Below are 72089 nucleotides of genomic sequence, written 5' to 3'. Positions count from 1 at the left end.
TTTTCAACTTTAATGGGCTTTATATTGATCTCTGCTAAGTGTTAACCATATCAATGTCTAAGTATACTTTAAGGAACCTTATGAAATGTACTTGTAGTATTTTACAAATACACTTTAGAAGCTCTCTTATGATACCTTTTTAATACGGAGTACTATAATTTCAATAATTGGAAGTGTGTAAGTGATCTTATTGGTGCAAATTAAAATCAAATGATAGTATTAAGGGTAAAAATCCTTGAACCCAAGCTAAGAGCTGGCTTAAACCTAAATTTGATTGTATTTCATACACATCCAACTACATACAATTGTAAACACGTAACTTGTATTTAATTAATTAAGTATTTTCCTATCCAACTACATATGTATTAATTATGTATTCCTTAAAGTATACTTAGACATACACTTGATTAATTAATAAATATTTAGCGTACACATTGTTTTTTTTTTTTTTTTTTTTTTTTTTTTTTTTTGAGGAAAACGTAAGTAATTAATTAATTAGAACTATACACGTAATTAATTAATGAATATTAGCCTATACACATATTAATACACATATTCATTAATTACGTATAACTTATGAGAACTTTGTACTGTACTAATTAAGTACAATTCGAATGAATACTTTTCCTATCCAAATTAATATATATTTTTTTTTGATGGGTATCCAAATCAATATTTTGTATAGGAAAAAGTCTCATGAATGAATTGATGAATCGAGATAGGCTAATAGAATTATGCATTAATTACGTAATTTTATGTTTGTGTGATCCAATTCAATTATTCACGTAATAATTTACATATTCATGAGAACTAAATATTTAATTAATTACTTACATGTATAGGCTAAATATTCATTAATTAATTATGTGTATAGCCTAACTATTCATTAACTATTATATAGCTCTCATGAATATTAATATGTGTATAAGTAATCGTATAAGTAAAAGTTATACTTAATTAATGAATATTTACTTACACGATAACTTATACTTAACTATTACTAAATATTGTAGACACGTGACCCGTACTTAATTAATACTTAGCCTATCCAAGTAATCCAACTACATAACAATTGTATTTATCAAATTAATATACTTTGTATAAGTAAATGTTCTAATAAATTAATCAAGATAGCCTATTAAATCACTTGTTAGATTTTATGCACATAATCTCTTACAATATATGATTATTATCTTCTATACTAGTATACGACACTCTATATAAAGATAGTCATTTCTAAAGTTTAATAAGGGTCAAATGGAACAAGTCACAAAGAGTCAAAGACTCCATCTCCTCCCTACTACATACCAAATATTATAGGTATATAGTTTGGAATAAGCTGACAAGGCCTTATACTATAAACAAATATTAAAACCTTAGCCTTTTGGAGAGAGGAATTAAGAGACCTACGAGAGTTGTTTTACATAAATTATCAATCTAAATATTGTTTCCCTATATTTTTCTACCTCCTTATTTACTACTTCCTTCATTCTAGTAACATTGCAACAACTAGACTTTTACACTATTCGTCATGCTCGTTTGACCACATACTATAATTTATAAGTAAAGTAACATATAGTCATGTAGGGTGTTGTTAGATTTGTCTTGTAAAACACTTTTATAATATCAACTTTTTATATAACTCTTATATAAATATGGATATTTAGGATGTGTAATTTCATCCTTATTGCACTATCAGTGAGACAGAGGAAAAATGAAATAATAAAATTTACAATAAAACTTAATACAACAAAACTTATTTAAAATATGGAAAGATAATTAGACTTAACATTCTCAAACAACAAAAGAGGCAATTATAACGCTAAGGCCCGTATTTAATGTAGCATACTTTGGGCCAAATTGAATTATACGTAGTATCACACAAACAAACTTAAAAGAACTCTAAAATAAAACGATAATTATGGATCTTGATCTGCATCAGAGTTCCTTGGTGATCACTCCTTCTTGTTCTTGTAACTCTTGGAATAAAAATCCACAAACAAATACAAAAGAGAAGTATTAAACACCACACCAAAACTCCAAGCATATTTAGGACCAGAACATGGGTACTTCACCAAATGATAGTACAGTGCAACTCCTGCCGCGAAAAACCCGAAAATGAACTGTATAATCTGTATATTTGTGACCATCCTCTTCCAACTCGGCCGCACCCCAAGCGAGCACATTAAGTAGTACCCGTACATAACCGTATGGACCGACGCGTTCGTGACTACCCCTAAGGGAAACAACGACTGAGCCGCGTCGATCCAAATGTAGCACATGATCAACACCATTGAATGGTGGAATACATGAAGAAATGACAGGCGTCTTCGGGTGCTATTCCCGTTTAAGAGAATCAAGAGTGTGTCTGTAAACTCGAGGATTTTGGACAAGTAGAAGACGTAGCCCCAGAAGAAGACGGGGCCACGTGTTGGGGTTCGGTTAGCAGGGAAGCAGAAGATCCAGTCGGGGTTGGGCATTTGGGATAGGGTGGAGAGGCCGCACCCGACGGCCATCAGGAGGGATAGAGAGAAGGAGAAGAGATTGTAGACTACGGAGATGGAGCGGAGGGGTAATGAGACGGGCCGAAACGAGTACCGGGAGAGGAGTAATGTCAAGGAGATGTAGGAAACAACGGTGAGAATGAGGAACTGAAGTGATGCACCATTTGTTGTGCCTGTTTTCCATTCAAAGTTGTGTATTGTTGGGTGATAAACTAGCCAGTTTTTGGCTGTTTTTATCACTGTTTCCATTGTTATTTTGATATTTTTTTTGTATGGGGGAAGTTTGATGACTTTAGAGGGAAGGGATATAGAATGTTAATGTTTATGTTGGATGACTCATTGTTACTTCTAAGATGGTTTCCTTTTATAGAAGAATTGAAAGTCTTTGTATCATTTGCTTTGAATTAGTCATAGATTTTGAGTGTGATGGACTATGTCTTAAATTGTCTTGAACTTGTTAAAACATTTTCATAAAATATTTTAACTTATTATAAACTTATCTCAACTTATATTATAAGAAGGAAAAAAAAATGAATCAAATAAACTCTTGGCCACTCTTTTCAAGAATTAATTAAGGTTCACAAACTTAACATTCAATCCTAATTGAATTCAATGAGATAAGTCATCTTGTTGGAAGGGTTCTCTTTGCATACTTACTTACTTCGAAGAATCTTCTACTCACTATGTTTCCAATTAAAAATCTCATTTACCTTTTGCAAAAGTTTTCAGGTAGTAAAAGTTTGGTTGTACATAATGGTAAATATAAAAACAAGGTAGTCAAGTTTGGTTGATCGAGAAGAAGTAAATATAATAGTGGGCTCTTTTCATACATGGTAAGATAGTGCGATTTATTAATTAATTCCTCCCTACATTTTTTTTTTTGGTAGCAAGGCGAGTTGAATTTAGTAAATCTTTGTGGAAATGGGTTTGTTGAGAAATTAAAAATTAATATCAAGTAATAAGGGTTTTTTTTATAAAAAAAAAAAGAAAAAAAAAAGCGAGTAATAGTTTATTAAAAAGTAAGGAATATGAAAGGAGAAAATTAATAATAAAAAAAAAAAACCTAAAATAAGAAATAATATCGCAAAAGAAGTTATGCAATTAAAAAATTATTGCAAAAGAAAAGTGTTACACATAAAAAAAAATGGTCACAAAAGAAAAGTAATGCACTTAAAAAAATAAAGAGAGTAAATATAATTTTAAATAATAACTGATAAAACTAGATTTTATTTATTAACAAGATTATTGGGCCAAATGAGTTTTATTGGAAATGGAGGAGCTACATCAACATTCATCCAAGCTATAAAGTATCAAAATTCTATCGACTTGAAAATTTTCTTTGGGAGTATACATATAACCATTTTTTTTTGTACAAGTATAGTGTGGCCTGGTACTATATAATTAACGCTAAAATCACATATTTCTCAAAAAATTTAAATGGAGTAGAGAAACACATACCTTTAAATTTAAATTTGTAGGCTTAAACCACATTAGTTTTTCTAGTAAACAGTAATATTCTCTATTTGTAGTGGAATGTTTGGATTAGGTGAAAGGTTAAATTCAAAATGACTTTGAGATAATGTATAATGTGTCTTGCTAAACTCAAAGTCCACTTTTTCTTTGTGCACCAAATGATATAAAGTAACAAAATTTACCTTTGTTTTGATTAGTTAAAAGAATAACTTGTTATTAGCACTAACAAGCTCACTCTATCTCACACAATTTATGATAAAAATTTGCTTCAATTGAAGCTTCATTTTTACACACTTAACTTTAGGCAGGCCGCCGGTACACGACCATTTTCAAGATTTTAAGCAACAACTACATTTATTCAAACAAGTAAATATCAAGTATTACTTTTATTTTATTTATTTTAAACTAGATTTTATACATGATGTTTGCTAGAAAATGTTGCAACTTTAGCTTTTAGGTTGGAGAGGGTGATAGGTGGCTTGCAGAACCACACAAAATGTTCGACGTAATTTATGACTGTGCTCTGTTCTAATATTTTATTTGTTTTGTATAAGACAAATAAGTTATGTCATAATGAAAATTAATTCTAACATGGTCACAAAAAAATTTCTACTCCATTGATCCCCAAAAGTTCGACCTTTTTGGTCTAATTTCAATCTCAAAATAATCGACCTATTTACATTAATTAGTTTTCTCATATAAAATTAGTTTTCTCATATAAAATTAGTTTACAACAATATTTATTTATTTAACTTTCTTAATGCCTACGAAATCAGCTCAAAAAGGTCGTTTTTTTCGGGGAAGGAGTGAGTACTATATTAATGAAGATAATATAATTTTTCACATAGGTTCGTATGCGTTCTAAAATATGTTCAATGTACGTACTAGGTACTTAATATAACAAAATTCTACAAGTGTTTGTACTATATAAATTGAATAAAAAAAAGTCTTCATTCATGCGTGTAGGAATGTAATCTGTGGCCTTTCATATTGCTTAGCATAGAGAATATATACAGAATACATCGGTAATGATTACATAATGATAATTAATGTAACTACACATTTACATAGGCTAATACACCCCCGCAGTCGGAGCAGGAGGTAATCGTACGCTAAGACTATCATGAAAGTCCTCAAATAGTACTTGCAGCAGCCCCTTTGTAAAGATGTCGGTGACTTGGTAGCGAGACGGAACATGGAGGACGCAGGCTTCACCTCGGCTGACCTTTTCCCTTACGAAAGGGATGTCCATTTCGATATGTTTCGTTCTTTGGTGCTGAACGGGATTCCCGGAGAGATATACCGCGCTGACATCGTCGCAAAAAACGACAGTGGCTGAATGGGTCGGCGTAATTCGAGCAGCAAGTTGCGGAGCCAACAAGACTCAGCAACGACGTTAGCAACGCCGTGGTATTCAGCCTCGGTGCTCGATTTTGACAGCGTTGGCTGTCATTTGGCGGACCATGTAACAAGGTTGTCGCCGAGGAAAACACAATAGCCGAAGGTGGACCTTCGAGTGTCGGGGCAGCCACCCCAGTCGGCGTCGATGTAAGAGATGAGAGCCGAGACAGATAGGGGTAGAGGTGCAGGCCTAGCTTTAGTGTGCCCTGGAGATAGCGAAGAATGCGTCGCAAAGCGTGCATATGGGCTTGACGAGGGTCGTGCATAAAAAGGCAGATTTGTTGGACGACGTAGGAGATGTCGGGACGTGTGAAAGTGAGATATTGCACGGCTCCGGCGAGACTGCGGTAGAGGGTCGGTTCGTCGGCAGGTTGGCCCGAGGTTGCACTGAGTTTGGCTTTCGAGTCGACCGGAGTGGAGGAGGGTTTACAGGAGGACATGTTTGCTCGAGCAATAATGTCTTCAGCATAAGTTCTTTGAGATAGGAACAACCCATTGGAGTGATGTGTGACAGATATGTCGAGAAAAGAGTTCAAAAGACCAAGGTCTTTCATGGAAAATTCTGCCTTGAGTCTAGCCATGATTGATGAGCGGAGCTTGGTGGATGATGTCGCCGACATAGAGTAAAATGTAAGCCACATCCTTCCTGTGGATATATATGAATAGAGATTGATCTGACTTACTGTGTATGAAACCAATGGTGGATACGAAAGTGGAAAAACGTCGGTACCAAGCCCTCGGGGCTTGTTTGAGGCCGTAGAGAGCCTTTTTGAGAAGGCATACATACGATGGTTTGTTGGCATCACAAAGTCCGGGAGGTTGATGCATGTACATTGTCTCATCGAGATCCCCATTCAAGAACGCATTCTTAACATCCATTTGATGGATTGACCAAGACTTGGAGAGCGCAATGCTAAGCACCGTGCAAATTGTTGTGGGTTTGAACACGGGGCTAAACGTCTCATCACAGTCCACGCCAACCTGTTGATTCCTTCCATTTACAACAAGTTGGGCTTTGTTCCTCTCAAAATACCATTAGCATTTTTCTTGTGGCGATAAAGCCGCATACAAGGGATGACATTAATATTGGGTGGTCAGGGCACCAACTCCCACGTCTTAATAAGCATTAAATTCCTCATGCATGGCATTTTTCCAATTCATGTCAGATAAAGCGGCAATCGGATTGCGGGGAAAAGGTGATGGAGAGGTGGAAGTAGTGAGATTGAAAAGCTTTTTTGGTTTGAAAATGCCGTGAGAGCTTCTGGTTGCCATAGGATGTGGGGGAGCTGTGATGTTTCGGCTAGGCTCATTGGAGGGAGCAGGCCGAGTTTGATGAGGGGAGAGAGTTGGGCCTGAACTGTTTAGAGGAGAAATGGGCTTGATGGGAGAGCCCACTATGGACCGTGGGTCTGTGTGGGAGTTTGGTTCGGGTGTGGGCTGTGGGGAGTGGGGAGTGGGAGTTGGTTGATGAATTTGGGCCGTAGGAATATTCTGAGCAGGAGGTTGGGTTTAGTGAGTGCTTAGTTGGTTTATTAGAAATGGAGATGGGCCAACATTTAGGAAATCATATGTGTGGGCCTAAGGAGTGTGGATTTTCTGAAATGGAAATTGGGTTTCCTCAAAGATAACGTGACTTGAGATGATAATTTTGTGACTCGACATGTCATAGCATTTGTATCCACGGTGGTTCAGGAGGTATCCTAAGAATGCACATGGGGTGGAGCGATGTTGAAGCTTGTTGATGGATTTAGAGGGAAAAAGAGGGTAGCATAGACACCCAAAAACCCGTAGGTGAGAGTATGAGGGGTCTTTTTGATAGAGTATTTTAGTGGGAGTGAAAAAGACAATTGTTTTGGATGGGAGAATATTGTGGAGATAAGTGGCCGTGTGTAAGGCGTGATGCCAAAAGGAGGGAGGCATGGAGGAGTGAGCAAGGAGGGTACGGACCATATAAAAGATGGTGCAAATTTTTCTTTCAGCTTTGCCATTTTGAGAAGATGTGTGGGGGGAAGAGAAGCGGAAGGTCATTTCGTTTTTCTCACAAAATGTGTGAAAGGGAGCATTGTCATACTCCTTCTCATTGTCACATTGAAAACATTTTATTTGCCTTTCAAATTGAGTAGACACATAAGCACGAAATTGCAAAAAATAAGAAAAGACTTTAGGTTTCTTGCACAACGGGATGGTCCATAATAAATTGCTAAAATCGTCCAAGAAAAGCACATAGTACATGTGACCCGCGGTACTCACTTTTGGTGATGTCCAAAGGTCGCTATGGATAATGTCAAAAGGCATACAAGTACGAGTCTCAGAAGAATAAAAAGGCAATTTTACAAGTTTACCAAGGGGACAAGAAGAACAAATAAAGGATTTCAAAATTCTATTACATTCAACAAAATTGTCCTTTTTAAGTGACTGTAAAATTCCAGAGCCGGGGTGGCCTAGCCGATTGTGCCATAAGGTGGGGGAGAGAACAGCAAATGCGGAGGGGGATATGGCGGCATGGTGGTTGGCAGCGGTGAGGGGGTATAAATCACCGGAACTATCACATCGGAATATGGTTGACCTCGTCGGAAGGTCCTTCACACAGAAACCAAACGGATCAAACTCAATTGAAACCCAATTATCACAAGTAAATTTTCTCACTGAAATCAGATTTTTAATAAGCTTTGGGCATGGAGAATATTATTTAGAGAGAGGGGAGGAAGCGAAGAGGGAAGAGATGCACTACCGATGCCATGAATTGGAATAGAATGCCCACTACCAACAATTATATTATGTTGATTATTGCTCAAATTAATATAGGACGCGAGAGTACCTTGGTTGGAGTACATGTGGGAGGTGGCGCCGGTGTCCATATACCAACCATCGTTCGGTGGTGTGAGAGATAAATTATGTATAGCACTTTCAATATCGGTAGGGGTATAGCTCGAATTTGATGGAGTGTGGACAAAGAAAGCCTGTTGTTGAGGTTTGGGCTTTAAAACATCTTGTTAGTGTGGTGTAGATGGATGGGTCCATGGAGAAGTGGGGTATGGGCATGGTGGCATGGCCCAAGGCTGTTGAGCCCAAGAAGCCCAAGGGGGGTTTTGCTGCCAGGAAGCCCACACATTCCAGTTCGAGTTCCCTCGATTGTGGGACTGATTCTGAGAGTGGTTACCACGGTTGTTGTTGTGGTTATTGTTCCGGCCACGTCCGCGGTTGCCACCGCCTCTGTTACGGCCACCACGGCCATTACCTCTGTGACTGCGATGTTGAGGGCGGTTATCATGAGAAGGGGGGTTATCGTCATGAAACGAAGCGGAGTCGTTTCCGGTGGCAATCAAGGCACTGCCGGCGGTGATGGCTTCACTGGCTGCTTGGTCGGCCAAGCGAGATTCTTCAAGGGTGAGCATGGAACGAGCCTTGTAGAATGAGGGCAGGGGATTGGATTGATGAAGGACCGTAGCAACACCATCATACGATTTAGGGAGGCCTCGAATGACAATTAAAACCAAGCGGTGGTCGTTAACCGGAGCACCGACATTAGCAAGCTGATCGGCAAGAGTCTTAACCCGTTGACAGTAGGCAGATACATTGGGGAAATTTTTCATCTCAACATTGGAAAACAAGCCTTCCAATTGAATTGCACGAGCGTTTTTGTTATCTTGGAAAATATTCTTGAGGCGATCCCACGCTTGTTGAGCAGTGCCGCCGGGTTCAAGTATGGTGGTAAGGAGGTCACCAAAGATTATGTCGTAGATCCGTTGGAGCACAATTGCATCTATGCGTAACCACATAACAGGGTCAGACGGTTCGTCGGTGTCAACAGGGGGAATAATGTGATCAAGGACATCGTATGCTCGAGCATGAATTTTGAATAATTCGGCCCAGGAGGAGTAGAGAACTTTGTTCATCTCTAAAGTGATTGGGATAACACTTTTGATGTTAGTTACTGCAATGGCAGGGTGAAACAGGGAGGGTTTGGGTGTTGATTGTTCTTCGCCCATGGTTGAGGCAGAGAAGGAGGAAGACAGGGGAGCAGAGGGGGAGATGAAAGGACGAGAAAAGGAGAGAAAAACCCTAAACCTAGGCTGATACCATGTAGGAATGTAATTCGTGGCCTTTCGTATTGCTTAGCATAGAGTACATACACAGAGTACATCGGTAATGATTACATAATGATAATTAATGTAACTACACATTTACATAGGCTAATACGGTGTATTTATTGATCAAATGCATGCACATAGTCTGTTGTAGTCGCTTATCAAATGACGAGTTCAAATGTTTAGAAATTCATATAGTATTGAAGTATTTAGGACCTGTTTTGATTTGTCTGAACTAAGCTGAACTTAAATGAACAGAGCTGAACTTAACTGAATATTTTATGAGAAAACAAAATTAAGAATTGAACTGAACTGAATTGTAAATAATCTGAAGAGAATAGGACCTTAGTATTTTAGAATCAAGTTAGGGAAAATGAACTATGAGATTCTCTCTATTGTTGAATATTTGTAATAGTTTAAATAGTGCACATGCCAAGGTTGGTAACCTATACTCCATGTATGTTATTCAATATTACTCCTACTAAGAATTTTTTTAAAAATTTTAAAATATATGTTTTAAGTTGAAACTAATGTAGGAATTTAGATACTCTAAGCGCATTTTTATGAATCATATTTATACGCACCTAAAATAAGATTGCATGTAGAATCGACAAATTTAATGGCTTGTTTATTATTCATCAATAGGTAGAGTATTTAACAAAATCTAAAATCATATATAAGATAGGAAACAACATTCCTAAAAGATAACCTACTATAGCATTATATCCTAAAGGTATATTCATTATTTATAAGAAAAACATGTTACACATATTTTCCATTGTGATTTGATCCCATATCTCTAACACCCTCCTGGAATCGACTACTCTGTTTGTCGCCTTCAATTATTTTTTTTCACATTGTTGAAGCCGATAGAGATGCACTACTTTGTGTCTTTGTTGATGTGGCCTTCAATTTTTTACTTTTATTTTTTTAATGATTAGAGCGTTCATCTTTTTGAACCTGCAAAAAAATTACAACGAGAACGTTTCTTTTTCTCAAACTCATCATATTTCATTTGGTTTTTCCCGAGTAAAATCGGGCTCCAAATAAAGATTGGTTTTTTAGAGCAATCCACACTCAAAACATTTAAAACCCTTGTCTCACGGCACAAGAAGAACCAATATAAATCCTGTCTCACTATACAAGGAGAACCTATGTGTCTTGTATCACGATATAAGAAGAGCCAAAATTCTTTTTTTTTTTTGTAATCAAATCACAGGTCAAAGCTCAGACAGTCAGACCCTTGTTTTCACCTCGTCAACAAACTCACCAAAAACTTCCTCTCATGATTATATTGGAGCAATCATCACAAACTACAAACAATATCACGCATGCATGATTCTTAAGTACTAAAAAAATCTATAATTTTGGCTAAAGGTTCATCCCACCGGTGAGTTTAATATTTTAGCCTATCGGTAGCCCAGTAGGTGAAATTTTTTTTCTACCACCTCCAAAATCTAACCCGCTCTTGATACCATGACAAATTTAATGGCTTATTTATTATTCAATAGGTAGATTATTTATACAAAACCTAAGATCATAAGATAGAAAACAATATTCCTAAAAGATAAACTACTACTCCCTCCGTTTTTAAATACTTGCTCCACTTTCCTTTTCCGGCCGTGTTTAAATACTTGCTCCATTTCCTTTTTTGGAAAGCTTTTATAATATTTAATTCATTCCTCATACATAGTGGACCCTGTAAGATAATAATATAAACTCCTTGATTAGAGTGATTTCCATTGATCAATATTTATAGGGTTACAATGAGAAACCTAATCATATTAGGTAACATAAGATATGTACAGATATCAAAGATAATCTTATACAAAATATATCCTAAACCTAAGATGAGAATATTCTATGGATATTCTCTATCATACCCCCGCAGTCGGAGCGGGAAAAAATCGGATGCTCAGACTGGATCTGAATCACGCATCGAGAGGTAAGGATAGTATGTTAACCCATGATCAAAAGGAAAGTAGTAGACATGTGCCGGTGATGACGATGAGAAGCAATAGCCACGACCTACATAGAGTAGAGATAAGCACTGCTAGGCCGGAGGAGAAGGAGAAGAGCCGCACACAGACTTGGGCTAAGTTGCAGATCCAGAGAAGAAGAAGAAGCTAAGGGATCAAACCATCATAGGGAAGAAGACACTACACTACTACGTGAAATCACAGTTAAAGAAAAACAAAAAAAAATTGCACAAGAAAAATATTAAATTCCACCGCTTGAAATTAATCAATTCTCAAAAGAGAAACCTAGGTAGCAAGAATCAATACTCCACAAAGATTCCAAGTGCTGCAACAATAAGAGGAGCCAACTTGATAGCAAAAGAGATGTGCAAAAGTTGACCTTATTCTGGTATACCACCACCAAAACAAAATCTATGTGATTATGTGTAGAAAAACCAATGGGGCAATGTAAGAATCATTGTTGGTCATGAGGAGGTGGAAATAGAGTGCGGCACATGGAGTAGGTTGGCAGATATGGTTACTGCCAGTAGTGGGAGGCGGTAGTGTATGCGATTGCCACCAATGATGGAGGCGACTTTCACGGTTGCTACTATCAGTGGGAGGCGCAAGGCTACATAAAGATTTAAAAAAAAACTTTGAGAAATTAAAAGAAAAAAAATCTATATGTGTGTGTTTGCGGAAGCATAAAAAATTTGTGTATATCCCACCGGTGGGTTTAATTTTCTAACCACCGGCAGGGTGAGAATTTTTGTATATGATCCCAAGATCTCACCTAAGCTGTGATACCATGTAAGAGTGTAGTGTCTTCTTCCCGATGATAGAGTATAAAACATATTCCTGGGCTTCAGCATCTGTGATACCATGTTAGAGGGGGAGTGATAGAGTATAAAACATATTCCTGGGCTTCAACCATTAGCTTAAGCTTTTGGTTGAGTTGGTCCTCTAATATGGTATATTGGAGCCAACGTGACACAAAGGTCACGGGTTCGAATCTCATCCGCCCCTCCTTTAAAGTGAAATTAATTCGCACCAGGTATGGGTGGGCCTGTGTTGCATCCACATTTCAAGCCCAAAGGGCCTTTCATGTGAGAGGGAGTGATAGAGTATAAAACATATTCCTGGGCTTCAACCATCAACTTAAGCTTTTGGTTGAGTTGGTCCTCTAACAAACCCAACATAATACTCTCTCTCCTCCTATTCTTCCACTACTTTAACTTTTTACAATTTTTTATTTTCTCAATTATCCCACTACCTCCATATTTTATTACTTTCTCCAATTTCTCCTAAAACTCCGCACATGGAGAAATGGAGCAAATATTTTAAAACGAAGGGAGTATAACCATATATCCTAAAGGTATATTCACTACTAAATATTATTGACTATAAATACTGAAAATATATCACACATATATTTTCCAATATGACTTGATCCCATATCTCTAACAATAACACACAAGAACCACATAATTATAAAATTGGAGCGTGATTTCCACATAGCAACTTGATTGACAATTAGGGAGAGAATAAATCCCTAAGCGTTGTTCCTCAATCTACTTGGTCCATAGGATTCGAATGAGTCGTCCACCAATACTAGATTGGTCGGATGAAGGAGAAACACCACGATCACCACCTTTGCAGACAACCGGCACCACCACTATACACCTAGGCGGCGCAAGGAGATAGAGAGAGAGAGAGAGAATTTGAGAGGGTTGGTCTCGATCATATTTGCTAACTCGGGTTTTTTAAGTAACAGTAAAAACTGTCTTATGAAAAACCAAGGCACCTAGGTTTATAGATCATATTATAATTAGACTAGAAGCAAAACTCAAAACCCTCTACACTCTTCTGTGTGGTCAGCCACCTAGAGGGATGATGTCCAATATGGGTCTCTTCCTCTTATACTTAATTTAGGCCATTTGTGTGACCTTATAGGACATTAATTTTTGGATGTGGTCGCGCTCAGCCAGCGAATGAACATTTATTTCTTAACATTTCATTATAGAAAAATGAACATTTATAATATAAGAGTAAAATAAGAGACTATAAAATTGGAAAAAAAAGATTATACATTTAATATCATATACGGAGTAATTGAACATTTCAGTTGTAAATAAAAATGAACATATGATATTATTTCTTATTCATCAACATTTTTTTTAAATTTCAAGTTAAATACCTTGATTTGTTCAATTCTATATGATTTAATACCAATTAAAACAATTATGTTTTTTTTTTTTTAAATATAAAACAATATATTTTTTTTTTTTGAAATATAAAACAATATTTTTTTTTTAATAATGAACAAAATGTTAATGTCTAACATTATTAATACTTGAACATCCTTTATTATAAAAACAAACCTTTATACAACTGAGCAAACATAAAAATTTGTATTAATTAAAAAATAAAATGAATATTAATTTTTATAAGAATGAACATTATACGGCATGAAAATGAACATTTATTTAATAAAAATGAATATCATACTGCATGAAAATGAACATTTGATTATTGAGAAATACAAAATTATTGTAAAATATATTCAGTTACAAAATTATTGTTTATTTTTAATATAGTATATTTTCAATCGATGACCTCAGCCAGTGTTGGTTGAGACGACCTCAGCCATTAACTACTGCTTATAAAGATCCGTTTAGTTGGATTTTGGTCTATTTAACTAGCCTAAAGATCATTATCTCTAGCTATGATATGATGTGGAAGAATGTTACTAAATGTACTTGTTGTGGAAATCAATCTAGAGGTAATTACCATGGAGGATTATAATTATAATTATAATTTACTTACCTCTAACTATCAACATCGATGCATTAATTTCTTGTCTTTATATTGAATGAAAAAGTAGTGTACTTAACTTGTTAAAAACCAATAATTGATCCCTACAAAAGACAATTGACACCCTATCATTTCAATTTATTTTTGTTAGAACTTAAACAGTTAACAGTTGACAGAATATGAAAGCCATGAACCACATTGAAATGATAGCTAGGGTGCAACTTCTCTTTTGTCTGGATCATTTTTTATCGGTGTCGACCTCCACCATTGCCGGTTCACTGTGGAATGATGTAATAGGTGCCGCCGTTTAGCATTACTTCACTATCTATCCAACTCATTCACATGCTAGGTATAACATCGTTCTTTTATTTTCTTCCCATTGTTTTTTTTTTTTTTTTTTCTCGAATTTTATATAATTATTGTTTTTACCTTGTCAAGCTCAATAATTTTTTTCCAATTTGGTTGTTCTAAATTATGCCACTAATTGTAATTGCCGATTTTTTTTTAATTTTATCTATGGTTGAGTGGGGCATTTATTTTGAACAGAATTAGGTTGTGAAATATAAAATTGTGATTTGCTAAAAATCAATTTTTTATTGGGGGAATCAGAAATCATGAAATTATTTTTGGGATTCAAATGGAATAGGGTGTTCAATTAGTGAATTGTGTAGCCGTGTAACTATAGCCCACTACCAGGTATGGGCTCATAGTTGTTCATATCACAATATAATTTTTTTTTTTTTTTTCCTTTTCCTCTTGATCTTCTTCCTCCCTTAAATCATTTCCCCACCTCCATGGATAGCTCCCATTGCTGGCCAAACCACCGCCCACCACACCTTCACCTCCGACAGCAAGGAACCCACCCCACCAGCCACCACTTTGTCGAAACCCAGAAACACGCAACCACCTCCGTTAGAAATCACCAAAAACCACCCAAAAAACATAACCCAAAAAAAAAAGAGTGAGCAATGCTATGGAGTACTTCCGGCTGATTTTCATGGCCTTCAAACATAGACGCGTTCCTTGTCAGAGACACAAGCTTATGGCTCTAGCCATTAAAAAGGATGAGTTCTATGCTGAAATTGAAGACATTAATTGTTTGTCGGTGCTTAGTTATTATTGATTTGTATACAGTTATTATTAATTAGTATACTGTTATTATTAGTTAGTATACTGTTATTCTTGATTTATATACTGTTATTAAGAGGAGAGAGACTACTTTTCACAGCATGGCAAATAGTACACAAAATTACATTTTTGCCCCTGATATGGGCCCAACGAGCCCATACCTGGTTGTGGTCTATCACTACTCCCCATGAGCCCATGATTACCAAAGTAACCTCCTTTTGTGGGGAAATTGAAATCATAAGAGAAATCTTGGGATGCACCAATTTCAATTTCTTATTAATTATTTGTGATTGTTTAACATACACACTTTTTGAGTTAATTCTTGGTTTCTAAGTCAATTACTTTGTGTTGTAAATTTTTAAGTATGTTTTGGACTTTTGGTTGCCTTAGAGATGTGCCGGTTTTGGCACTTATTTTTGCTTTAAACATTTTGTAAAAAGCTACTTTATAAAGTTTTTTTTTTTTTTTTTTTTGGAGAAACTACCTAATAAAAAATGTTGTAAGAAATTATCTTATAAAAGGGTAATGTTGTAAGAGACTACCCATGGTCGAAAAGTCACAAAAAAAAGTGCTTTGTAAGTTAGTTTTTCACAAAATGTCCTACTGCTGCTTATCTGATCCGTCAATAGCCCTTACTTTAACACTTTTTAATAAGACGTCAATTGAATAATTGATAAACGGGCTTGGGCCACACCCGTCATAACTGTTCACTTTATACGATTAAGGAAGCCACCTCAAAATCATATGGCGATGAGGGGAGTAGCTCCTTACCCTTATAAAGTTGACACAATTATCTTTCTTTTTTCAATGTGGGATCGATACACATCCAAATACAAACTCTCACTTATAAAGTCGACCAATGTGAGACAACACACCACTCACATGTGGGTTTTCTCACGAGCTCAGCTCCCCCTCACATGTGATTTGTCCATAATATTGGTCTATATCACAACACAACCTAACCTGGCTCTGATACCATGATAAACGGGTCTGGGTCACACCTGTCACAACTGTCCACTTTATACGACTAAGGAGGCCACCTCAAAACCATATGATGATGAGGGGAGTAGCCCCTTAACCTTATAAAGTGGACACAATTATCTTCTTTCTTCTCAATACAAACTCTCACTTATAAACGCAACCAATGTGGAACACACACCACTCACATGTGAGTTTTCTCATGAGCTCAACAATAATGCAAAAGGTGCAAATGAAGCAAGTAATAAAATACGGAGGGCATATATTACTATGTATTATGGAACCCATGTAAAGTAAATTTGGTGAAAACTACTCTTTTAAAAAAAATAAAAAAAAAATAAAAATTTATTAGTATTAAACTTAATTCATTTAAATTTTGTCATTTTGTAATGAAAATTCTAGTGTAGTGTATTGGGATAAAAATTTGTGGCGCGCATCTACTATTATTTAATCTTTATAGATTGGATGTACATCCTTCACTTATCATCAATAGATTACTTGGTTATATTCTTCAAATATTGGATTTACAGGGGGTAGCACGAGCCCCTCGGGTTACAACGTAGGTCGTTTGCAAGTGGTCACCAGATAAGAATGTTAGTTGTTGGCTTGTTGCTAATGCTAGCCAGGGTCAAGTACCAACATGTAAAGTGATTGGATCAAACATAGTTTTCACTGTACTACATTTACAATAACAAAAATGTGAACTGCAATTTTGGTAGATGTAGAACAATAATTTAATTAGCGTCACTCATACAAATTAAACTTGATTGATTTTTAAAGTGATAGGATTAAGTGTGACATGTGTAGGGATGTCAATGGGAGATGTCAATGGGAGTCCGGGGCGGATGTTGGCCTTCCCATTCCCACCTAAAATTTTCATCCCTATCCCTGTCCCCAAAACAAAATATGTTCCACGTGTCACCTTTTTCAAGTTCGACATGTCAGCAAATATGAATGCTTATAACAAGACTTGAACTCAAGATCAACAAGTCTTAAGTTATGAGTTTTACTATCTTAGCCATTTATTAATTGTGTTTTTTTATCCAACAAAATTATAGTTAAGTTAGATAAGTTAATTTGTGTCATATTATACTATTTGTTTCCATTGAGTACGACAACTAAAAAATGTTTATAGCAAGACTTAAACTCATAACCAACAAGTCTTACCATCTAAACAGTCGAATTTTATTAGCAAATTAAACAAGTACAACTAGCAACCCGGGGCATCGCCCGGGCCACACACTAGTTAATAGTGAAAAAGCTAGCTTTTGCTGTGAAGTATTTTAACGCCCAAATTTAGGCAAATTTTTTTGGCGAAATTTAAAGTATTTTGACGCCAATTTTTTCCTTTTATTCAATCAATCAATCAAATTAAAATTCCATCAATTCCACAAAATATAATCAAATATCAACAACAACAACGCAAATCACAAAATAGATCAGAAATTCCACAAGATATTGCACAGAAAAAATTTTAAATTTTTTTTTCAGAAAAAACGAAGATCGAACTCGAATTAGGGTTTAATATGCCATGTTATTGTTATATATATAATACATCAGTTTCTTCACCTCAAACTTGAATCCACCAAACCTCGCTCCGTCTTCTTCCTTTCGCCTATTTAGCGAGAAAACAGATAAGCTGGAGGACGAAAAAAAAAGAAGCAAACACGGGTAGGTGTGCAAATTGGAGAAGAGAAGGAAGAGACAGAAACTGAGAGAAGTGAATAGACCTGGCAAACGGATCATTCGGGTCGCGTTTGGGTCAGGTCAATTTGGATCTGGTCAATTTTGGGTCATCAAATATTCGGGTCGAGTCGGGTCCATTCAGGTTTCGGGTCAAATTCAGGTCAACACTTCGGGTTAAGTTCGGGTCGGGTCAGTTCGGGTCAAGTCAGTTCGAGTCGGGTCAGTTCGGGTCAGGTCAATTTATAGGACCAATTTTTGGGTCAATTTTGGGTCGGGTCAATTTCAAGTCGGATCAATTCGGGTTCAATTTGAGTTGGGTCAGTTCGGGTCGGGATGTCGAGTCCCCAAAATAATTTTACTTACAAAAATACTTGGAAAAATAAAGTAAGACCGTTAAGAAAATTAAAAGATCATGAGTACCTATTACTTGAGAAAGAAAGAATCCCTAAAAACAGTTTCACTTCGGGTCGGGTCAATTTGGGTCGGGCAAATTCGGGTCGGGTCAATTCGGGTTTTGAATCACTTCAAGTCGGATAAAGTTTGGTTTTCGGGTCCAATTCGAGCATCGGGTCACATTCAGGTGAACTTCATTTTTTGCGGGTTCGGGTCGGGTTAGTTCGGGTGCTAGTCATTTTCGAGTCTACTGTCTGGTCAGGATTACCAGGTATATATCAGAGGTGAATGGTGGAGGAAGTTAGGAAAAGAGGAAAAAGCACGGTCAAAGCTGAAGGGTACACTAGTAGAAAAATACAAAAAGGCAACCCCCAAATGGCACCGGTTCAGACCAAACCGGTGGCAAAAACCGCCCTAAAATAGGCGGCATTTTAGACCAAGAGTAATGGCACCGGTTCAGCTCAAACCAGTGCCAAAAATACAAAGAGCACCGGTTTGAACCGGTGCCACTGAACCGTCCAACATTAAAAAAAAAAAACCGGGTCATTTTTATAACCTAATATCTTTCCTCTCTCCGCCTCCATTCCCCCATTTCCTCTCCTCTCCTCTCCTTCTCTCTCCTCTCCCTTCTCTATCCTCTCTCTCTCTACGTTCTTCTTTCAGATCTCCATTTTCGATCTCCTCTCTCTCTCTCTCTCTCTCTTAGTTTTTCTTTCATCTCCCTTCCATCTCCACTCCCCTTAGATCTGCAGCAACAACAGCCGCCACAACAACATCCGCCACCACCACCACAAAGTTCAAGCACCGCCTCCATTCCCACTGACATCAACAACAATTTTTGGGTTTTTGTTTTCAAGTTCTGTTTTTTTTTTTCGATTTTGGTTTTTTTTTTCAGATTTGGTTTTTTTTTTTCGATTTTGGTTTTTTTTTTCGATTTCTTGGATTTTTTTTGTTTTTTGATTTTAATTGTTTTTTTTCGATTTTGGTTTTTTTTCCGGATTTGGTTTTTTTTTCGATTTTGGGTTTTATTTTCGTTTTTGGTTTTTTTTTTCGATTTCTGGGATTTTTTTTTATTTTAATTGTTTTTTTCGATTCAAATTTTTCGATTTTGATTTTTATTTTCGATTTTAGTTTTTTTTTTTCGATTTCTGGGATTTATTTTTCGATTTTGGTTTTCTGGGTTTCAATTTTGATTTTGTTTTTTTTTTTTCAATTTCTGGGATTTTGTTTTTGATTTTGGTTTTTTGGGTTTCAATTTTGATTTTGATTTTTATTTTGGTTTTTGTTTTCGATTTCTGGGATTTTGTTTTTGATTTTGGTTTTTTGGGTTTTCAGGTATTTTGTTTTCCATTTGGTTTTTTTTTCGATTTCAATTTTTGTTTTTTTTTTTTTCGATTTTGATTTTTTTTAATTTCGATTTTAATTTCTGTTTTTTTTCCCTTTGTTTGAATTAATGTTTGTTTTTTTTCTAGGTTTGAATTGTTTGGATTGAATTTCTGGGTTTTTTAATTTTTTCTTAAGCTTATTTTTACCTTTTTTTTTCTGTTTTACTTGGTGCAGGTACAGATGCAAGAATATTGATATGTTCATATTGTAATTTTCTTTTTGATTTACAAGTATATTGTAATTTTTTTATGATTTATAATGTAATTTTTTTATTTATTTATATGTTAGTTGTAATTGATCTATATTGTAATTTTGTATTTGATTATATATTGTAAATTTTGGATTATATTGAAACCAATTCGATTTATATTGTGATGTTATTTTCTTAGTTGATTTAATTGTTAAGTGCAAAAAATAACAAAACAAAAAATAAAATAAAATAAAATAAGGACATTTTTGGCACCGGTTAACCGGTGCCAAAAGGAGGGATAATATTTTTTTTTGAGTATTTTGGTTTTTGTTTATGGCACCGATTTTGAACCGGTGCCAAAAAGGGGGGTAATTGGCACCCCCCACATTGGCACCGGTTCAAACCGGTGCCTTAGGCCAGGTTTGAACCGGTGTCATTTTCATTTTTTCACGTAGTGGTAAATTTGGCAATACATTATTGTATGTTGGTGGTAGTAGGGTAATAGCGCCAATTTTTACTGTTCATAAGCACAATATAATGAGCTATCATGCAAGTTTCAAATTTTATATGGTTTATTTATAGATTTATTAAATAAAAAAAGTTGCAAAAATTTAGATTTAAAGGAAGTTAAAAAAAAAAGTTGCATCCATCCTCAGAGTTGTCTCATGGGGCCTAAGCAACTAAACACCTAGGTCTAAGAAGCCTTCATAGAGGGATACGTCCCCTTCGAGCTTTCAAGGCAAGAAAGAAACCTACACCTATATAGGATGTTAAAGCATTACTGTTGAAACTTAAGAGTTTTGATGATCGATGATTAATAAAAAGCAAACTTTAACTAATGAGAATTCTCTAAGTGTTACAATTAGAACAAGTGAAGTAGACTTTAGAAGTGGAAGAGAAACCTGCCTATGAAGACTCAAGGAGGTTTCATGGAAAGTTAAAGAAAGTAGAAGAAAAGTTCCTTAGTGCAACTAATTGAGTTCCCTAACAGGAACATGAAGACAACAAGTTGAGAAGCTTAACTTGGTCCGCGTTGAAGGCAACAAGCTAGTTTCACAAGAATTTGTCCTGCAAAGTTCCAACAAGGAGTTGGAGAATAGAAGACAGCAGGATCTTAATCTTGGACTGCGTGAAGCCCAAGTATCCTTAACCTTCAGCAATTGACAAAACAATCTAGTTTATGTTAAGTTTATATTTTTAAGGGTTGTTGTAAATAAATATATGTTAGGTTAGTTTATGCATGGATTCATTAGAAGGAAAGTTTATGAAAGATAAGTTTTAATTTATGCCAAGATAGATTCTCTATAGATTTTATCTCATAAAATCCGGTTTTGAAAAGATATTATTCTTTTCATAAAATCTATCTTTGATAAGTTTTCTAAAAATATTTTCTTCATAAAAGATTTACATAAAATGTGTTTTGTGAAAATCGGCAGTTTTATAATTTCTATATTTTGAAAACACTACTTTACTTACGAGTGCTTCTTGTACATAAAGTAGTATTCACATTTTGCACGGGGTGTGAGTTTATGCATGAAGAATCTGAAGAGAGCTCAATTGTGTAAGTTTGCCAAGTCTAAACTTTGTCATATTAGTTTTGGATTTCATGTGTAGCTTTCCTATCACATATTAGAAGTCAAGTGTTTGTATTATTTTGGTTTGGGTGAGTGAATTGTTTATTACATACAGTTTTGTAGCCTTCTATATATAAACTGAGTGCAAAACTATTCAGGGCGTACGGAGAGAATCTAAGTCAGGGACTTAGATTAGGTAAAATAGGGTTCTACTTTGGTTTAAGTTCATTCTAGAATTTGTGAGTTTAGGTCTGATTATAATAGATTTTAATAGGAGAGTTTTCCCTATTATAGTGAAGTGTTTTGGAGTTCGAAATACCTTACAGGGTCAAGGTTTAACTTCCAGTTAGGCCCAGGAAAGTTTCCTCGTAAAATACTGTGTGATGTGCAAGTTTCTTTTACATTTGATTTTATATTCCGCAAAAAGTAGTCACTATGAACTCACTTACAATCCCCCCCCCCCTCTTGTAGTGTTCGTCTCAACTTACAATTACATAGCTTCAAAATCATCCCGTCCCATTTTTGGCCCATAAGGATGAACTTCCATTTCAAATCCCTTGACCTCGTCAAAACAATTTAGCGTAAATTTTTGCAAACGAAAAGAGAAAAAGGTACATTTATCAACTTCAACTCTTACGGTTTTTAAAGTCAAAGCTAGTATTTATGTGCTAACAAATACTCAAAATTAGACATGAGGTGAAGTAAGGAGATCCTCATCTCCAAGCACCTTCACTTAGTAAAATTCGAACCCTAAATATCTGGTCGATCATAATCTAAGATAAGAGTCGTATCAAATAAGTGAGCTTTGATTATTGGCTATACACTTATTATACTAAGGGCCTGTTCTCATAGACTGAACTCAGCTGAACTGAACTGAACTAAAATGAAATGAATATTTTATAAGAGAAGGAAATTAGGAGATGAGCTGAACTGAACTGAGATAAGTTGAACTGAACTGAACTGAGATAAGTTGAACTGAACTGAACTGAAAATAAACGTATGAGAACAGGCCCTAAGAGTCTTATCAAATGAGCGAGCTTTGACTATTGGCTATACAATATATTCCTAATTACTAAGATATCTTTTAAAACTGGCCTTTAAAACTTAGTAAGAAGTCACCTCAAAGATGGAATAAATTTTATTCAACCTAGGTGATCTCTCAAGCTTTGCAAGATGGTTTTAATGTCTCATACGTAACAAAGTTCACTCATTTTAGTCAAGTATTAGTCTTCAACAAAAACATGAGGTGGACTAGAGGAAACTTATAAAACTAAACAAATACAAACATCCAATATCAATTCTTTGGAAGGATTATTTTAACATGTAATCTGCTTGACAGTAGTGTAACGCCAATAGTTTTGATGTCGATCGACAGTGCTAGTTTACACTAGTAAGAACTTGATTAAGAAGAATTCATTTTTTGCATTTTAATATTCAGATCTTGACAAAGTAGATTGTTTTTTGTAAGTATGAAGAAACTATTATTGTGTTGATGACCATTTGTTAGTACCTTGTTACAAATGCATATAGTTATTAAGAACCTCTATGACTTATGAGTCCACCCTATTTATTCTCGGGTTTGATATATGCTAAATCATTTTTCCCATCGTTTTCATATAAAAGTTTCATTTGCGCAATACATACAAGACCTTAGACAGTGAATAAACAAACTAGGAATACAGTTATATAAAAGCTTAGAGTTTTTGAAAAGAATATGGTATTTTCCAATTAAATAAAACTTTAATCTAATGAGGGAAAAATCATGTAATGCCTTAGCACTTCATCACTTGTTTATACATAGAGTTCTAACCAAGTGGATCAAACTCATCAAAGTGAGCACTCCCTCTGTCGCTATATAAATTTTCGGAAATTTTAGAAAATAACACAAAAAAAAAAAAAAACACAAATTTTGATTATAACACCGCAAAATTTAAAATTTTGATTATAATACCACCAAAAAACCAAAAAATTTGATTTCACCACCACTTTCTAACGCCATCCAAAAAACCATTAGTGAGCCCTACAAAGTACACGTATCAGATATATATTGGATTAAAAAAAAAGGAAAAATAAAAAAAATGAAAAACCCAAACACAACCACCGTACTCACCACCGGCGTCGGTTTCTCCTGCCCACCACCGCTGCTGGTTAGCCCAGTCGACCACCCTCGACCCCCGACCACCCTCGACCCCCAACCACCTGAACGACACACCACCCTGACCCTTAAACGCCGTACCCAGCTTAGAATCACCCCCAACTCCGATTTAATTCGAAATCTGGAAACGGGTTAGGGTTTATGTGAGGGCGGTTTTTGGTTGGTGTGGGTTGGGGTTTCGACGACAATTTTGGGTAAGAGAGAGGATAATCGGCGACGATGATGGTGTGGGAGAGGATTTCGGCGACGTGGGTGGTTTTTGGGTTATGTGGGAGTTGATTTCGTCGAAGCTGGTGGTTTTTGGGTTGGTGCGAGTGAGAATTTCGGCGACGTGGGTGGTTTTCAGGGAGGGGGGGGAATACGGCAGCGTGGGTGGTTTCGCCGGTTTTGGTGGAGGCAAATGTGTGCCGGCGACCTGGGTTACGGTGTCGGCGGCTGAGGTAAGGTGGCGCCGGTGGTGGAGCTAGATGGGTTAGGGATTTTTTTTTAAAAAAAATTTCTTTTTATTAATTCAATTTTTTAAACCTATAGGCTGGTGACACGTGTCAAATTATGGCCCCACTAACGGATTTCATCCAAGAATCCGTTAAGTGGTGGTGAAATCAAATTTGTGAGTTTTTTTGTGGTGTTATAATCAAAATTTGTGTTTTTTTGTGGTGTTATTTTCTAAAATTTCCTAAATTTTCGAATTTATAATTTTTTTTTTTTTTGAGAAATTCACCGCCTAATTAGAAAGAACTTTTAAAAACGGTTGTACTATTTAATTGTAAAGCACGTCAAGTTATAATACACACATTAATTAATATGATCACTGAAATGAGCGAATACTTTATTCAACATATATACAAGCGAGCCAAGTGAAGCGAGAGGAAAAAATAGCAATGTGGTTATAGCTAGGGATGGTATGTGGAGAATTAAGTTATTAAAACGTAGAATGATTTTTTTATTCAAAAAGTGTATTAATATATTCATAAACGGTCCAAATAATACAAGTAATGCACTTATTCAAAAAATCCGATGTAATGTCACATAATCATTGCCACCAATTAGGGATACTCTATCAATAATGGGGCCTCGATTTCTCTTCATAGAAAAAGGATTTGGGGGGGGAGGTGGAGAAGATTGAGTGCGGATCTTTTAACCATAAAAATTGATAGATCCCAAGCACAAAAAATCAACAATATATATAAGTTTGGTATTGAATTACTTTCACTTTATACAGATCTAGCCATGATTAAGCAACAAAAAAATTATAATCCAAGTTTGCTTGAATTTTGGATCATGCTCTGGATACCATCACATTTTATAATGTGATGAAAGCTTAAGAGTAGCACTAAACAATTTAGAGTAGTAGCTTAAATAGCTATACAAAGGGTATAAAAAAGGGTTATTAATTATAAAGTAGGAATGATTAATTACAACTAATCAATACAATTCAATCATGCGTGAATACAACAAGGATATAATTACTTTTCCTACAAACGTTGTCCAAAAATATAATTGGGATTGTATATGTTGTTTAGATATCATAATGTAGGTGGTTATGCCCTTTGTTTGTCTCAAAAGCTCTTTGGGAGAGATTTGAATATCATCTCGAGTTACAGTGAATTTCTCATTAGCGATCTTAGATTTGTCGAATATAATTCCTTGGTTGCTAAACATAAATACTTGCAACACTGGTATATTATTTGTGTTGTAGTTTAAGAGTGCACATAGACATTATGTAAAAAATGATATTTTAAGTACAAGTAATGTTAACAATTTGTAGATTGAAAAAATAATAAATGTTTAGTGTAAAAGACTAACTGGAGTCAAAGGGAAGAGAACACAATGAAATGGTATTAGTCCCATGTGAATTAGTTAGCCCCCTTTTAACAACTATCAAGGGGTCTCGTGGTCCCGATCAATGAGTCAGAGTCAAAAGAGCAACACATTATGGTTTAAAGGCTCGGGGGTATAATGTGGTCACCAATGGGGTTTTGGGGGGTAATTCCATTCAGCCTAAAACTTGCGAGTTATATTATGTGAGCTATGATTCTGTTTTGGACCTATTTCCAGCTTATTCCATTTTTAGTTATAGGAGTGCAATATGAACCCCTTTGGTTTAACCTAGTGCCTAGCTAATTGTAATTTGAACTATCCTCAATATCAATAAAATTTTGCTCTCACTTTTCTGTGAAGTAGCAACTCCTTGGGTCATTTGTGAAGTTGTGAACCACTTAAAATTTGTGTTATTCTTGTTGATTTCTTTACCTATCCTTGCATTTGTCGTGACAAATTAAAACTAATCTTACTTAATTTTCAAAACTAATCTAAGACAAATAGAAATTAGCTAAGCAACATCCTTAAATTCAACTCAATATTTCTTATAACGCATATTTTTGTTGATTAAGAGTCAATTTAATAAAGTAGTAATTGTACATAACTACATATAATGTGTGTGGTTGTTTAGATTAGGTTTGGAAAAATCGTTGCCAAAGAAACTTCATAACATCTGGCCCAATAGGCTTTTGTTACCGGCCTACGTTGAAGCCCAATATCTTACACATACCCAATATGATATTATTGGGCTCAACAAGAAAATGAAAATTTTCAACTATGTCCTTGAACTTTATTGGATTCCTAATTTCTAATCATTCTATCACAATTATAGCAGTACAGCAGCAGTTTACCTGCTTCAAATATCTCAAATGGGTGCTCCCATCATTTCAAAATACTACCTCCGAATCTTATTATGTGCAATAAAGAAATATTTTATGTCTCACAAATAATACCTCTTTGTTTTACATAATAAAAAACGGAGGTAGTATATACATCTCGTCTTGACTTTTGCACTACTTACATACACCATTTTAACCTCTTTGGTGAATTATATTATATAAAAGTGTGTACTTAATTTATTATGATTTATACTTATTGAAAATTAAAGATATGTGATAGTCTGAGTATTAAATTTTGAAATATCATCGTATATGACTATATATAGCGATGGCAATGGGTCGGATTTGGATTGTGTCTACTGAATTGACAAGATCAACACCTAGACCCATATGTATAAGCTATCCAATTCAAGACCCATATTTGCATGAATGATAAAGTGGATCCAGATCCGACTTAGAGCTAAATCTTAATAAAAACAGACCTAAAACGTATCCAATGGGCGTAACAAGTCTAGGATCTAAAATGGGTGGAGGCATTTTTTTCAAAATTTTGTAATCACATATATATTATATTTTATACAAGTACTACTGTATATTTTCCCCTGTTTTCGTATGACTCTGCGTCTGTGCTACTAGGCCTACTACGTACTGGAAGTCTTGAACATAAAAGAAAGTTCATAAAAACTATCTTTAAAATATAATAATCTCATATCACAAAAAAAAAAAAAAAAAAAAAAAAAAAAAAAAAAAACAAAACAAAAAAACAAAAAAAAATCAAAGTTATAAATGTCTTACAATTCTTAATCCCATCAAATTTTAATTACACAATATGGATTGTTTAAAGATTTTGGTTACTCTTGAGGTTTAATTTTTTAAAAAAATCAAGCTAGATTGGAGTAGATGAAAAACAAATACTTTTTATTGTTAGAGTCCATGGATCAAATTAGGGTTTGTAATTGTTGTACCTAGGGCTAAACTCCGATCAAGAGCACGTGATGATGAACTTCGATCTATTATGCTAAAGTTCTTGGGTCCAAACCCTAAAAATTAAGTTAAAATCTATCTAATCAATTTTTGTCGGATCTTGAACCCATTGTCATCCTCAAGATATTGTCGTTTCACTTATCATTAATTTTGCTTCTCAACATGAGTTTAAATCATTCTCCAAATACTATGCATGCAAGTGCAACATAAATAATACTCTTTCCTTTCCTTTTTTTTAGATGGTTACACTTTGAGATCTTCACAACAACCAAAAAGAAATAGTTAGAAAGTTAGAAAGAAATATCAAAACTTGGAATGTTGTGATAAGTTGAGTAGAGGGATATAAGAAAAGACAAGATTTTTAATAAATTGGCCAAGTAGAATGCATTTTGTAAGGAATAAAAAAAATTAGGTTAAGTTAACTATTTTAAGTAAAGTGAGAAAAAGTATAGTGAAAATGAATCTAATAAGGTGAGTCATATACCCTAAAATGAATTAAAGTAAAGTGTAACCATTGATTTGTAACACTTGTGTTAGAAATTGTGATAACTATATTGAAATAGAAGGAATAGTTGAAACTATCTAGTTGTATTGCCTACAATAACAATAGTAGCACTACTCCATTAAGTTAAGTTAGTAATTGTGTATTTTATAAAATACAAGTAATTAAGACAATACTAAGTGCATGTGCAACAATGAGTTAGTTGTTTTTCCCAATCTAATTGATCACCCAAACTATTCGCGGATAATGATAATGGTTGAACAGAATGCGAATATATGAAAAGACGAGCGATGATTATTAGGCCGGTGACAGAGACATAGTTAGCAGATAGAGTCAAGTTGAGCTCCATTCAATACACCCACAATCCATTGCTAACCCTAATTTTGAGTAGTTCGGCCACACTTGTCACTACAAATCAATTGTCTTGAATGTGTACAAATAATAACTGATCCAACTCGTGACATAATATACCGGACATATAATATGATTACTCTAACTTCAATGTTTCTTTCCTTAGTATAGATCCCCCTATAAGTACACACATGTTGATCACAAATACAATAAAACTATTGATGGATTGCATAGATGAGTAATATTATGAATGAAACATGTGTAAATGTTTTGTTAGATGACTTATAGTCTTTTAGTTCCACGTATCCTATAAGTTTGTTTCATTGAATGATATGACCAAATCGATTGAATGATGCCTTTCCTTGTTGTGCGGTGAAATGGGAATAACATACATATATATAGGTGAATGATCATAAGACTACACGGCACAAGCCTAGCTGTTTGTACAAAACTATCAATTAACCAAATAAACATTTTTGGTAACCAATTGCCAGCTGCATTGGTACCAATGTCTTGCCAATTTTGGCAGCCAATTGAAGCCACACAACATGTTACATTTGAGTAAATAACTACTATTTGTATGACTTGGGATTTGCAACCCCTCAAAAGCCTAATTATTCCCAAACCAATGCATATAATATACTATTAGAGTATTAGCTTATTATCTTATTACCTTGATATCTTTTTCTAGTATTGGTTAAGTTATTCTATCTTGTATTAGTACTTTGTATGTTTAGTAGTTTTTTTACCCCCCTTAGTTTGTTATTGTAAATTTGTTCGGTTGATAAAGAATCAAGCGAGATCTCAAAATATATCAACATTTCGGATATAGTCATGTCAACTAGAAAGAAACTAAACTTTCATTTGGCTACAAAATATTATCAAACCGTCTCTTTAAAAAGGCTATTGTATGTTCCAGGCTTCAGTAGTATGTGAGAGATTTCGCACGGTGCTACATCTACTCAACTAGTGTAGTTTATATGAAGGAATCCTCCACACTTCATTAAACTTGTCATGTATTTGTTGAATTCGTATTACCAACATATGTCATATAATGTTGAATGCATGAGTCGTAACTTCATATAAATGAATGGCGGCGAGGGGAAAAAATTCAAGAAGACAATTATTTTAAAATCTTAATTGTTAAACCCCCTACTGCTCTTCATCTAGGCTTAAGAATTAAATCCTTGTCCATGCAATGGGGAATTGTCCATGCAATGGGGAGTTGTGTGGGTGATCTTGGACCTATAGGTGGCTATTTAGACAGGACAACCCATCAGCCTTTTATGTAACATAATTTTAGTCAATGTAACTCCCTTGTCAGATAAAAGGGGAAAAATAATTACCCAAAATCATCATTTGTGTAATTTTAGCAAAGTTTGGATCGAATAATCATGTAATTGTCAATTTATCAAGTACTCGTACAACCATAGTGTACCTTTGGTGTTAATCTAAGCTAGGTTAGAAGTTACCAATATGAAAGTAAGTTTTTAGTTACACATTTAAATCCACAATAAGAAGAATAATTGATGGTAATAGTATTAAATGCTCATGTTTCTTTATTTTACTGGACTCCCAAATTTTCCAACTTAACAATGAAAGGGGCACAAAGGAGGAGGTACTTACACTACCACTGTAAATTCTTCAATTATAGCCTTAGAGCACCAACATCAATGATGTGAGGTTAAGGCTTAAGGGTATACTCCTTCATCCTTCTTTTTCTTTCACCTCATCCACTAAGTTGACCTACCCCTTGCTCAAGTCTTCTTTGAATTACTATAATCTTGACCCAAAATCACCACTATCTATACCTTTGTTACTATATTTGCACACACCTCATCTTGATTTCTCTAATCTTTAGAATATATAAAAAATATTAGTGTTATTATTACTTGATACATTCATCAATAAAATAATAAATAGATATTAAATTTCTCTATATACATTTATAATTACTTAATATGATTATGACCTTTATTTGATTAAGTGGATCACATAATATTCGAAATATTGAAAAATCAATATACTCGGCCTAAATAAAAGATTGTATACATGTTGTGCTCGAGGCTTACTCATGCACGACACGTCTTTTTGTGCTTGTGTCATGCCATATTAGTTAACGTTAAATCCAATACTCATACAACCCATAATTTTCTCTCATTTCGATAAAGCGGCCACGTGTTTCACAAACACAAACACACACTAATATACACCCCATAATCCTACGTCTCTTTTTCATGACAAATTATGCTTCAAGTCAATGTGCTAGTGTCATCTTAATTTTAATGTAGGAAGAGCCACAAAGGGCAAATAATGTACACAAAATTTGATCTCAGACTCTATTTATTTACCAGAGTATCACCTCCTAAAAATAAAACCAACTAAAATAGTTACATATTTTCATTTCGATTCAGAATTATATTATAGGATAAAACCGACTTCTTCAGATCGAAGTAATATAGAGAAAGAAAGGGACACAAAGCCAAAACCACATTGCAAAAACAAAAGCAAGTAAAGCAACCAAAACCCACCCAAAAAATTACCAATATTGGTTAAATAAAACTCAAAAAGTTCCCTAGAAAAACAATGTTTAACAAAAACCACTACAAAACTTTCCAATAATTTTAAAAACCCTTGATTTCGCCCTAATTTAGCCCTGTAAAAATTTTCCCGCAAAGCTTACCTTTTCTCATCATCTACAGCCCTAATTTTCCCGGGAAAAATTAACAGCCACTCGACAAAGTTCGCAGGTGAAATCAATCTCCATTTTCTCTCTCCTCTCTCTCGCTTTCTCTCTCCTCCATCTTTCTCTCTCCTCTTCACCAACTCTTCCTCACATGGTGTAGATCTTCTCACCCCCATTATCGTCTTCATCTGCCCCCTCTTTTATTTTCTATATCTTCTTCTTCACGCCTCTCTCAAAAACCCCAGAAAAAAAACCCCATTAAATCTAAATCTGCATCTTCACAAACCTTCAACAATGGCGGATGAAGATCTATCTTCATCATCTAAGCCTTATCTCATCAACCACCCTTCAAAAATTGCTCGCCCTTCTCTCTCTTTGGACAAGAAAATCGATGAGGGACCCACTACCCCATCTCAAATTATCGACCGAATGATCAATTCGAACCACTACCCTTCTCCTTCTAGAACCATCTTGAGTGATCGATTCATCCCTTCTAGAACTTCCTCAAATTTCTCCCTGTTTAATTTGACGCCGTCGCCGTCTTCTACGCCGTCGCCGAGTAGTAAGAATCAGCCCGATGGGGCCCGGAGTGAGGATTCTCCTAGTGCTTATACATCGCTTCTTCGGGCCGCGCTTTTCGGGCCGGATTCTGGGTCGTTCTTCCCTGGTACGCCGGATAAAGGACCGCCAAATCGGAATATTTTTCGGTTTAAGACCGAGACGAAGCGGCCATTGCCGTCGTTGATGCCTTTCGGGCCCGATGATTCGATCCCCGGTGTTAGTTATAGCCCGGTTAAAACGCCCCGGAAAGTACCAAGGTCGCCTTATAAGGTATAATTTTGATTTTAATTGGGTTGTAATTTTGGTATTTAGTGCTGCATTGACTTAAATATTGGATTTTGATAGTGGGGGTTTTGGGGGTATGGGTTAATTTTGTCCAATTGTGTGGGATTTGTTACTTTTATGGAATGTGATTATCATGTGTTAATGGGTGTTTAAGGTTATGGTATTATTGTAACTGTTGTTTGTTTTAGGTTATTGGGTTGACTTGGATTGATTGTGATTAATGTGGATGAAATTTTGATTCTTTGGGTTTGGGATCTTTTGTCCGATTGGTTGCCGCGATGGTGATTTAGGGTTTGATTTGATTGGTTTTCAAGAATTGGGTATTGATGATTTGATTGGATTTTGATTTGTTGGATTGGTGGTTTTGTAGGGTTTATGCTTTAGCGATTGTCTGTATAATGTTGGATCTTGATGGTGTGTTTTTGTGGTAGGTACTGGATGCACCGGCATTGCAGGACGATTTTTATTTGAATTTGGTAGATTGGTCTTCACATAATGTGCTTGCTGTTGGATTAGGAAATTGCGTTTACTTGTGGAATGCTTGCAGTAGCAAGGTAAGCGCTTGAAATCCATTTATTGTGTGCATTTTATTGTTTTGTTTGCTGATCATAGGCAATGCTCCTAATTTGGTTATGTAGTCTTAATTAGGGTTCTTGGTTGAGTTTTGCGTATGTATACAGTCATTTCTTGAATGCTTTACTTGTATGGAGGGTTCTGATGATATTAATGTGTATGAGCAGGTGACTAAGTTATGTGACTTGGGGGTTGATGACAGCGTTTGTTCTGTTGGATGGGCTCAGCGGGGGACACATCTAGCTGTTGGTACAAACAACGGCAAAGTTCAAGTAATTAATACTTGTTTAACTGAATGAATACTTTTTTTGCTGAAAATATTTAGGTCAGATGTTGAGATTGATAGATTGCTTTATATGACGAATCAGTAGAACTAATATATGGCAATGTGGTTTTGCAACAGATTTGGGATGCCTCTCGGTGCAAAAGGATCAGAACTATGGAAGGCCATCGGTTCCGCGTGGGTGCACTAGCATGGAGTTCTTCTGTGTTGTCTTCAGGCAGCCGAGATAAGAATATTTTTCAAAGAGATATACGTGCTCAGGATGATTATGTCAGTAAATTAACTGGACACAAGTCAGAGGTTTGTAGTAACTGTTTTTCAGCCAAATTATCCTGATTTTGTTGCTTTTATTGAAATATCATTCCTTATGAGGGTGTGACTTTCTTGTCATTAAATACTTTACTGAATATTCTCCTTCTGTTCCTGTGTTGAACTGATAAAATCTATTCATTGATTTAGGTTTGTGGGCTTAAGTGGTCGTATGATAATCGTGAGCTAGCATCAGGCGGGAATGACAATAGAGTAAGTTAACCTAGTTATATGTTGGGTGGAAATAATGCTGGAAGTTCCTAGTCGAGTTACTCATATAATGTTTGCTTTTTTCAGCTTTTCGTATGGAACCAACATTCAACTCAACCCGTATTAAAGTATTCTGAGCATACAGCGGCAGTTAAAGCAATTGCTTGGTCTCCCCATCTTCATGGGCTTCTTGCATCTGGTGGTGGTACTGCTGATAGATGCATTCGTTTTTGGAACACAACCACTAATTCACAGTTGGGGTGCATGGACACTGGTAGTCAGGTTAGTTTTATGCAATTATGATGTATACTTGTATTTCTGCTGGTTATGCCTTTCTACCTTTTAAATTATTTCTTGAAATTTTTCACTTTTTAAGATTACAATTGAAGGATTTTAATTAGTTGAAAGTTTCTAAAGGGTAAACAGTCTATTGTGGTAATAAGCACACTCTATGCCAAATTTGGGCAACCATTGTATTATGGTGAAAATGGCTAAAACTAAATGTACAAGTGAAAAGGTGAATGTATAAGTTTTTGCAGCGATCAATTTCTTTCCCAACAGTTGACTTTAATTGTCACTAATAATTAATGCTTGGAGCTTTTTTTATGGAAAACCTTGTAAGGATCTTCGTTGCATAGACAACTTTGTGTGCTTTTATATGGAGGGAGCTATTTTAGAGTGGAGTGGGTGGTGGCTATTGGGTTATGAAGTTTGAATGACACTGCAATATGCATCCTACATTTTTAGTGACCTAATTTGTTGACATATTGAGCAATCGAAACTAGATTTCCTTAGTTTCCTTAATGTTTTTTATTGGGATAGATGCTTTTCATAATGATTAGATGGAACATGTAAAAGCTTCCAGTAATGTAATTTCTTATGTCATTGCATGTACCTAGAATATTTAATTGGAAGCTATAGATTGCAAGCGTAAGGTTCTCTCTTTGATGGATTTCCTATTATGAAGAATTGAAGATGGAGAAAGATTGCCATTGAAATGTTTTGAATAGTTGCAGCTTTCCAAAATGCTAATGTTTTAGTATTAAGCTACACAATATGATGGAAAGAGCAAAAAATATATGTAAATGTGACAAGGGAGATATATGACTTGTAGCAAATAACTAAAGAATGAAAGGGATGTATTAGCAGCGAACTGTTTCTTTTGCCAACCCTTCAAGATTAGTTGGGCAAACTTATTGAACTAATAGCTTTTTTTCAGTTGTCGTGGATAATTAGGCTGTTTTAGGAGTGCCAGAGTTTTGCACTTGCTAGATTAGAGTGCTTAAGATTTGAAATTCATTTCAATTCCCCAAAAATTAGTGGCATAAACTATAAAAACCTAAATGGAAATGGCATGATGTAGCTGTATATTGTGTGAAGTTTAATTCTTGGATTCTTAAGACTAGGCATGAGAACATTATGGACATAGATGCTGGCTTGTTGTAGAAAATTGTTAGAACAGCCTGTATAGATTCTGTGCATACTTTTGTGTGGAGGCATGTTCTTTTCAATGGAGAGGGGTTGCCAGGGTGGAGAAGGTAGTGGCTATTTGTGTGTATACTGCAGAGTTTTTTCCTATATATGATTGACTTAATGTCTTAATTAGCTGCCAATAATGAGCAATTAAAATTTTAAAACCAGGTCCCGTCCCTGTAGTACCTTGTTAGAAGAAGACTACAAGAATGGATGCTTTTTGCCTCGCTAAATTTTTAGAAGGAACACATAATATTTGCCGTCATGGAGTTTATGTAATACCTTATTGCCTCGTGTCATGTACTGAGGTCATATATATATTTCTCTAAATGGAAGATGTAGACTGCAATTAAAGTTAATAATCTAATGCCTTTATAAATGAAGAATTTTAAAAGGTTCAAATCAAATAATATTCCTTTTGTTCCTAAAGAAAAAATCTCGCATTTGGATTTTTCACATAGATGAAGCATAGTGGAAAGAGGAAACTTAAGAAAACTTGTGGGGATGGAGTTACATAAAGTTAAAGAATCAGTTATGATGGAGAATGATAAATATTGCTTTAAATAGAAATGTAAATTTCTTTTTGGACATCCATATGAGAAATAAATGAAATTTTCTTGGTAAAGGAGAATGTTAAGTCGAAGGATCGAGAACATTTATTTCCATTTGAATCATCCAACACCAAGTACTTGTTATATTGATGTATTAACATGTATTATTAGTATTACTAGATGCTTAAGGTTATGTATTTATTTACTTGTATTTGTTATGTTAAAAATTGTTAATTTTCCTTTAATTAATGTATGGAAAATTAATCATGCTCTTTTTAGGAAGTTATTTATATAACTTTGTAGTTAAGGCCATGTCTTAAAATATCCTTTTCATTTTAGCCAATAATTTGGATGAAAAATTAAGGGTGTTATTAAAAAAAAGGTTAAGTTAGCACAGCCTAGTTTTAAGAGAAGTAAGATTTTTTTTTTTATTTTCACTTATTAAATGTTGTGCTTCCTATCAATCCTATGCAATTTACTACGTAGAAATTTGAATAATGAATGGGATTTTCCTTAGATAAACTATCCCTTATACTCTATAGCTAAGTGGAAAAAGATTTAAATCGGATGGAAGTTTCATTGCTCATAAAATTTCTAGGTTTTATTACCATGAATCTCTCCATTGTATCTCCTCTTCATTGTCTTCTTTACTATTGTACATTCCTTTCCTCTTTCCTCATCACTATCATTCTCCACACTATCATCTTCACCACCCCTATCCTATCCCCTCATCTTTATCATGCCCTTGGTTAGCACTTCTCACTACCTCTTATTAGAGCTCCATTCTTTTTCCTATGTGATCTACCCTGTAAACAAATTAATGCCATTACATTAAATATTCATTTTTTTCCCTCCATCGCTTCGTCTAGGGACTAAACGGTAAAGAAAGAGTAAAGAAGAGTGAGGGGGAGAACTCTAGAAGAGGGAAAATGGAAACACTCTTAAGATTTTTAATAACCTTATTCAAAATATTCTTTCAAACTAACATTATTTCAGTAACAAGGGGAAGGCAGAAGAGAAGTGAGGTCTGAGAGAGTAAGTAGAGCATCTTTGGCAACAATTAAGCATTAAAGACAAGAAAATAAGAAAGGAAGAGTAATTAAAAGAGGTGATGGCTCAAAATCGTGAAACTTGAATTCAAATCTTGTATGGTTGTACCTCTTTGCCCAATATTATATTGGTTATCTCCTCTTGATTGTGAATTGGGCGGAAGAGACAGTTGGATGGTAGTGATTGTCAGAGGGGGTTTTGGTGGTGGTGATACACCATAATAAAAATTATGCTCAGGGCACATACTCCATACATTATCTTTGGCAAAAAACATGCCAAAATGTAAATGTGCTATAGACAAGTGTGTAGATGGTTACAATGCTTTCAATTTGCCTTTTCAGGTAGGATCGCAATTACTGTTCTCATGATCAATTAATTCTTTCAATAATACCCACTGTGCTCACATGATTGAATGATCCTTAATAAGTTAACTGTATTGCGCTACTGTGTGTAGTTTCTGTTTATTTAACTTCTATATTTTTTTTTTTCCCATCTCTTTAATTTTATTTTTATTTTCATTGCAGGTTTGCAACCTTGTGTGGTCTAAAAACGTTAATGAACTTGTCAGCACCCATGGATACTCTCAAAATCAAATTGTTGTTTGGAGATATCCTAGCATGTCAAAGGTAATATTTTAGTCTGTTCAATGCAGTATCACCTTGAATTTTGTCTGTGCCTGACTTTTTTTCCTTGTTCTGCAGCTGGCAACTCTAACAGGACATACTTACAGAGTCCTCTACCTTGCAATTTCACCAGATGGGCAGGTGATTATAGATATTTCTAATTCTAGTTGTAATTTAACTCTCTTTTTGTTTAGAGGTGTTGATTTTAAGCCTATGCTTTTTAATTTACTTTGTGATGTAATCTGTGTAATGAGTAATCCGTACAGTACTTTCTTCAATATTATGCCTAACTTTAGAATCTTTGATAATGGCTTCTACTTTCAGACCATCGTAACTGGGGCAGGCGATGAAACACTGAGATTTTGGAATGTCTTCCCTTCTTCGAAGTCTCAGGTTAGTTTTCTTCTCCATGCTATATGCATGAGGATCTATTGTCTTCAATATCAGTAGAAACTGCAGTGATTCTTCTTTCTGATATGATCAGATTTGATTAGATTATACAATTTGTTCTTCCTCACTTGCATTGGGTTGATAACAATATGCATGTGCACACCCTAGAAAATTGTTAGGCTAAATCAATTTTTGGAAAATGCTACCCATAGAAGCTTTTATTTTATTTTATTTTATTTAAGTAATAAATAAAAACAGAAGTAAATAAAGGGAAGAGTGATAATATGTCCTCATTGGGCTCTCCCATCCTCTATTGAAAATGGATGGAGTCCAGCTCATGTATCATGAAATTGAATGTGGGTAAAGTCCATTAAAATATGGCTAATCCTTATCATTTTACATTTCCATCTGAATTCTTTGTTGTGGGAGGAGAATCTCGGCTTTTTTTCCTGGGGGGTGGGAGGGGTAGGTTTGGTGATGTTTTCTTTCTTTTAGAATAGGGGTTTCCATGGTCAAATTCTACTACCATGGCTCAGATTTGGAGTGATGGGGGGGGGGGGGGGGGGAGTGGTGGAATTTGATCATCAATTCCCTGAATTAGTGGTGAAATAAATCTTACAATAGATACACGGGTGGTTTGGTGGGTGAATTCTGACTTTCTGAGGCCCTGATGGCCGAGAATGATTTAGTGTTTGTGGAACAGCTCGCCAGAATAGGGTTCTGTTTGGGGTTATTTCCTTACAGTACATCACATGGGTGGTGATGGTGTATGGGATATTTTATTTTTGGAGGTTATAGATGAGCCATTATTATATGAATTATATCAGTGCCATTTGATGGTATTTTATTTTGTATGATGGTATGCAAGGTTGTATTGGTAGTGACTAGTGAGTGATGGTTTGGGCATGTTGATAGCGGGGGCTGTAGAGTGCATGGTGAGAGTTAGGGGGTGGGAGTTTGTTTTTGAGGTACTGAGCAGGGGTTTTTCCCCTTATTACATGATCTGCGCCTGTATCAATGCTCTTTTGTGGATTCCCAACCGTTAATGCCAGCGTCTTGCTCATCTTTTCTGTAATTAGGCTTCCCTCAAACCTAAGTCCCTCTACATCTCCCTCTCCCTTCTCTCCGTATTGTTTGGGAAGGTGGCACGTGGACTTACCATGCTACACCGTGTCTCATGAGCTATTACACCTTCTCTTGTTGCAAATGTGTTAGAAATACTTAATACATTGTTGTTTCTACTACTGTTGACTGTTGCAATGCGTTAATGACACCTTATTATGCATGCAGAACACTGACAGTGAGCTCGGATTTTTATCTCTTGGAAGAGCTCAAATACGGTGACATCTACAACTTATAATCCTATTTATTGTAGAAAGCTTATACAATTGAGCAACAAGAGATTGCTCGTCTCTTGGAGGTTCCAGAAAAGGCTGTGGGGAAAAATTGAAAAACGATAGCGATTTGTCTTCCTCAGGCAAGCCCTACAAGTTTTGGTCTACTGGTGCCCGGATTAGCTCACTTGTTCGAGTAATTGGGGAGCCCCAACAATTTTGTCACTAGAGTTGATGGAAATTGCTACTAATATTTTTGTCTGAATACATGTATAGAGTGGGAGTTGTTCTCCTGTTATAATATATCCGTAGGGGCCCCAAAGATGATCAATCTTGTAAATAAGATAGTTGTCACATTACTATCATTTCTTATAGAGAGCATTTTCTGTTCACATTTTGCAATACCCCCTCCCCCCTTTCTCTTTCTCACCCTTTTTTATTTTCCGTTTTTTCAAAGCTCTTTACGGAGTATTATACTCCCTCCGTTTTTAAATACTTGTTATTTTCTTCATGTACAAAGTTTTAGGAGAAAATGAAAAAAGTAATAAAATATGGAGGTAGTGGGGTGGAAGGAAAGATAAAAAAATTGTAAAAAGCAAAAGTGGTTGAGAGAATTGGAGGATGGAGAATATGAAATTAACAAAATACTCCGTATGATTTATGCTGGGTTCGCTAGGTGAGAGAAATAAATTAAATATTGTAAAAGATTATCAAATAAGGAAATGGAGTATTTATTTAAAAACGGCTGAAAAAGGAAAATGAAGTGTATTTAAAAATGGAGGGAGTAGTGGTTGAAGGTGAAGTTTGAATCAATGATATTTAACCAATTCGAATGGAATATTACTTCGTCCATTTCTAACTAAAATCTAGGTTAGAGACAGAATGAAAAAAGTTCAATAAATTCAGACAATTAGACCAAATCAAACCAGAATAGAATAAATCAAAACAGACCATATCAGACAACTAGACCAAATCAAACCAAAATGGAATAAATCAAAGTAGACAATATCAGACGTAGAATACTTTATTTCAGGTGAAAAGAACAAACTCTAAAACAGAATAAATCAAAGCAGACCACATCAGACAACTAAACATTAAACTATAATAGAATAGATTAAAGTAAACCATGTCAGACGTGGAACACTTTATTTCAAACAAAAAGAACAAAGTCTAAAATAGAATAAATCGTAAAACAGACCATATCAGACGTAGAACACTTTATGTCAGATGAAAAAAACAAAGTCTAGATATGAACGGTTTTGACTTTTTTTTTTTTTTTTTTTTTTTTTTTTTTTTTTTTGGCATGTTACTCAGTAACTATTTGCTTAGGATGCTTAATCCCTTAATTAACTTGTGCAGATTTGTACATGTCTCTGAACAAAATCAGCGTAGCAGAATACGAACCTTGCACTCGCAGAAATGCAGCAGTGTGCAATTAGACAGCCAAGCAAGCATGTGATTAAGTATACTAAATATTAAATTGGAACCATATTAGCGGCCTTGTGGCTGATCGTGTAATATACAAGTACAAAATTAAAGGCTGACTCTTACAAGTAGAGTCTTTCTAGATTCTAGCAGCCTGTGTGTGTATGACTGTATGTCACCCTTTAGCGCGCATATCACTCGCGTCTACAGTCTACTGCAAAGGAGCTGCTGCTGTAACTGCTGTGTTTCAGGATAAGACGAAATTAATGTAAGGCCAAGTTATGCTTAAACAATAACACTTCTTGTCTTGATATTTCTTTGTGCTTTTGAACAATCTTTATTTCCCGCCCAAACTTATTATGTACGGAGTACGAAAAAATCTTTGTTTCATAACGTTCTTAACATCTATTAACTATTACTAGGGGCCGACTAACACTTTAATAAACTAATCCTAGTACGTATTTAAAGCAATTAACATAAAGAAGAATTTTACAAATTATTTTAAAAAATTAAGAAAATAAAATAGAATTACGGATTGAGTAGTGAAACAAATCAACGATGACGAAGCCCTCGGTAATTGGGATTTGAAAAAAAAATTAAAAAAAACTAGTCTTGATAGTAACATAAAGAAGAATTTTACAAATTATTTTAAAAAATTAAGAAAATAAAATAGAATTACGGATTGAGTAGTGAAACAAATCAACGATGACGAAGCCCTCGGTAATTGGGATTTGAAAAAAAAATTTAAAAAAACTAGTCTTGATAGTTAGGAGGCTTGATCCTAGGACCTTAAACACCAATCAATGAGATTCAAACCACTATAGCAAGCCTTTAATATATGCAAATAAGTAACAGGAATATTATTTATTCTAAATATTTATAGGGGCTAGAGTTAAAATAATAAACCACAAAATTGGGCCATGGGGGGCCGGGCCTCCACCCGCCCCCCATGTAGCTTCGCCCTTGCTGACATCATCCTCTCCTCAAAATGTATACATGTCGCTCTCTCATAAAAAAAATTCCCGCCTAATGCAATTAAGATGTCATTTATTTTTCTTAGTTTTCTTTTAGAAATTGGTTAATTTTAATCATTTTCATTTCAATCTTTTAACTGTGTCAATAAATAAATAAATATTTTTTTTGGTTGGAAACTTGGAATAAACAAATTGATATTGAGCTAAAACATTTTAGGTAACTACAACTTTTTTATCATTTTTTTTAAAGGTTTCACTGTTATTTGTGTGTGTTTTACTAAGGATTGTGCAAGCAACCTAGCTATGAAGTCATGTCCAAATAATATGAATGTTTGTTATACCAAAATGAACTAATTAATAAGTATGCATATGGTTTGGTTAGATCAGATTGACTTTTAATTTTATATTTTGTTACTTAGTAATTTAAAATGAATGATATATTTTTATGATCTAATTTATAAATATGTACGCTACGGGGAAATAAATTATAGATTCAATTTATTTCATTTTCTAATAATTTTTTAAATCCGTGTATCTCACGAGTCTAATTTAGTATTGTACTATTTTTCTTGCATTCATCCACCTTTTTATGCTATCTTTCTTATTTTATCCACTTTTTTATGTACCTTCTCTTTTTTTTCCTTTTTTTTTCATTTTATTTTTTTGAAAATTTTCTCATTTATTTTAATCCTTGTGCAAAAACAATAAATGTCAAATATTAAGAACATTATATTAGCAAAATAACAAATGTAGTATTACTACATAAAGTAAATGATTATATTTTTTTTAAAAAAAAAAAAGTCACTTCAATATTTTAACAAATACAACTTAACTATTTAAAACTTTGCGTTAGTCATAATGTTATAATTAAAAAAATAAATAAAAAAAAAGTGAATTTTTTAATTCAAAAAACAAAAAACTCCTCAAAAATAACTCTTAACTTCCCTAGGTATAAAACTATAAATAAAGAGAGAGATATATCAAAGGGTATATTTGACTTTATACTCATACAGTTAGGGATAAAGTTGTCATTTGCTACCAAAACTTTGCAACTAAGGTGTACCCAACAGAGGTGGTGTCAGAGTCAGAGGGGAGTAGCATTTTAGGGCTTTGTGAAGGGGACATAATAGGGTGTTGGGGCTAGAAAAAGGGAATTTGGGGCTAGGGAAGAAGAGGGGAAAGGGGAGGGAGGGGTTGTTTAGGGGTGGGTGGGGGTGATTTCAAGGGTAGTGGTGGCAGGTGGAGGTGGAGGCGGTTTTGAGGGTGGGGAGGGAGCCTGATTTTGATGGGTGGGCTGGGAAGGGGGGCGATTTCGAGGTTGGGGTGGAGGTGGGAAAGGAGCTCGGTTTCCGAGGGGCATGGCTTGGGGTCGGGGAGGGGTTGTTGGGGGGTGGTGGAGAAGGATTTATGTCTTTGTCAAGTGCAATTACTAAATATATCAATGATCAATATTATGGAGATAATTAGTTTATTCTTTTTGGTCGTCATTGTCTATTGCTAGATATGATAAATGATATTTGGACTAGTCAAATAGTCCAAATTCCGATAAAATAGATCCTATATGAGGTTACACACAAGGGTATTGGATTGAACAAGTATGAAGCCCATTAATGGGCCTAATGAGGTAATGATAAGTCATGTGAGTAGGAAGGCTAGAGACCTAGAGTAGATTGGATTGGATTAGGAGTTTGAGCTTCACATGGAATCTAATTATGTATTGGATTTATAAATAGAGTCCTTGCTTAGGTTTTAATGATGAGGCACAATTAACCCATATAGTGAATTGTGAAGCAAGCAACCAAACTTCCTAACCCTAATATCTCTTTCTCACACACGCCCCTTTCCTCTCTCCCATCCGTACGGTCGTCGGTCCCTTACTATTGCACGGTGGTGGTTGTTGTTCGTGGTTAGTTCGTTCCTCTCCTCTCTATAGAAGGTTGATTGAAAGGGTTCAATCACAACTAACTAGCATTAGTGGAGGTTCAATTCATGCCCGTGGACAAAGTGGAGGAATTACGTTCGGGGTTCTAGTTCTCCTATTGTTCTTGCTTGATCACACATGGAATCACGATTTAAAGGTAAAATTATGTGTTCTTTATGTGTTATGCTTGTAGATCCTGTTTAGGTACTTATGAATATTATTCATGCAATTCCGCTTATATTACCTAAAACCCTATAGGTGGAACTTGAGAAAGGGATTGCCGCATGTTATTCTTTTCTTTTTTATTTTTCGACACGTGTCCTTGCTAACTTGTTATAATAAGTTGATATTTGGATAATAAACCAATAAAAGTGAATACCTAGTGTGTTTTCAGTGTGGACGGCTAACATACGCCAAAACACTGATTGGGTAACCACTTACCAAGTAACCTCCGACCGAATAATCTCTGATTGAACGATTAACCTTTGATAGAGTAATCCCTGACTGATTGAGTAACCCCTGACCAAGTAACCACGGCCACACAGTGTGACCAGCCACATATGAAACTTTGTGTTGCTGCGGGTAAGAAAAACTCGTCTCAAAATCTCACTTAAGTATAGATTCATTTGGAAATTTGAGGGAAGAAGAAGAGAGTTTTAGTGTCGCATATACGCCTGTTTGAAAGGAAGTGAAGTAACGGCCATTATAAAGAGTTGGAGCTTTAGCTTTAAAGTATTCTCCTAAAGCAAAGATAAGATTTTAAAAATCTATTTTTCCTTTTTCTTTTTATTTTCAATTTATTTTACCATTATGCCATTGATTAACACCCTCTTTATCAAGGAGATAAATAGAGGCTTATAAATGTTGGACAATTTGTGGTTTGCATCTCTTCAACTTAACGGGCAGTGAACATATTGGGTTTAGGCTAACTTTGAAATAGCTTACATGGGCCGTATGTTTATTTTATAGTCCTCTTATTTAGATGTGTATAAACTTATACAAGTTTCACATAGTCACATGAATACAGACTTGGGAAGTTTCACTTCTTGACATTACTCGTTATTAAATGTCATTTGTCAATTACTTCGGATTAAACTTGATGATTATTATTACAATTTGGATGTTACTAACGAGCGTCCCGGGGCGTTAGATAAGGAAAAATTATATTGGTTGAAATGGTATTAAGTTAGGAATGCATGACAAAATCACTCGTCGTTCGGTGTAATTAATGTTAATTTTACTCTAATATTTCCACTTTCATTCTCTTATCTAACGCCCAGGGGGCGCTCATTAGTTTTTGCCTTACAATTTTAGGTTTATATATAGTCTATTTTGATTTGATAGGTTATCATGAATTAAAAAAACTCTTGATTGAATCTTTGATTGATGATATCATAGTATACAATTCAAATAAATTTTTTTGTACAATAAATTATCAATACATCTTTCATTTTCTGAATGAAGTATAGTCTACCATATCAAAACCCCCAAACTTTGATGTGTTCTATTCATTTGATTTTTGGTTATATGAACTTATCTGAACTTATTAGCCATTATAAGAACTTATTTTAGCTATAAATTGAACTTGAGTAGCCTTGATTAACCCTTATCACAACTTATTTGAACTTATTTTTCCCGAACTTATCTTATATGAACTTATTAACCCTTTTCTGAACTTATTTTTCCTTAAATAAGTGGAAATAAAGTGAACACGGCAGGGCCGGCCCTGTTCAGTTCACTTTATTTCCACTTATTTCAGGGTTAATAAATTCAAATAAGGGTTAAAAAGTTCATATAAGTTTAGGAAAAATGAGTTTAGATTAGTTCAAATAAGTTGTGATAATGGTTAATCAGGGCTACTCATCAAATTTAATTTATAACTAAAATAAGTTCTAATAAAGACTAGTAAGTTCAGATATGTTCGGATAAGTAAAATCGGGCGAATAGAACGCACCACTAACTATTACAAATCACAAAAATTAAATAAAAATATTTGATGTGTTGCAAAAAATTGTACTCCATAATTCTAAGTAAAATAAAATATAATATTCCTCATAATACCGGTACTTAATTACTTACATAGGTAAATAAGAGATCTAAGAACTTTAATTAATGAATTATAGAAATAACATTCAAACTTAAACTTGTTGAAAATTCTCCCCTAACCAAAATCAAATGTGGCATACTCCATATTATGTGTTGTGTAACAATAGGAGTCTTTAATTTAAACAAGATAACTCCTATTAGTCACAATATATATTACACGTACCAGTTGTTCACCAAAACAAATCAACGTGTATGTACAAAATTAAAGTCCATGAATTCAATCCTTTCAACCCCTTAACATTGGAGTGAGAGCGAGGTGATCTTGACAAGGTCACAAATACATACAAACCTCCAACATCAGATCATCCGATACAAGGAAGCTCCTTTGTCCACCCGAATTTTCGACTAATTTAATATAAGTACAATTAAATTACCTAAGATAATTGAGTTTTCTACTTGTATGTGTTATATACAAAATAAATCATGGTTGTAATCATATATTTGGTGTTGCTTCAACCCAAGCATACAATATTTACCAATCACCGGGTCCCGGTGGGGGGGATCGAGACGTCTCCGGTAAGTTCTTGATCTAGCTGAGGTTGCTCATGTGATAGTGAAGGAGTCCAAGGGATCAAACTAGTTGGTGGAAAGCAACACCTACATGGTTCCGTGCAAGGCTCTAACATGTCCCATTTCGAGTTGCTTGTTATTGAAGGCTCTTCTTCGTCTTTCTCCTCATCATCAACGTCGTCACCTTGCTTGTTTATCATCATCATCTTCTTCGTGTTCTTCGAAGTGGGGTCCAGTGCGTCCTTGAGTGGGCCCCAGCACTCGACTTTGTTGAACTCAGGGATGCTTGAATGGAAATACACCCATACAGTTGCTTCTTGTAGTTCTGGGTTGTTGTTGAACAAATTTTCATCCCCATGCACGAATGCATTCAGTACCTGTCCATTTCAACACCACATCTCATGTTGTTTAGCAACATATTTGGACTTAAGTTATTTTTTCTTATACTCCATTCTTTTCATGTAAGGTCTTCGGAAAAATATGTTCAGATAACGAGTTTCATACAGTAGTAGTCTAATTCAAAACTAAAAATGAGCTTTCGTGTGTCAAAAATAAATTCAAATAAGCTTAAATAAGGGTTTCCACAAATACGAGTATTATTGTTGTTCCATTTCCGGATCTGACAAAGTTGCATTCATCATATTGTATGACCCTAATTCAATAGTTAATACTCTTGAAAACTAGCATTGTAACTCCTGTACGTAACCTAACAATAATTATGGTTAATTATTTCTCCTAATATGGGTTAGAGGTAGGTGTCACGTCTTAAATTATTATGCAAGAGTGCAACTTTATTAGCTCACTTTCAAAGAGTTTATATTGGACTTACTCTCAAATACAAGAAATGAACAATTTAATCAAAGTACCCATTATCTCAAAGTAAACTATATTGAAATTGAATAACGATTTTGTGCACAAAAGCATTTGTGGTAGTTTACTTCAACTTAAATGTAATCAAACTCTCCAATTTACGTGCATTCGTTGTTAAAGAATGTACTGAGTACATTGATGATTTTTGTAGCAGCTCATTCCTTAATTTGAATTATTTCATTACTCCGTACATTACATCATTAGGTATTTCACGTATTTGGTATACAAGTAAGAAAAATTATTTCTAAAATGTAGGCCCACTCTCAAATACTCCCAAATAGAAAAAAGATGAAAAAAAGAAATAAAAATAAAAATATGAGGCTAGTTTGAAGATGGCCACAAATAAAAATCTCAGATGTTCAAATATGGAAGTGGGGTAAGAGGATAGCTACACTCCTGGTTCTTGACATAGTTGACAATGTACTCACTACTCAAATATACTTTCCTGTTCAACCATTTTTGCACATGGGAAATTAACTATTTTATTTTACAAGTAATAACTAATAATGAGTATAAATGTTATTTGGTTAAATATGAGAGATAAATTTCACTTATATAAAGTAAGCTAATTAACATTCTCCTATTTGGAAAAAGTATAATGTTGTGAAACTACTTAAGGTGTTGTGAACCAAATAACTTCTCATTCTTATAATTAAAGAGGTTTTCGCTCTTCATTTCCTTATATTATGTCAATCAAACAAACATTGAATAGCCTTCTTCAACCATCAACACTTGATTAAAAGAACTATTAGTCAGACTCTAACCTAATGTGATTAATAGGGTATTAGATACGTAACAAATGTCATTTGTTTATATTTTTCTTTTTTTGGTAAAAATTTGTTCTTATTTTTCACATATCAAAATCTATTTCAGATATGATTTGTACAAATTGAAAAAATATTCCGTATAATAACTTAACAAGTTTGTCTAATGCTCCTTAGCAAATTGAAAAGCCAGTCGCCTAATTAGCAGCATAAGACTTGAGATTAGACTAATAAAGTGACTCTTTCTATATAGTACTATATAATTTCTAACACGTTTTGAAATGATCTCATTTAAAACCTAATTGAATTTACACTAATTTTTCAAAAGAGTAGAAGTATGTACGAGTACGACTATTAATAAGTACTTCGTATGAGACGATCTCACTTAAAACATCCTCGCGAAATAAGAGGAAGGAAGACAGAGTAATAATCTTACCACAGGGAGTTCCTTGCAAAAGATGTAGTAACGCAAAGGAGCACATAAATCTAATAAGAAATGACCACCACTTATGTGACAATGAACATGTAGTGACATCTTCCCTTTTACTTTCTTCCATTCTGCCACCACTTCATCTCTATACAATTTGTTATACCATCCTTGCAACTATTAACAAAAAAACCAAATATTAACACTTTTATTAATAAAAAAAAAATCATAAATTAACACCAAATTAAAATCCCCTGTTTCCCCTGATTTATTCAAAAAATACTAATTCAATGAATAAACTAGACTATTATGAAACTAAATTTATTCTACCTAACCTAGAAAAACTCATGTGCTCAAGAATAATAGTTAATTAGTTACGTGTCGCTTTTTACTTTTACCAAATGCATAACGTTGATCATTAATATCTTTTAAATATAATAAAATTATAAAATGATTGAAATAAAAAGAATAGAAATTAGAAATTACCTGGGAATTGTTAATAGTTTGAGAGATAGCCAAAGTGAGTTTGGAGGTGATATCACTATGAGTACGAGTATAAGTTCTTGGCAATTTTGGGTGTTTCTCTTTATCAACTCCTAAAAACAATACCTTCAATTTTGATGCTTCAAATATTGCTGGCCCAAATAATCTCATCACCTAATCTCAACAAAATAAAATAACACACAAATCAATACCCATGTGGCCATATATAATCCCACGGTCCGAAATCAGTTGTCACGTTACATGTTGAAATTATACCATCAACGTGACAATTAATTTCAAAACCCGACTCGAGTAATAAACAGATAGAGTTACTTACAGGGGAAAGAGATTGGCTTCTCTTGGATGAAGAAGATCTGCTACTTCTGAAATTAAAAAGAGAGGATTTATCCTCAGGAAATGAAGGTTTGAGCTTTGATGGCAGTAACATAGAAGCAGTTAAAGTGGCCATCACTCAAAAATTAGTAACTACAGAAGTATTAATAAATCAATTAATTACTTCTGTATTTGTATTAATTAATGAATTAGAAGGTCCAATAATCTAGGAATTTGAACAAGATTTTATATGTAACAAGAGTAGTCTACCAAAGACTAGAAAGAAAAGAAAAAGAAAAAGAAAGAAGGAAAAAGAAGATACTTTGAGTAATTGAGTATTTTTCTTTGCTTAAGAGTTTTAATTATAATTTTTTGGAAAACTTTGAAGGTTTGTTTTCCACTTTTTTCAAAGGAGGAGAGATAAAGAAAAGCGTGTAGAGAGTTGATTCACAAATTTGGGGTTAGTTGCTTAGTTCTACCGGGAAAAAAGGAAATTGCTTGAAGTTGCTAGTAATTGAAAGTGAAATGTAATTTACACGTGTTTCTATTTTAATTTTTGTATTGATTGGAAATTTTGGGGACATTTTGGACCAATTATATAACGGCGGTATGTGCTTCCTCCTCTCATACGTAGTATATTTGAGAGGATTTTCTATCTTGGAGTTTTGAAATGAATGTCATTTAAGTAAAGATTTAACTCATTTTTTGTGTTGGATTTGGATGAATAAATTTTTCGAGTTCGGGTTTAAAGAATGTTGCTAGGTAATTGAATTAAATATGAGGTTTCAATAGAACAAAATTTTTGATGACTACGACTGTGATGATCGCTGATCATTCCTAGATTATAGGAGATAAACGTCAATTTGTAAGCTTCAACGGTTTTCTATATAAATGAATCCACCCTTCACGAAAAAATCATTTGACTTACTTACAGGAAAAACAAAACTACACAAGTACATCAAATTTTTACTCTCTTCGTTTTTAAATACTTGAATCACTTTCCATTTCCAACCGTTTTTAAATACTTGATCTATTTCTTTATTTGGAAAATTTTTACAATATTTAAAAACGAAAGGAGTAATAATACTACAATGTTTAAGTTTTTTAAGGGTAAAGAAAATAACATTTAATTAGATATTATAATAAATAGGTCAATAAGGAGTAGAACTAGAGGAAATGGAAGGATTCAAAATTCACCTTCTTTTGCTTGGAATGGATTGGAATGGGATTAGAATCCATTCCTTCTATTTTTTTTTGTTTGGTTGAGTTTTTTTTTTAGTAATAGAATCTCGTACCCAAGGGATTCCAATTCCATCCCACACCTATAAAATCTCATACCCGCCTTTTCCTTTAAGATTCACAATCCATTCTATTAATGAAGAATACAATCCATTCAAACATTAAACCAAACAACTTTAGGTTAGTATGGATTTTAAAATCCATAACCCTCTATTATATTATGAGATTCCATTTCAATCCATTCTAATATAATGAACCAAACACCCCCTTAATAGATTGCCTTGTGACTTGTTATATTCAGCAATACTTTTATGTTTAAGTGTTTATAGTCAATTTCACGTAATCCTGACTTCTTTACTACTCATTATAACACAACATATTTTCCTTAATCTTACTACTCAATCCAAGTTCAAGCAAGTTCAACAAATCAATTTACCCATCCCCTTCTCCTATTGTGTTCATTCTATTCATCTATCTAAAGTAAAATAAACAATGCACAATTCTTTGTATGAAATTGTTAGGATGGGTATTTACTCAACTCTCACCAATACTAGCTTAGTCTACTACCTTGAAATAACAATATCAACTAAGTCACATGCGTGCTATAAGCAAAGGGGACCTTCCACCGGAGCCATTTGGGGTCAGGCCTCCTGTAAATTATTGTAATTAATTAATTAATGAATTTAAATAACCTGTATTTACTTATAAAATATATATATAGGGTATAGTGAATAGTTTTGAGCAAGAGATAAAATATTTAAATCACATCCCCTCAAATATTTTCGGTCAAGATCCGCCTCTATAAGTGAATATTTCAATCATATCAATTTTCAAGTGCAACAAGGTTAATCCTCAAGCAAGCTAAGGGTATGTGTATAATACTTCTCCTAAATATTATTATTATAATTAGTAAGGAAAAGCTTCATCCTAAGAGGAGAATGAGCTTAGAGAGATTTGAACTTGATCTCACGTCTGAAAGTCGGAGAACTAGCGAACTAGTCTAGCCGACTAGCCAACTATCTCATAAGATTCATAACCATAATCCTATCATAGTGCCTTTTTAATCCAAGATTTAGAACGCAATGCAATATACTTCCTCATGATAATATGCATCAAATGCATAAATATGTTGATTATTAAAGATGGGATTTCTAAACGAAAGTAAGGTAAGGAAGACTCTGATTAGAGTTCAACCATCACGGTTTTTTTGGTTCAGTATTTGCGAGCCAATCACTCGAAATAGAGGGAAGGGTTAAGAAATCCTAACCTCACCCAAAGCACCCTCACTAAGGGTCTGTTCTCATACGTTAAAATTCAGTTCAATTCAGTTCAGTTCAGCTCCTAATTTAATTCTCTTATAAAATATTCAGTTCAGTTCAGTCAATGAGAACAGGCCCTAAGATTCGAACCCAAACTCATATTATCTATTCTGAGATAAGAAACTTACCTAGTGAGCTAGCACTCTACTGATAAATAATTCATATTATTGGTTAATATACTATGATAGACGACAATAATAATATAGAATTGATTTTGACTGTTAAGTAACAAGACTACAGCACGTTTATTTTGTGAAGGACTTGTGGTAGCGTCCCATATACAGGGCCTACATCTTAAATCTAGTGCATTATATTTGCTCTGAGCCTCAGATTAGTCAGATATGAAATGTCCCGACTCCCGAGTGAGCAGGCCATGCCACCATTACAAGCCTTTTCCAGCTCAAAAAGGCCAATTGCCCAATGACAGCATCATATCAACACTCAATTATTTCATTTTTTGTTTTTTTTGAAACAACACTCAATTATTTCATAAACGTGCTAAATTGCATATTTATCTAAAATATTTGTTGGAACTAATTTCCAAATCATAATTGTAATTTGATCTCATACTCTAATTTTCCTAAATAATAATGTTGAGTAAATGAACTTTGCCAATTATTTGGAATGTATATAATTAATGTATTGTTTATGACTAACCAGTAATGACATGTGATATTTAAAATGATATGTGTCAAAAAATGATATGTGATATTTTAAATGAACACAGAGTAGTGATTTAAACTAATGATAGCAAATACAAAGTAATACCATATATGTTATGAGAACCATTAGCTGAAATACTTGCATGCATATTATCTTATCTGGTTTAATAGGTTAAATCTTAGTTATAATACCAACACGTAACCAAACCCTTAATTAACTTAAGCAATCAATTAGCTTAAAATCTCAAAAACATGTTGTAAATTTAAGGTGTGTTTGGATTAAAGGAAATAGAGGGACAAGAAGAGAAGTGAAATGGAAATATGAGATATCTTTCATTTGGATAACAAATGAGGAACAAGGAGAATTGAAAAGGAGCAAAATTGAGAGATTAAATTATTAGAAATTGATCCCTCCATCAATGGAGATAATTGAAAGGAAAACTCATCATTCTTCCCTCCCCTTCTTTTCCGTCCCCTTTCTTAATCCAAACACACTATTAATTGCTACTTGTTCAACCTTATTCTTCAAAAATCAATATACTGCCACAATGCCACAATGCCACATATCAAGCATATGAATCATATGATTATATCTATGTCCAATTATTAATTGTGCTCGGGGAACACTATCATAATCTTCATACACCCACATATTCCCAGAGCAAATAACATCTACAAAAACAATAGTGCTTAATAAATTAAAGTTTTGTAATAAATAAATAAGCAATTGACTTATTACACCAGGCTGGACTAATAAGCATCTCACCTACTTTCGTAGATTTTATTACAAAACTTTAATTTATTAATCTCAATCAAACACAAATACACATCCTAAGGCGCTTAGTATAACCTCATTAGACTAGGACTCCTTATGATAATATACTTTTTTTTTCCTACACGTAAAATCCAATCCTTAAGGACTAGTAAAACCGTGTAGGACTACTGAAAAAAAACATTAAAACGGTATGACTTACCCTGATTAGACTAGGATTAAGCCTAGTAACTTCCCTTGCACGCCAAGGGTCCTCTGCAACCCGATCACTCACGTATCAAAATAACCGTCTAACCAATACAGTACAACAAACCCAAAACAACCCTATACAGAATTACAGATAGCTCAAAGATGAGGTTGACTTTTGAGTGTTGACCCATGCTACTCAAATACACATCTTTCCAGAGGTAAAAAAAAAAAAAAAAAAAAAAGTAAAAGGAAGACTGGCATTTGTCCCAACCCAACTGCACATACACCTTAACATGTCTGGCTGGCTATGTATGGCGCAGCATTTAACAAAGGTTGGAGTGCAATGACAACAATGCTCATGTTTACCCGAAAATCAGGTTCAGGATTTAAGCACAATTCAGCAATTGCAGCCATCTGCATAATGAATTAATGATCCAATGTATTAGCATAGATTCTAGTATTGTTTCATTTGTCAGCAAAATTTACTTGAACAAAGAGAGAGCATGTCATTTAACAACCACCAACGAATTGGTATCCAAACCTAAAAGAAAGAATTATCCAAACCTTGGCAACACCTCTGCCACGATATTCTCCATCGAGTCTCGGATCAACACACTGCTCGACTTTGTCTTCACTGAGTTTGGGTCTAGCCTGACATCATAAAGTATATGCACTGTGTTAGGAGCAAATCCTAGTCATTTGTACCAAAAATATACCACTAAACAGAGCAAAATAACAAGTACCCATGTCACCAGACTTTGCTGTCCACGAGGTAAGGTATAATCAACAGGTTTCCGACCAGTGAGAAGCTCAAGCAAGACAACTCCAAAACTGTACACATCGCTCTTGCCATTAAGCTGCCCTGTCATCTCATACCTATGGACATGAATCAATTCCACATGAACAATAATCAGATTGAAGGCAAAATAGTTCGAGTGAATCTTCTAATTGGATAGAAAGCTAATAAAATCTAAAGGTACTCCATCCTATGACTAATCATAATAGTACTCCCAGAGAGTAGAGTCTAGTTTCGTAAACACCCCTCCAGTAACGTGTGTCATGACGCCCTCAAGACACTAGGGTTATTTATGTTGTTTTGCCTCTACAGAGTTGTCAAGAAAATTAAGTCACAGAACTACCACAAGAATATGCCAGTGGTCCGGTGTTAAAACTATCCAAGGCCATTCATAAACTATTATTATACTAGTGTGATACTTTAATTTAAGTAACTACTCCATTCCACACCACATTAGTGTGCCATGGTCAGCCATAATATTTCCTTGATTGCAGAAAGATGAAATAAAATCATTTTGAATGTCATTTATGGTTATAAGAAATCCCCGAACATGCTGAGTATTTCCAAATAGAGGTAAATAAGGAGCAAAGAATCGTTACTCTGGTCCATGATAGCCACAAGAATGAAGTTGTGCTTCCATATCCGGAGCATTATGTGACAGATCAAAATCACCAATCTTAGCAACATCATCATCAAAGAGCAGTATATTACTAGACTTAATATCACGATGAAAAATGGGGGGAGCTGCCTTCGCATGCAAAAACTCAAGCCCCCTGGCAGCACCTACTGCAATTTTAACACGTTGTGCCCACGACAACACAGGCCCAGGTTGTGCTCCTTCAACACCCTTCTTCCCTAGACAAAATATAACAGGAGTAAGTAAAAACTGACGAAAACAAATTATCACTTCCAAGAGATTAAAACAAAAGGTCTCTCTGAATACACATGAGTACATGACCAATTTCAATGGCTTAACTACAAGTATACAAATCAAATTAAAAAGACTTCACTAATATGCACAGATTATTCAAACTCACATAGCATAATAGATTAACAGCTAACAGTTCACGTTTCTTGCAGCGATTAGATATTGAACAAATTAGTGAAAAAAGAACCATGTATCACCATATAATGAAAACCTGCAGTAAGTAAATAATTAATATCATTTAGTAGTCCTTAGTCCTTACATGAGATGATGTGAAAAGCATCGAAACTTTTCATCCATCTTATTCATAAAAACCAAAAGATAGAAGGTCCAAAGCTTAGATAAGGCCAAAAAATTCTTGCATAAAGAAAATATCAATCAATCTGGACAAAAGACACTAGTAATAACTAATAAGAAAAAAGGGACAATGGAAAATAAAGGAAATTAAAGGCCTCTAGGCTCCAAACACCACAAATTCCAGCTTACCGTGAAGAATGTCATGAAGAGTTCCATTGGACGCAAACTCATAAGCAAGAATATGTAGGTTGTCATCAACACAGTAACCAAGCAATTCAATAAAATTTTCATGTTTTAGCCTTGAAACCAAAGAAACCTGCAAATAAAAAACGATAAAATAAGCACCTCAGTTTTCTAAGGTAAAAATAGCACTTTAGTATATCAATAATTTCAATATGATTTCAAAGGTTGTAAACCTGGGATAAAAATTCGTCATCTGGTTGTTTGCTAGCATCCAGTTTTTTTATAGCTGCTGCACGCCCATTTTTAAGCTTACCATAATACACGCTACCATATGGGCCTTCCCCTATTAAAGCATTGGAGCTGTAGTTTTCTGTAGCGTCCCGTAGTTCATCCACAGAAATTTGCAGTACAACTATAGGCTGGACTTCCACTGGCGGCTTGCTAGGTTCATCATCAACTAACTGATCATTTCCATCTCTCCCTACAAAATTTAATAAATTCTTACTTTTAAAACTCAGAAACCAACAGCATATGAAAATCAAAATAAACCAAGGATGCGTCACCACAATTAAATCAAGATTTCTGACATCAAGAACTTCAAATCAAACACAGACAGGCACACATGCTGACATGCATATGTATTAACAGCACACAGACCTATTCTATTCAGCATGATACACAGAGTACCTTTAAGACTATCAGCAGAGTTCTAAAGCTATGAAATCAAATGCTTTCACAACATCCAAAGCAAGGCACTCATGAACAATTGGTTAATCATAGTTTATTAAGTAATCACTAAAAATAGTGGGTTAGGATTTTAAATAATACCATCAGAAACAGAGTGAAGGTCGGGGGAATTGAGCTGTATGTCCAGATTACTTTCCCAATCATCATGGTCTGGAGTGTCAAGACCTTCAAGGTCAATCTGGGTTTCGAGAATAGAAGGAACGGGAACCTCACTTTCTGAATCAAGACCCTCAATATCAATTCCAGCAGGTACGACATCCAGTTCAGGACCTGAAACCTCAGAATTAGTAGTGCCATCCCCTGATACAAGAGCCACAACTCCAGAATTACTAACCCCATCAACAACTTTTTCAGCCAAACCATCCATTATTCCAAGGATATTATAAGTTGAACAAATCAAATTGAAGATCTAAGGTTACAAAGAGATGTAATTTCGAACAGAAAATAATACTTGTAATAAAAATGATAGATGAATAGAATTTATCAATTTTTGGTTACAGCATCAACAAAGACCTTATGGATCAAGCATTCAAAGGTAAAGGGGAAGTACAAAGAGAAAAAGGGAACAAATCAATATATACACCGCCACCGGTTACAAGTAGTTCTACGAGTCGCATTAAGGGGCTGTTAGATTGGGGTAGTGGGTAAGAGAATTAACATACTTTATTCCCATTGGGGTTGTTTGTTTAACATTTTTCTTTGTCATTCTTTGATTACTTGATTCCTTATCCCTTAGGTTTTTCCAACCCCTTTCCCTTTGTCAATAATCATTATCCCTTTTCTACTCTCAAATCCTAAAACACCATAGCCACCCCTCCCCTTCGGGACCCCGCCAACCGTCTCCAACCACCATCTTAAGTCTCCTATCTACTAATCTTTTATCTTTCCCTAATTTTTGTCCTTAATTCGAGCACCACCGCCCAATACTACCATCAACATCTCTTTTTTTTTTTTTTTTTTTTTTTTTTTTTTTTTTTTTTTCCATTTCCTAAATCCTTACACAACCCCACCAAAAGCAAACACCACCACCAAAAGTCCAAAACCCCTCTTTCTATACAATTTGTAATACCATCATTGCAACTATTATAACATAACAAATATCAACACAATTTTATCAATCAACTTTAAAATAAGTACTGCATAAATTAACACCGAATTCCACTGTTTCCCCTGATTTTAAACTAATCCCTCAAAAATATATATACTAATTGAAATGAATAAAGTAGACAATTAGGAAACTAGAACATACTCCATATTCTATGAACCCTACACTATAGTATAAATGTATAATGATATATCACAATTCACAGACGACAGCATGCGGAGTTATACTATTACAAAATGCATAACTTTGATCATTAAAATCGATAAAAATAAATATAGAAGCAAAATTACTACAGATTGGCTTGAAATTACCTGGGAATCGTTAAAAGCTCGAGAGATAGCCAAAGTGAGAATTGAGAAGGGAAATTCCTAACTCCTAAGTCACTAACTTCCCTTTCCTAACACTATAAACTTATCAAGGGGTAAATATGAAAATAAAAAAAAAATTGTATTATAAAATGATAATAAAACAAAAAAGTAAATATAAAATTATAAATATACCCCTTGAGCTGTTAACTGAGCAAGGTAAGTGGTATATAAAATTATCAAGGTTAGGAGTTCGGAAGCCATCGATGTTTGTTAATTAGTACTTTCTTAATTTAGAAAATTAAAAATGTTGTGATTATTACGAAATGGATGAAGTACACGTAAAAGTGTAGAACTATGGAGGCTGGCCTAGGAATTTAGTTGGAATGGAACTTTCATTCCGGATTGGTGGAAAGTCCCATATTTGTTTCTCAGATTTGGGAATAAAGAGTAGGAATATATTTAGGGTTATATGGTTATAGTGTTATAAGGTTATACCCCATCTATTCCCAAGTTCCAACACAATGTTACCAAGAAGGGCAAAGTATTAGGATGGGAATTGAAATAGATAGAAAAGGATTAAAATTTCATTAATGAACTGGTTAGAGAAATTTTATTGATGAAGGTACTTTTGTAATCTTGTATGGAAGTACAAAGTACTAATATACTAATTACATACAAGTATTAATGTATTATAACCAATAAAGTGTTGGCTGACTTGGTAAGACTCTTATTTAAAGGTTTGGGATTCGAATCCTCCCAAGTGAAGGTACTTGAAGGTAGAGATTCCTTACCCACCTCTCTACTCTCAAGTGCCTTTGTAATTAAGGCAATCATACTTTATTAACTTATTCAGTTGTATCTTTGTCAAAAAAAAAAAAAAAAAAAAACTTATTCAGTTGTAATTAAAGTAAAAAAGGGTGAGCTTATGTGTTTAAGCATGTATGTGTGTTGGCATGTAATTTGAGTGAGTGAAGAGAGAAGACTTATTTGACACAAAATATATTTATTTTCAAAATATCAACTTTTTATTATTTATGATTATCGGTAATTAAAGATATTACAAGTTGAATTTGTTCATTGGCAAACATGACTAAATTAATGTGTCAACTAAAAAGATACGGATAAACTATTATCTTGTATTCCAACATTTAGTGCATATTTTCCCACCTCCTTTCTCTAAATTTTAAAACAATTAGTTTTTTTTTTTTTTTTTTTTTTTTTTTTTTTTTTTGAAACATAACACAATTAGGCCCTGTTCTTTTGAGCTTCTGGGCAGAGCAGAGCAGGGGCAAGCAGAGCAGAGCAGATTTCAGCAGAGCAAAGCAGAGCAGATTTCAGCAGAGCAGAGCAGAGCAGATTTCAACAGAGCAGAGCAGATTTTAACATTATTTTTATTAATATTAATACAACTATTATTATTAATTTTATTATTATTATTATTATTATTATTATTATTGTTATTATTATTGTTATTATTATTATTATTAATATTAATTTTTTTTAATTTTATTTTATTATTATTATTTTTTAATTTTATTATTATTATTATTATTATTATTATTATTATTATTATTATTATTAATGTTGTTACTATTTAATTTAACTACTATTACTATCATTATTGCATTGTACTACCATTATTATTAGTAGTATTAGAATTATTTTTTAATTATTATTATTATTATTATTATTATTATTATTATTATTATTATTATTATTATTATTATTATTATTAATGTTGTTACTATTTAATTTAACTACTATTACTATCATTATTGCATTGTACTACCATTATTATTAGTAGTATTAGAATTATTTTTTAATTATTATTATTATTATTATTATTATTATTATTATTATTATTATTATTATTATTATTATTATTATTATTATTATTATTATTATTATTATTATTATTATTATTATTATTATTATTATTATTATTATTATTACTACTACTACTACTACTACTACCACTATTATTACTACTACTACCACTATTATTACTACTACTACTACTACTACTACTACTACTACTACTACTACTACTACCACTATTATTATTATTTTTACTACTACCACTATTATAATTGATGGGTGAATGAAAACATAAATAGATGTGTACCACATTAACATATGTTTATACTGAATAGATAAAAGACGATAATGGTTTAAAATATTCAAATTATTACATATTCAAATTATTAAAACATTGTGGTGAATTAACCATCTACTTCCATATGATCTTCATTTTCATCATCTTCATTGTCATCTTGATCTTCATTTTCATCATCTTCACTGCCATCTTGATATTCATTGTCATCACCTTCATTGTCGCTTTCCGAGCGATTAGCCCTCCAAATTCGGCGTGCTATACGATGTCGCACTTTGGCCATACTAACTTTGCGCCATTGTGCATACATAGTTGAATCTGCTACTCCTATACTTGCGTCATGTTGAATGATTGGTATGCCAAGCTTATGCATCCGAATAAAATTATGTAGTGTGCAAGTGGCTATAATGATTGACATTTGACTCTTTTGTGACACTTGTGGCATGTTATGTAGTATCCTCCACATTTTTTTTAACTGTCCAAATGAACATTCCACCTTCATTCTTAGCGATGAATGAAGCTTATTAAAATGTTCTTTTAATCCTCTAGGTGGCAGTATTCTAAAATCGGGCATATGTATTCTTACTCCCCCGAAGTATGGCGTCATATATCCAAGAGTATTTGGATATGCCGAGTCCGCCAAATAATATTTTCCTGAAATATATATATTTAAGAGTACTTTACACATAATAAATAAAAATATATATTTAATACGTAATTGAAGAATCAGAGTTTACCCGGAGGTGGATGAGGGAAATTAAATTTTGGATCACCCAAACTGTGAATTTTTAATTGTTATAATTTACTTTTTTATTTTCTTTAAATAAAAAAAGGTAACAAATTAGTAAAATATCTTCCTTTTTATATCATTATTTTTCACTATTATTATAATAATGTAGTATTATTGTTCCCAAAAAAAACATGTATTATGTGTTATTATAAAGATCAATATGTATTTAGAAATTGTTAGACATTATTATTAATAAATAATAAAAAATCTGTATTGTGAATTTTTAATTGTTATAATTTTAAAAAATGTACTTTAATTATTATGTACTTTAATTATTAAGTATTATTAATTATTGGTTTATTGATATTATTAATTGATATTAACCCAGAGCAGAGCAGATTTCAGCAGAGCAGAGCAGAGCAGATTTCAGCAGAGCAGAGCAGAGCAACTCTAAAGAACAGGGCCTTAGTATATAACACGAACATAATGAAAGCTATTTTAGGCAGCAGATTATGGCTATAAGTCAAGTAGTAAGCCCTTTCTGTATCAGCTGTAACACCATTAAGGCAAAGGGTAGAAAAATGAAATGTCTATTGCACTTACCTTCTTCTCTTCATGCAGTGTCAGAGTAAAAAGGTGATAACATCACCATCATATGGAGTGGAAACAGCTGCAACACCACCATTGGATCGGCGTAAAAGGTTGCTCGACAATTATAAGTCTTAAATGTACTACAATCCTTACCTCCCATAGAGAGGAAAGCTAAGTAATAATCTGGACAGAGTTTATATGATAGACTGATGGTTATCATCTGAATATAGGGCTATTTTACCATATAAACTTGTTATTTGAAAGGTACTCCGTAAATAAGGTAGACACTAGACAGGAGATTATTTAGGGGCTCACAACCTGGCAGTTGCTGCTAGAAAAATGACCTAGTCTTTCTACTTGTACTGAGCGATAAAAAAAAAAGTACAAATAATGAATTAGTCCTCGCTTCATAGGAGTTTAACATAACATACGAAGAATATATATACTTCAATGATAAAGAGCTATAATTTCATTCAACCGAAGTGTATGAGCTGGAAAAATGCGACACCAACATCCAGACCACAAAATAAATCAATAGCCACACTATGAGCAAACCAAAATTACAGCTTATCAACCAAAAGTGAGCACTGCACAAGCTAGAATAATTTTTCTTTAGTCCAGAAAATTAATGTCTCTGTATACTTTGCATTACCAAAAACCATAGCCACATATTGAGACGGACAAATGGCAGGGAAGGAGAGATCAAATGTTCATGAGCTTGGAACATCATGGCTGGCAACATGCCGCGCAGCATTTAACAAAGGTTGGAGTGCCTTGACAACGATGCTCATGTTTGGCCGAAAATCAGATTCATACTGTACACACAATGCAGCAACTGCAGCCATCTGCATAATGATCCAATGTATTAGCATAGATTCTTGGATTAATTCATTTGTCAGGAAAAATTAACATGCACAGAAAGAAAGCATGTCATTCAACAACCACCAACTGTTAGCCAAGCCTAATCCAGGTATGAAAGACGTATACCTTTGCAACAGCTTTGGCAGGATACTCTCCATTGAGTCTCGGATCAACACACTGCTTGACTTTGTCTTCACTGAGTTTAGGTGTAGCCTGACATCATAAAATTTATGCATAAATTAGGAGTAAAGCCTAGTTATCTATACTAGAAAAATCAGAGAACAGAGCAAAATAATAAGTACCCATGTCACCAGACTTTGCTGTCCACGAGGTAAGGTATGATCAACAGGCTTCCGACCAGTGAGAAGCTCAAGCAAGACAACGCCAAAACTGTATACATCACTCTTGGCATTAAGCTGCCCCGTCATTGCATACCTAAGGACGTGAACAATGATCAGATTATAGGCAAAATAGTTGGAGAGTGAATCTTATAACTAGATAGAGGAAGCTAAATAAGGGGTTGTTTGGCAATTGGCTTTTTGCCTAGCTTTTGGCTTTTAAGTTTTGTCAAACAGCCAAAAAATATGTTTGGTAGTTGGCTTTTTTGTTGGCTTTTAAGCTAGCTTTTCCGCCAAAAACCAAAAGCTAATAAGAGCAGCTTTTTTCATTGGCTTTTGGCTTGTTGGCCCACTTTATCACTAATAAACAGCTAACAATCATTAATAATTTTACCAAACACTTTTGAAAACAGCCAGCTTAACACAATAACTTAAAAGGCCAACCCATACAGCTAATACTTCCAGCTAGTCAAACAAGCCAAGCAAACAAGCCAACAGCCAACCGCCGATTGCCAAACAACCCCAAAATCTGAAGGCACTCCATTCTATGACTAAAGAGGAGACTGTTTGCTTAATCATCAAGCCGTCAGTGTTCAGAATCTTCAGATGTTTCTATGACTGTAAAGATTGACCTTGTTGAACATAAGTTTAATAATACTCCCTTCAGAAATTTTTTGGTGATGAAGTGGAGATAAAATCCTGGAATATTAACTTACGTACCAGCACCAAGTCAGGCGACCAATAACCATTAACCATCATCACTACTTATAAGGAATAAGCAGATATTACCTTTGGTGCAATAGTAAGAGGCTTACCAAGAACATTAAGTCAAAAGTCAATAAAGGTCTAGACTCTAGAAAGCGTATGATGTACACTGCATCACTGCCATAAAAGCAGATAAAAAATATCTGCACACTAAGGCCATACAACTATTAGGGTATTTAGATTTCAAGGGGCCCTGTTTGCTGAAAGAAAAAACAGATAATGTAGCTCCTAAAATATTAAAGAAAAGAAGATAACCAAATAAAAAAAGAAGGGAGAAAAAGGGATGTCGTTATGAGGACTAAGGAGTCAAGGCCCATAATACCACCCCTCCAGTGGTGTGTGTTGTGAGGCTCTATGAATACTAGGTCTTCTGTCAACATTGTTTCAGCTCTACAAAATATTCAAGGTGATAAAGTCACAGAACTACCAGAAGACTACACCAGTGTGAAAACTATCCTTGGCAATTCATACACTTATACTATAATTTAAGAAACCATCACAATCCACACCAAGTTAATCTAATGCAGGGTGTCATGGGGATTAAGTCACAGAAGTACGGAACTACCAGTAAATTATTCCAGTGTTCAGATCTATCTTCGGTCATTCATATACTATTACTATATCAGCTTAATACTCTAATGTAAGTAACCATCCCACTTTACACCATGTTAGTTTAATGCAGGGTGTCAAGGGGATTAACCGATTAACAGAACTATCAGAAGAATATGCTACTATCAAAACTATCCTTGGCCATGCATACACTATAATACTTTGATTATAGTAACCATCCTTGGCCATTCATATACAGGGTGTCAAGGGGTTTAGTCTAATACTTTGAAGTAACCATTCCAATCCATATCGCATACGTGTGCCCTAGTATAATATTTTAAATGAAATAGACCATTTTGATAGTCATACTGTGGTAATAAAATTCCCCAACATAGAAGAAAAAAAAGGAGTTTGAAGTCCTTACTCAGGTGCATGGTAACCAAAAGTTCCAAGAACTCTTGTCGAATGAAGTCGTGCTGCCATATCTGGAGCTTGATTTGAGAGGTCAAAATCACCAATCTTAGCAACATCATCATCAAAGAGCAGTATATTACTAGACTTGATATCACGGTGAAAAATGGGGGGAGCAGCTTTCTCATGCAAAAACTCAAGTCCCCTAGCAGCACCTACTGCAATTTTAACACGTTGTGTCCACGACAGAACAGGCCCAGGTTGTGCTCCTTTGACACCCTTCCTCCCTAGATTTATAACAGCAGTACGTAAATATTGACGAAAACAAATTATCACTTCCTAAAAAAACAAAAGGTCTGAAAACACATTTCCAGGTTCATTAGCTAAACTACGAGTACATACTCACCAATATGCACTGAGCAATTGAGCATTCAAACTCACAAAGTGAAACAATGCAGTACTAAGATATTGAATCAACTAATGAAAAAAGGACCACATATCACCATATATTCACCAAATGCAGTAAGTATACAATTGGTATCTATCAGAAGCCCTCAGTACTTACACAAAATGATGAGAAAGCATCATACTTATCTTCCACCTTAATCATAATTCATAAGCAGCAAAAGGTAAAAAGTCCAAGGCCAAAAATTTCTTACATAAAGAAAAAACCAATCAATCTGGACATAAGGCAGTAGTAATAAGAGAAAAGGGACAATGGTAAATAAAAAAATATTGACAATTCAGAATACAGCTTACCGTGAAGAATGTCATGAAGAGATCCATTTGATGCAAACTCATATGCAAGAATACGTAGGTTACCATCAACACAATAACCAAGCAATTCAACAAAATTTTCATGTTTTAGCCTTGAAACCATCGAAACCTGCAAATAAAAAGGTTAAATAAGCACCCCAGTGTTATAATGTTCAAAATAGCACTATAGCAGGTCCAAATTTTCAATATGTTTCTGGGAGTTTTAAACCTGAGCCAAAAATTCGTCATCTGGTTGTTTGCTAGCATCCAGTTTTTTTATAGCGGCTGCACGCCCATTTTTAAGCACCCCATAGTACACTCTGCCATATGAGCCCTCCCCTATTAAAGCATTGGAACCATAGTTCTCTGTTACTTCTCTTAGTTCTTCCACTGAAATTTTAGGGACAGCTATAGGCTGAACTTTCACTGGTGGCTTGCTAGGTGCATTATCAACTAACTGATAATTTCCATCTCTCCCTACAAAAATTTAAATTTAATACATATAAACTGAGAAAACAGCATACGATGAAGAAAATAAACCAAAGATGCCTGGAGGCTCAAACTTAACACAATAAATCAGATTTTCTATCATCAAGAACTTCAAACATACACAGACAGGCACACATATGTGCATGTATTAAAAAAAAAAAAAAAGGTATAAACGTATAACTGCTCACAGAATTCTAGCATTACAGTTCTTTTCATTATGATACATTTAAGATATTAAGTAATCACTGCCAACTGTGGGTTAGGGTGAGTTGAGAAAAGCAAATTGAGAGATTCAAGACCAGCAAGCTCAACTGAGTGAAAAAATAGCAATAAGACAGAGAAAACTCTCAATAACTGTTTCCTTTATTTTATTCAATTAAAAGGTGAGGGTGAAATTGAACAAGCTTAACAGAGATACTATTTCAGTTGTTCTCAGCTATATGCATACAAGGCATCATATTATACAAAACACAAGCAGTCAGCATGAACTAAAATACCTGCTAGAGTTCTGGGAATATAACCACCTCCATTGTCTGAATGTCTATTGGCTGCATCTCCTCCAAAACAGCCAAAGCAACTCATGTTCTCTCCCTTTCACTAATCTGCCAAAATTATGCATCATAAATATTACCTCCATAGAATTTTATTAATTTTAAAGCTACAGAGGAAGAATAAAGACCACATGGTAGGGAAACAAGACAACAATTCACCACAATCATATCTCAATTCTAATGTAACAAGGGCGTCTAGAAACTTGAAGACTAAAAAATTAACAGGTACAAAGTATGTTATATTATACAATACAGTATTACAAAAGCAAGCAGCTTATAATATTAGCATACTTCCATGCAAAAACAAGAAGTTTGGCAAATGAGAGACTATTTAGCATTCAATGGAGACACCCATGAGGCCATGACCCATTAAACAAAGGAAAGAGGTGTTATCTTGTAATAATACAATGCTCTAAAACAAAACAGAATTTGCTATGCACTGGAAGCAATTTCTAAGATGATAGGGGACACAATGGATCTTAGACTAAAATTGGCCAAAAAGTTAATTATATAAAATTAAAAGCAATAATATTCACAAGGAGCACCATAGAGGCAAGACTGAAATATTAAAAAGGAAGAATCTATCTTCACTCATCAGCCTTACACTAATGCTTTTGTCATAGACATAAGTGAAAATTTGCAATAGATATCAATCCCTTTGACAATTCTGCATGTTAACTTAAGAGACCAGACATTCAACCATTATGTACTTAAGACCATTTATCCCCAAGAAAACTTTTATCATGGCAGCAGTCAGCAAATACACCAATATCGCCAAATATGAAGCCCTCAAATCAGACACCAGCACAGAAACTTACCAAATTTCAATGAGAGCAGTAAAGCACACATCCAAACTTATTTTATATTTTCATAATTTCCTTCTCAACAGCTTCAGTGACTAGAATAAAGTGGAAATAGCTGTAATATTTGTAAGGTATACATTGTCAAATAAAAATCTGTTCAAATAAACTCTTGCCTATAAAAAGCCTACATCAATATTTAAGTCTCCACCTAAAATTTCTATCATCCATCTTTATTTTTCAAATTCTTCTACGACAAATCCTATACTTATTTTCTTAAACCTAAGGGATAGCATCACCTGAAACCTAAGATGGAATTAACAATCATTATGGCAAAGTCAGTAAACCAAATATTAAAACATTATGTAAGACGTGTTCACATTTACAGAAAACAAAAGGGATAAAAGAAGAGAGAGAGATTACAGCTTCTTGACACTGGACAATTTTTCCTAAGAATGACTGTAGCATACAATTTCAGTGCAACAAAAAAATCTCATATACATCTATCAGGACAGGGTTACTTCTGTTGATATTCCATCATATCCTATATTCCATAATAGAAGTAATTTTGTAGTACTATAATTTGCTCCAAACCTTGGTGGACAAAAGGTAGCTTGATTCCACAATTTTATTAAAGCTTAATTGAAAAAACTATAGCAAGCAAAACTCAGCTACTGGGTACAACCGTACAATAATAACTACATTTTCTCATAGTCTTGTATTTATTTCTTGACATGCCAATCTTACAATTGGTATTCATTCTGTATACTACCACAAACACCTCACTATAAATTAACGATAGCTTCATAATTTTTACATGTTCTCGTAGTTGTCAAACCTTTAAGAAGCTTTGCCAAAACAAGATCTAGGCAGTAGTCAGTTACTCAGTATCTACCATCAAGACAACAAGTGCTAAATTAAAAGCCAAAACTCCTTAGATTTCTCTACAGTTCACATCACAGTCTTTTAGATATGGCACCTTTCATTCAATGACATTTTCATAAACTTTACCACATCGTAGAACATCCTTAATCCACAATCTCCTAAATTCGATTACCAATGTTAGTCATGTAGCTTCCCATAAAGCATAACAAAAATTCTAAACAGGAACAACATTCAAACAACAACATTAATCCCTAAATTTTCTCTTTCGTCAAAACTGTCACACTTGAGTCCATAAAATTCTTAGAGCTTAATGCTATCAAAGACAAAGGCCACATTGCTATTACTTCCTCAGATTAAAAAAAATTCCGAAATTTCAAAAAATCAATCCCGTGATCATCCTACTACTACTACAGTCTCCCTCTCCTTTCATTCCCTGTGTCTCACCCATTCAGCATCCCTACATATGGGGAAACCGATTTCCAAAAACGTGATTACAAATGTCAATTCCCAGCCTTTCAGCACGGGACGCCATAATTGCAAAACAATTTCTTAGTCTATATTTCATCTCCAAACAACGTGAATTGTTAACCACCCACCAAAACCTTAACCTTAGCATTTGACATGGTATGTAAAGCAATGCAACAGTATGCAATCCACAGAGAGAATATCAACAAATATCAAACAATCCCTTAATTCTTTTCTTTCTTTTTTTTTATGACAAAACAATCCTACCTAACAATCCCTTATTATGAACAATTTCATAGTTTTCCCAATTCAAACAAATACCCAAAAAAAAAAAAAAAAAAAAAAGTATCATGCATACCAAATTTAATATAAACATTATCAAATTATAACCATAACAATAACAATAATCAAAATTAATCATAACCATAAATTAAAACAAACCTTCAAACAAAAGTGAACCCGAATTTACAGTTGAAAAATCAGCCAATTATTTTAGACGAAGAACACAAAAACTTCTTCAGCAGCCGGCAAAAGATAAAATTGAATAAGACAATAAAAACAGATGTTAGATTATAAAAAAAACATACCAAAATATATAATAATTTAATCGTCAAAAACTGGGTAAAAGGATAGACTATGACTATTATTTTGTCCAGATATCTTCGCATATTCGTTGATTAAATAATTAATTGATAGCTTAAGATTAATTAGACTAATAATCAAGAAGAACAATTATTTCGCAGGAATTTTGTAATTAATCAGCATGTGTGGCAGAACAATTAATAAATTAAAAAATGACAACATAATTCAATCAAATGAGCCCTAATTTCGAAAATTAGGAAGGAAAATCACCGGAAAATGGAAATGATGAAGAGGAAAAAGGAAGCGCCGCCGTGATCACCGCCGTCTGTCGCCGGCGGAGGTGGCCGGAGAAAGAGGCTGAGAGGGCGGTTTTAGAGGGGATGGTGTGAGAGAATGTTGGTAGGAAAAATGTGATGAAAGGTCGTTGGGAATTGTTTATATATGGTCAACGCTGCTATAAATAAAACAAAAGTCATTTATTGGGAATTAAATAAGATTGACTTGGTCCACGCCTGCACATTGTGTTAATGAATACGGAGTAACGATATAAATTACGTAGTAAATGCTACGGAGTACATCGCAAACTAATTTTTGGGTCAGGTGATGTCCCGGATTATTACATGAAACTAACTGATCATATGTACATTGCAATAAATGATTTAATTTTCTTTGAATGAATATGTGTTTTTTTTAAAATAATTAAACCTTGTAGTTTATATATATATATATATATATATAGCTTAGAGTCTTAGATGGCTATATAGTCAATTTTGTTGAAAGTGGTATGGGGTTCGAATCTTCTTATCTTTATACGTCATCAAGTGTTTGTGGTTTACACATATATCTTTTTTGATAATTAGCTTACATGGCGAAATAGTCAATTTTGTTGAAAATGGTTTGGGGCTCGAATCCTCTTATCTTTATATTTTTTATATTTGGTGATGATGTGGTATGTTGGGTACGTGACGTGGCGTCATCAAGTGTTTGTGAAGTGACATGATGTCATTAATTGTTAGTGAAGTGATGTGGTGTAATTTAGAAGAGTCTACGTGGCGAATGGACGTTTTTTTATTTTACTTATTAAGTGATATGTTTCATTTGTTTGCTGATATGTTTTTGTGTTGGCTAATATATTCTTTTTGTTGGCTGATATGGTTTTTTTTTTCTTTTCATTTTTGATATTTTCCTTTTGTTGGTTGTTATAAGACATGTTATAAGGACATTAATTGGCTGATATATTTCTTTGGTTAGATGATATTTTTATTTTGTTGGATATTATGTATATTTTAATTGTTGGCTTATATGTTTCATTATGTTGGTTGATGTGTTTCTTTTGTTGGCATACATGTTGCTTTTGTTTGCTGATTTCATACTTTTGTTGGCTGATATGTTTCGTATGCTGGTTGATATGTATCTTTTGTTTGATAATATGTTCCGTTTGTTAGCTGTTACAATTCTTTTGTTGACTGATATGTTCCTTGTGTTGATTGATGTCTAATATATCCCAATGTCCCTAAATTGACTGATATCTATCAGACATCAATTATTGGCTGATATGTTCATTTTAATGGCTGATGTGAGAGATGATTCTAATGTAGTGTTATGACTTTTGACTATCACAATTTTAAAAAAATGGACGGCTAAGATTATTTGTTTATTTATTTATTTTTAATTAGTAATATTATTAAAAAAATATATTTTTTATTTATTTTAAATATATTTTTTCTTCCACAAATTATTTTTTTTTTAATAATTTGTAATATGTGTGTGTGTGTAGGATTTTGTAATTAAAATTACTAGCTAATTATAAATAAATCAAAAAACAAATAATCTCAGTCATAAGACTACATTAGAATTTTCATGATATGCGTCATCAGTTTCTTACTTTTCACCGCCACTCACCACTCATTTTTACTTCATTTTCTTCTTACCACTCATGTAAGCACATCTCCCTTATTTCCCCAATTCAATTCACCAACACCAACACCAACACCTACACCTGTAGGAGTTTATAGGTACTACGCAGCGGAAATAATATGAATCATATTCAATCAAGTACCAATCCCAAAATCACATGCATAACACACAAGACACATAATCATACCTTTGATGCATGAATTCCACGAAGCTATTTGACAGGAAAATCAGAGAGAGAATAGAGCCCCAATCGTTGCTCTTCTACTTAGTCCACGAGATTCGAACGAGTCGTCCAGGCCACCAATACTAGATTGGTCGAGTGATTGAGAAAAACCGCGATCATCGCCTTTAGGGACAACCGACCACCGCACGAACCACCACCACGCGACACCACCGTACCGGCGCCGAGGAGGAGGAGAGAACCGTGAGAGAGAGGACTTTGAGAGGGGTTGGGTTTCGTGTTTGCTAATTAGGGTTTGATCAATAGATCAGATAATTGTGTTACTTGCAAACCTAGGAACCTAGTCTATTTATAATCTCATTATAATTAGACAAAGGTACGAAGCCCAAAACATCTTCTAGTCCTCCATATGGCCGGCCACCTAGAGTGATGAGGCCCATTATGGGCCTCGTCCTCTAATGCTCGATCTAGCCCCTTTGTGTGACCTTATAGGATCCGTCCAATTGGGCTTTGGGCTATTTTACTAGTCCAAAGATCATTAGTACCTCTAGCTATGGCAAAACGACGACCCAAATGTACGAACTTAATTATCTCCATAATTTGATCCATTTATATATCTAGTAATTGCACACGACGAAGACATAACTCCTTCAACACCAACCCAACGCAACAACAACCACCGCACAAACTACCAGTTGTTCCCCCAAATGCCCAACCAACAACAGCACCTCCGTTGCTTAGCCATGCAGCCAGCAGGCCGGGCGTTAGCTAGGACGTGCATCGCTTGTATCGTCCAGCCACCACCCCTCCCCTAAACACCAGACCTGCTATGATCACCCTACATAGTCGTAGTCAATGCCAGTCGCGCATGCAGCCAGACGAAGTGCCCAACCACGCAAACCAAGAGCGAACTCCATTGTATCAGCCGCTGCTTCAAATCTAGGGTTTTCAATCACAAATCAACACACCTTTCTAACCGCCACCGGCATCGATGCCCACCGTACCAGCCGCTACTTCACATCTAGGGTTTCAATCGCAAATCCACCATTGTTGCCGCCATGTTCAGATCATCATTGTCATCGTCTTCGTCATCCACTATTATTGTTGTCTTCATCCACCATTGTTGTCGTCATCATCATCATCATTGTCATTGTCATCGTCATTTCCTTCACTGATGCACGAAACATATTAGGTGCGGACAGCACCCAATAGTTTGTGTGTTTAAGTTACCCTTATTTTCTACAAAAGTTACTATTTTTTCAATTTAAATTTTACCAATTAAAGACACTTACAATATTTTAAATTAATCATATTAGCCTTCGTATCATATATGCATTAGAAATTACACATTAATATACAATCAAACGCATTACAAATCAAACTTTATTATTACAAGAATCAAAGTTACTATAAAAATTGTTAAAATTATCCTCAAATTAATCGTTTTGCAATAAAATTAACGTAAATTCATATCATATTGAAGTCTAATCAACAATATAATTTGTACTCCCTCTATCCCCAAATGTTTTTCCCATTTGACTTTTCACGATCATCCTGACATGTTTTATTACGTCTATATCGCCGTATACATAAGAGCAAAAATTATATATAAAAAAAGCTTAATATTAATAAAATGTACGACTACGTAATGAATTAAACAAGATCTCAGATCACATGAATATATAATCTTTGATTAACGGGAATTTATGGTCAAAGTTTTCAAAGTTTGACCCAAATATTAGAAATGGGAGTTTTATTTGGTCAGGGACAAATGGAGTACTATATATATAATTGATAATTTTTACAGAGGAACTCCATCAAAATTTATTTATCTCATTTGACTATTCAATTCACTCACGATTTCACGTACTGCTACAAAAACGTATCTTATTACATATGTATCTCCATTTTCAAACATTTAATAATAACAAAATACGATAACGCGAATCCAAGAAGATCTCACAAACACTTCTCATTATAGGCTTACCAATGCATCATTTCAATCAATAATATATTTTATTATTAATATGTTAATATTAAAAAAATGATATTAATATAAATTATAAATCTAGACGAACAAGAACTCACATGCAATGACTATAATAATAAAGCTAATCAAAGTGGAGTATATTTATATAAATAGTGTAAAAGTCATGTGTTGCGTTTAATAAGACGGATGAAGTATTATGGATTAACA

General features: G+C 34.3%; 5 protein-coding genes across 6 annotated transcripts; 1 reads left to right on the top strand and 4 right to left on the bottom strand.

The window, feature by feature from the left end:
• Positions 1–1847: 1847 nt before the first annotated feature.
• Positions 1848–2753, bottom strand: LOC145568020 (uncharacterized). Its single transcript, XM_081627469.1, has one exon. It carries the CDS (start codon positions 2751–2753, stop codon positions 1956–1958), a length of 798 nt encoding a protein of 265 aa, XP_081483595.1. The 3' UTR covers positions 1848–1955.
• A 28193-nt stretch (positions 2754–30946) lies between these two features.
• LOC145582615 (B-type cell cycle switch protein ccs52A-like) lies at positions 30947–38945 on the top strand. The gene is made up of 10 exons (XM_081639597.1): positions 30947–31742; positions 32189–32311; positions 32498–32602; positions 32734–32913; positions 33073–33135; positions 33220–33414; positions 36731–36832; positions 36908–36970; positions 37154–37222; positions 38510–38945. Exons 1-10 carry the CDS (start codon positions 31206–31208, stop codon positions 38561–38563), a joined length of 1491 nt encoding a protein of 496 aa, XP_081495723.1. The 5' UTR covers positions 30947–31205; the 3' UTR covers positions 38564–38945.
• A 6200-nt stretch (positions 38946–45145) lies between these two features.
• On the bottom strand, positions 45146–48835 carry LOC145595600 (protein STAY-GREEN homolog, chloroplastic-like). Its single transcript, XM_081652017.1, has 4 exons — positions 48371–48835; positions 48037–48207; positions 47560–47727; positions 45146–45866 (listed from the first exon to the last, which is right to left on the bottom strand). Exons 1-4 carry the CDS (start codon positions 48500–48502, stop codon positions 45459–45461), a joined length of 879 nt encoding a protein of 292 aa, XP_081508143.1. The 5' UTR covers positions 48503–48835; the 3' UTR covers positions 45146–45458.
• Positions 48836–52195: 3360 nt separating this feature from the next.
• Positions 52196–56796, bottom strand: LOC145595592 (pto-interacting protein 1-like). Its single transcript, XM_081652009.1, has 7 exons — positions 55577–56796; positions 54982–55229; positions 54755–54881; positions 53943–54198; positions 53291–53423; positions 53112–53198; positions 52196–52961 (listed from the first exon to the last, which is right to left on the bottom strand). Exons 1-7 carry the CDS (start codon positions 55860–55862, stop codon positions 52836–52838), a joined length of 1263 nt encoding a protein of 420 aa, XP_081508135.1. The 5' UTR covers positions 55863–56796; the 3' UTR covers positions 52196–52835.
• Positions 56797–60785: 3989 nt separating this feature from the next.
• LOC145595575 (pto-interacting protein 1-like) lies at positions 60786–68219 on the bottom strand. 2 transcript variants are annotated; one of them, XM_081652000.1, is made up of 9 exons: positions 68065–68219; positions 67654–67727; positions 65009–65113; positions 64252–64499; positions 64026–64152; positions 63280–63553; positions 61506–61638; positions 61330–61416; positions 60786–61187 (listed from the first exon to the last, which is right to left on the bottom strand). In XM_081652000.1, the coding sequence occupies exons 3-9, from the start codon at positions 65091–65093 to the stop codon at positions 61053–61055; spliced, it is 1089 nt and encodes a 362-aa protein (XP_081508126.1). In that variant the 5' UTR covers positions 65094–65113; positions 67654–67727; positions 68065–68219; the 3' UTR covers positions 60786–61052. The 2 variants fall into 2 exon arrangements, with proteins under 2 accessions (XP_081508126.1, XP_081508117.1); XM_081651991.1 differs by having other exon boundaries at positions 67654–67740; positions 68068–68218.
• Positions 68220–72089: the final 3870 nt, after the last annotated feature.

The sequence above is a fragment of the Chenopodium album genome, chromosome 2, assembly GCF_948465745.1.
Source record: "Chenopodium album chromosome 2, dcCheAlbu1.1, whole genome shotgun sequence".
NCBI lineage: Eukaryota > Viridiplantae > Streptophyta > Magnoliopsida > Caryophyllales > Amaranthaceae > Chenopodium > Chenopodium album.
Note: the sequence above shows the minus strand (reverse complement) of the source record. Positions and strands in the feature narration are given on the sequence as shown.

What these genes read in the sequence shown, in the direction of transcription:
- LOC145595600 (XM_081652017.1), bottom strand. Translation starts at nt 48,502, where the DNA reads ATGGCCACTTTAACTGCTTCTATGTTACTGCCATCAAAGCTCAAACCT. An exon ending in GAAGCCAATCTCTTTCCCCT is followed by an intron (nt 48,208 to 48,370) that starts GTAAGTAACTCT and finishes TGTTGAGATTAG; the next exon opens with GTGATGAGATTATTTGGGCC. An exon ending in TTTGCAAGGAACTCCCTGTG is followed by an intron (nt 45,867 to 47,559) that starts GTAAGATTATTA and finishes TGAAATGGACAG; the next exon opens with GTACTGAATGCATTCGTGCA.
- LOC145582615 (XM_081639597.1), top strand. Translation starts at nt 31,206, where the DNA reads ATGGCGGATGAAGATCTATCTTCATCATCTAAGCCTTATCTCATCAAC. An exon ending in TAACTGGACACAAGTCAGAG is followed by an intron (nt 32,914 to 33,072) that starts GTTTGTAGTAAC and finishes TCATTGATTTAG; the next exon opens with GTTTGTGGGCTTAAGTGGTC. An exon ending in CAGGCGGGAATGACAATAGA is followed by an intron (nt 33,136 to 33,219) that starts GTAAGTTAACCT and finishes TGCTTTTTTCAG; the next exon opens with CTTTTCGTATGGAACCAACA.
- LOC145595575 (XM_081652000.1), bottom strand. Translation starts at nt 65,093, where the DNA reads ATGAGTTGCTTTGGCTGTTTTGGAGGAGATGCAGCCAATAGACATTCA. An exon ending in TCTTCATGACATTCTTCACG is followed by an intron (nt 63,554 to 64,025) that starts GTAAGCTGTATT and finishes TTATAAATCTAG; the next exon opens with GGAGGAAGGGTGTCAAAGGA. An exon ending in CTGCCAAAGCTGTTGCAAAG is followed by an intron (nt 61,188 to 61,329) that starts GTATACGTCTTT and finishes ATCATTATGCAG; the next exon opens with ATGGCTGCAGTTGCTGCATT.
- LOC145568020 (XM_081627469.1), bottom strand. Translation starts at nt 2,753, where the DNA reads ATGGAAACAGTGATAAAAACAGCCAAAAACTGGCTAGTTTATCACCCA.
- LOC145595592 (XM_081652009.1), bottom strand. Translation starts at nt 55,862, where the DNA reads ATGGATGGTTTGGCTGAAAAAGTTGTTGATGGGGTTAGTAATTCTGGA. An exon ending in CCTTCACTCTGTTTCTGATG is followed by an intron (nt 55,230 to 55,576) that starts GTATTATTTAAA and finishes TAAATTTTGTAG; the next exon opens with GGAGAGATGGAAATGATCAG. An exon ending in GTGGCAGAGGTGTTGCCAAG is followed by an intron (nt 52,962 to 53,111) that starts GTTTGGATAATT and finishes TTCATTATGCAG; the next exon opens with ATGGCTGCAATTGCTGAATT.